This window comes from Panthera onca, chromosome F2 (assembly GCF_046562875.1).
Source record: "Panthera onca isolate mPanOnc1 chromosome F2, mPanOnc1 haplotype 2, whole genome shotgun sequence".
In the NCBI taxonomy this organism is placed as follows: domain Eukaryota; kingdom Metazoa; phylum Chordata; class Mammalia; order Carnivora; family Felidae; genus Panthera; species Panthera onca.
Window position 1 is genome coordinate 45,316,564 of NC_138356.1, and position 72,089 is coordinate 45,388,652.

At 37.4% G+C, this 72,089-nt stretch overlaps 1 protein-coding gene and 2 long non-coding RNA genes across 19 annotated transcripts in view; 2 read left to right on the forward strand and 1 right to left on the reverse strand.

The window, feature by feature from the left end:
* Positions 1-2,149: 2,149 nt before the first annotated feature.
* Positions 2,150-7,611, reverse strand: LOC144615129 (uncharacterized). The gene is made up of 4 exons (XR_013553589.2): positions 7,429-7,611; positions 3,758-3,833; positions 2,921-3,102; positions 2,150-2,327 (listed from the first exon to the last, which is right to left on the reverse strand). It is a non-coding gene; the product is annotated as an uncharacterized LOC144615129 (long non-coding RNA).
* A 118-nt stretch (positions 7,612-7,729) lies between these two features.
* On the forward strand, positions 7,730-24,728 carry LOC144615085 (uncharacterized). The gene is made up of 3 exons (XR_013553477.2): positions 7,730-8,380; positions 20,953-21,046; positions 24,549-24,728. It is a non-coding gene; the product is annotated as an uncharacterized LOC144615085 (long non-coding RNA).
* A 32,285-nt stretch (positions 24,729-57,013) lies between these two features.
* Positions 57,014-72,089, forward strand: part of VPS13B (vacuolar protein sorting 13 homolog B) — an 803,192-nt gene continuing 788,116 nt past the window's right edge. For 4 of the 17 annotated variants that reach the window (XR_013553515.2, XR_013553514.2, XM_078441716.2 and 1 more), the window contains exons 1-2: positions 57,022-57,326; positions 57,760-57,938. Coding sequence is in view for 14 of the 17 variants with exons in the window: in XM_078441716.2 (XP_078297842.2) it covers positions 57,792-57,938 (147 nt within the window). In the remaining 3 variants the exon portion in view is untranslated. Of the gene's footprint in view, positions 57,327-57,759; positions 57,939-72,089 lie in introns of all 17 variants that reach the window. The other 13 variants (XM_078441707.2, XM_078441708.2, XM_078441709.2 and 10 more) reach the window with 9 other exon arrangements.

Consider the following 72,089-nt stretch of genomic DNA (forward strand, 5'->3'; position numbering starts at 1 on the left):
TACAATTGATAAAGTCATATATATCAGTATAGGGTTTAAATACTCAAAGACTTTAACCTATGCCTAAAATAGTCAGGACCCAATTTAAAGTTAAAGTAAAAGGGCTGGAAGCATTGGATCAAAATTTATTTTTTAGGCCCTTCTTAGAATACTTAATAAGGCTGAAACTTAGTTTTGTGGAGTAATATGATAATTCCCAATCAGATTTCTTCTCATAATAGGGATTCTCACAGCTCTGGTATTCCAACATGGTTCCTTCTTTTGGAAACAGAGAGCAACTTTTAAATTTTCTGTTAAAATGTCCAACAGTGAATATGAGTTCAAGATGTTTCAGTTGCTCAGGAGGTATTATGTTTTTTCTGCATTTCAACCTTACCTCCCTCTCAGGTTCTCAGAACCAATGAATAAAGAAACATGACTTATCAAAGAAGGTAAGAACCAGAGCTGATGGGACACTAGTTTGCCAGTCAGGACAGCCAGCATATTTTCAAAGGTGTGGTCTTCATTATGCTTCAAGAATAGCAGCGTCTTTGGTTTGGAAGGAACTTTAGAAATGTCTTTGTCCATCTTTCATATAGTATTAACTGGAGAAGCACTCACTCTTCTGTGAAGCCATAGGTTGCGTTGTTGATAACTCTGAATGTTATAAAAGTCTTATAATCAAGACTTTTGCTAGCTGCACCTTCCAATGATTGATCCTAGGCCTGCCCTCTACTTTCTCTAAACTGCAAACTTATGGGAGGGGGAGGGGAATTCCTCTTACATACAGATGAGATGTACATAAACTTTGTAAAATGTTTAGAATTGTCACCACACCATCAGGTCCTCAGGCAAATATACTGCTTCTTATGTCTTTATTCAGATTCTACACTAGGAAGTTTTCATTATCCTCATCCAAAAATGCCAGTGAATTTAGGAAATTTTCAGTGTTCCTTGGAGATGTGCCAACAATTATCAATGAATCAGCATTAGCACAACTTACGGGAGGAGGGAGAAGGAATTAGAAACTTCATACTTTTATTTCCTCCTCTGGTGGTATGGTAGGAAGGAGGATTAACTGGTTAGAGCTGAAGCCTTACTGGGTCTGAATCTTTTAAATCCCTGGCCCAGATTAACTGAATGATCCCAGCACTGAGCACACAGGTTGTCGGGAGGACTTGTATCACACTGATTTGCCTAATAACTAATCTGTTTGCAACCTCCTCCATATTTAATGAGGAGGTTTCATTGTCCTCCTCTTACAAGTTTTAACATGCTATTATTTAACATGCTATTATTCCTATCCTGATTCAAAAGGACCTGAATTGCATGATAGTATTTCAAGGTGCTAAAGGCCACAGCTTCTTCATTAAAAAAGAGGGGAGGAAGTATTATTATAGATCAGGCAGCAGGACTCTCAGAGTCTACACCTGGCTGGCCCAGGTTTGGCTCTTCCTCATCTATTTATTCATTCGAATAAAAACTTCAAGAAAAGTAAGAAAAAAAAAAAAAGAGTCACCCTGGTACCAAGCCTGAGATAATGTATATCAGCTTTGATCACATGCTCTGAGGTTTGGGAAAATGAATTACTATAAAACCGGGTGTCATCCTCGGCTCTTCCCTGGAAACACTTTTCTTAAATGTTGCTTTTGATCATATTTTTAAGATGTAATTAAGGATTCCTTTCCCTAGTCATGTTTTCTTTCTTGAGCTAAAACCTTATGGAAACAATCCAATAGAATTATATAGCTATGGTTCCACTCACAGGAGCTCTTGGTAATGATTAAGGTTGCCTGGACAAAAGAATATGGAATAGGTGTTTGCCTAGTGGGTGTGTCAATGGTGGGGAGTGGGGAGAGAGTCCTTTTTATCTTTCTACAACCTGGAGTCCTATGAGGAACCCTAAGGCATATCTGCAACAAAGAAATTGTTCTGATTGTATTTATCTTTTTTTCCAGTACTTCTCACTCATTTGATAGCCATTCAACAAATATTTGAGTATCTTCCTGTTAGGCACTGTATTAATCTGTATAAGAGACAAATAAAGAGCAAGAAAAACATTAATAAATAAATATGTTATGATCCAGATATATGTTGACTTCTGTGGCAATATGTAGAAGGTTCCCTTGTCAGTGAAGGAGGAACAGAGGGAATAAGGAAGACTCATTGGTGGAGGTGAATGTGATGAGACGGCATTCAAATGACTTTCTCCAGTGGAAGTATGCTATCCCACTAATGGTCAGGTGGTAACTGCAAATAGTAGTTTTCTTCAAAGCATGATCCATGACACAAAAGTCTCTTTAGACCCTCTGAGGCCAAAAGGATTTGGTAGTCAAATACATCTAAAACTTCACAAAGCACATCAGCAGTTAACATCTCTGACAAACCCAGTAGTAAAGAGACCTAATTAACAAAGTTTAACCCAGCATTTCCCACATGGTCTAACCACAACTCTCTTTTTTGTTGCTGTTTGGGGGAGATGTACCGCTGTCCTGACAGATGGCATTAAAACTCTTAATCTAAAGAGGAAAATTTCCCATGAAAAATGGATGCTGTGGGTCAATGAAATGCATTTCAGCTTTTCTAAGTTTCACAGGTAACTATTACCATAAAAATGGTTAATGGCTATGGTTTTTAAAATGGGCAAATAGGTCACAACGTGGAGTCTCTTGCTTACTAAAGCTCTCTCTGTACTTAGCCCTCAAAAAATCTGTATGGGATCCTCACCTTAGAGGTAAACCAACTGGAGCCCTAGGGCAGAATATGTCTCTACATTCCTTGAAACAAGTGTGAAGAAACAAATAAAAAGAACTGCCATTATGAATTGTACTACAGCCATGATCAAAAGTCTCTATACTTTGAAATACCTAATCATATTACAGGATTAAAAACACATGAGTGAACACTAACCAATAATTTATTCATTTCTATATCTACTTACATCTTTTAAATGTGAAAACATAAATTTGTGGCTCTTTCTCAATTATACTGAAAAAACCTTTCTCTTCCTTTCAGTTTGGTAGGTCCCCTTTGCTATATGTCTTTTTGTTGTATTTGGATTATAGTAAGCTTCAGGCTTTATCCAAATTCACTTTTCAGAGTGGCTTTTGAGTAGAAGATGGCCTAAGGATCACAAATGATTAAGAAGAGTTCATATAAGAAGTCTCATCTTTTCTAAGAATTATGAAAAAAAATGTAACTTTTATATGAATGTTGGGCTTATTTTGTTGTGTTCTAGTAAGGCTCTACTGTTGAGGCCATAGTGTAAGGCCATACTCCTAGTGATGGACGTCCCCCATATTAATCATCTGGAAGGGGCATTTCCTTAAACAGGTAACAGGGTCTCTTGGAAGGTGGGTCTTGGCAGTGAGAACTCTTGATGCCCTGTGGAATCACACTCTTACTGGACTTTGCTGTATATTAACTATTTGACAATGCTTCCTGGTGGTTTGGGAAAGATGACTTCTCCAAGGAGTTAGGCAGGAAGGTGCTAACTCTGTAGGAGATCCTAAAATCAAATGATATACTTTCACTTTATCTAGCTTTCTGTTGCTCTCTGTGTTCATTCCCATATGGCTATGCCCATATCTTTAGTAAAGGCTTATCATAATATTGTAGTCCGGCTCAGAAATCAGTTGTGCACTATGGACCTTAGGTGAGAATTTGGAGTCCATGTTTGTGCCAAAGAACTAAAGAGGACACAGTAGCCACTCAAGTTAACATAGTGATATGTGGTTATAGCTATTTATAAGGGAAGTATCAGGTATCAAGTACTCACTCTGTGCCAGGCATTTTACATATGTTATTTCGTCTAATCTTCAGAATAATCCTCAGAGGTAGGTTGTATTTTGGTTCTATTTTGTGGATGAGGAAATCGAGAGTCAGAGAGATTATGTATTTGCACACATCCCTTAGCTATTGACAGGTGGAATTTCAATCTAGGTTTCATCCGACCTCAGAGGCTAAACATATCCTAGTCAAATTACTTAACTTCTCAGCACTTGAGTTTCTCTATTTGAAAACATCTACTTTTTGGGTTGCTATAAGGATTCAATGAAATAATGTATATAAAGATCCCAGGCCATTGACTAGAAGATAATAGGTACCCCCAAAATGATGCTTATTGTTATGTTTTCCTTCTGCCTTTCTGGTCATTCCTTCTTAGTATCCTTCAAGGTTTTCTCTTCCTCTGATGGCCTGCTAAATGGTGTTTCCTAAATTGGTTTTTTAACTAAGCACTTTTCTTGAGTGACTTCACCAAACCCAAGGCTTCAGCTACTAGTATTCCCAGATCAGTACATAACTCCAGACCCAGATACCCATTCATCTGACATCTCTACCTGGGTGTCTCACAGAGAAAACAAACTCAACATGCACCCAAACTGATCACATCATCTTTCTGTTCCAGTCCTGGTTTTTCTCTCAGTAGGTGGCACTATCAAATCTCTAGATACCTAAGCTAGAAGCCTGGGAATTTTCTCTATTCATTTCACTCATCTCTCACACGCAATTAGTCATCAGGTTCTCTCAAGTCCCTTTTATTATCTCTTATATCATTCCCTCCCTCTCCCCTTATCCTCCCTCAATTTCATTTTACAGCCACTATTACTATCTAAGTTCAGACTCTCATCACTTCTATCAGGTATTACTGCAATAGTTTTCTAACTGGTTTCCCTATAATCTACCCAACCCTCTTTGTGTCCTTAACATTCCCATCAAAGTGATCTTTCTAAAATGAAAATTTTTTCATTTATTTCCCATTTAAAACCTTGTAAGAGCTTCCCCTAGCTTTCAGGGTATAAAGTTCAAATTCAGGACATAAAGTTCTTCAAGATGGAGCCTCTGCCTGCGTCTTTAGCTGTTTTTCCCACTATTCCTTTATTTTTCATTCCTACCATTTGTTTTTGTTTTAAAGGATTACTTAAACTTCTTTAAAGGAAGCTATTTCTAGCCTTGGGCCTTCAGGCATGTCATCTGAATGCCTACTCATTGCCCCGAACCCACGCCCTTGCCCAACTGCCCCTTTCAACTTCCTCCTTAAAGCTCAGCTTAAGGGGCACACCTCTGGAGAGCTTTTCCTTGATCTTGACTCTGTTTTTTTCTTTTTCTTTAAAAAAATTTTTTTTCTTTAACATTTATTTATTATTGAGAGACAGAGAGACACAGAGTGTGAGCAGGGGAGGGGTAGAGAGATGGGGAGACACAGAATCTGAAGCAAGTTCCAGGCTCTGAGCTGTCAGCACAGAGCCCAACGCGGGGCCCAAACTCACAAACTGTGAGATCATGACCTGAGATGAAGTCGGTTGCCCAACCAACTGAGCCACTCAGCCTCCCCTGATGTTTTTTTCTTAATGCTCCCATGATACCTATGTAACAGCACTTTTCAGTCTACCCATCTGTCTCACTACCCTGTAAATTGGACCCCAACGTTTGTTCCATATAGTATCCCCAGCACCCAACCCCTAGTGCTTAGCTCATAACAGATACAAACTATTAACGAAGGAGTGAATTTAGGAGGAGAGTTTTTAGCCATTGGCTATGCTGTGTGTAAACCTAAGAAACCAAAGGCAGGACTTTGAGTTAAGGTGGCATGTTATTGGTGATGCCTTAAACCACATTTCACTCTTCTGCACCTGGTCCTTATTTCTCCATTTTACATTGGACCAGGTTCCACTACTCACCCCTAGAAGAGTAAGACAACAGCTTTTAGACACACCTGATGGAACAAGCAACTAAGATACAGAGTATTCCACTTAGCAACCTGGGGTGTTCCATTTAGAGTATGATTGGGACCTATGAAGCCAACGCACACCCTGCCCTTGACAAACTTGAGCATCAGTGTTCCTTTGTAAACATGAACCAGAAGCTGAGGTCCCAAAGACCCTGTTTAGTTTTATCTTCATTGGGGAAATTGGGTACATTTTTTTAAAAGTTACATTAATTGATCTCTTCACTTTTTTTCTCTTTCCCCACTTTTTAAAGACTTCTCTGAATGTTTTCTTCTTTTTGATGTAGCTGTTTCCCAACTTTCCTTCTCTGAACGTAATAGAGATAAAAAGGGTTAAAAGGAAGAAAAGCAAAACCCACTAATTCAAAAGCTAATCAGATTTCTTAAAAAAGCTTCTTTGTGGGGGAGATTCTCTAGGTTGAAACAAGACCACAGTATCATATAGCTTACTCAACAACTTCATTTAGTAAATGATGATATGAAGGGAAAGAGCAAGTTAGTGACTTGCCCAAAGCCACTTATCCAATAGAAGCATGAGTTGTATTGTGGCCCTAAGTCCCCCCAGTTCTAGTCTTGGCTATCTGTTTTTCCTGGAAGACTCTTTTCACTTGTGCCCACTGCTAATACATTTCTGTTAAGAATATATTTGTTATACACAATGTATATTACACATAATTTTTTAAAACAGATAAGGTCAACACACTAACGGCAAAAAGAAAGAAACCACGTGGGCGTGGGCTCAGGGCTCTGGGTAATTTGCCCCTGGGAGAGTAGGAAAGATTGCCAAGGGAATCCAGGCTCTCGGACACCATGAACCTCGGGCTGGACAGAGCCATTGTTTTTTTCTGGCCTTTCTCCAAAGAATGAATTGACGCAGAGGGAAAGCCAGGGCTGAGTCCGCGGGCGCAACAGAACCGAGTAACCTGGAGGCGTGCCCTGCTGCTCCGTGGCTGGCTCGAGACGACTTCCAGGAACTGGTCTGGAAGAGTCTGTGAGGATCTGGGAGGCCCTCACCTTAGGGCGCCAGCTTTGGGGCCACAGCTTCGGGGCTCCGCCAGGGCCACGAGCCTCCATCCCTGCCCCCAGGTGCTCACCACCCCGCGTGCCACTCACAACAATCACCACGGCCCTTTGGGGCTCCAGAGCCTAGGCAGTGGCCGGGTCAGAGATCAAAAGAACCGGTGGTCTTGTCCTACTCCCCTAAAAACCCTGAGCGTGGGGAGCACGCTCTTTTTTTTATGAGTTTGATACTTAGGCTGCGCCCCCTTGTATACCAGAAACTGGATTATGCTAAAAAAGATGAAATCACCCTCATATCCGGAGATTGTTTATTTCCATACAAACTAAGAAACGATTAAGAGGTGATGAGCAATCAAACAGACCCACGTAGAGAGTGGTGGCGGGGAGGGAAGGGCAGATGCCGGAGAGGGGAGTGAGAGAGCAAGCGAGCAAAGGGGAAGAAAGAGGGAAGACGGTGGGAGAGGAGAGGGTCCCAGAGGGGAGAGTGGGCAGAAGAGAAGGGAGAGGCAGAGAGAAAAGATGGGAAGGGGGGTGGGGGAGGACGAGAAGGAAAACAGGGCGGGGTGGGGAAGAAGGTACAGAGGGGGCCTCGAAGACTGGCGGGGTAGGGTGACGTGGGCGGGGATTAGAAAGGGAGGGCGAGGCCTAGTTTGTGTCCCACCGGCCTCCCCTCAGGCCCTCTTAGGGGAGAAAAGTCTTACGAGCCCCCAAATACGATTCCGGGAAACCTCTGTCTCGCCGAGCGCCGTCTGGCATCTCACCCCACGGCCTCTGAGACCAGCGGCGCGCACACCCTCACAGGGGCCGGGCCACGCTGATTCTGAGGTCCCGACGGCCTCGCGCCTGAACCCAACGGCCCTCTTCGACGGCTTTGCGCGCGACGCGGAGGCCGGAAGCCAGGTGGGCGCGACCGGAGTGAGACCCCCCCGCCCCCGCGCGTGCGCGGGTACGCTTGCGCCCGCGCCGCAGGCGCCGCGAGCCGTGGGTCCCGAGAAAGGACTCTGAGGCGACGCCGGGCGCAGGCCCGGAATTTGGGGGAAAGGCTCCGGCCCTGCGGCCAGGCCCGGCGAAGAGGGGGCCCGGAGGCGGTTTCTCATCAACTAATACCAACTCTTTGAGCTACTTCTGTTTGTTTACTCGTTGATAAGCGCACTGGGGGATTCTAAAGGGAACGGGGCCGGCAGTGCCCCCGAAGAGGTGGTGGGAAAGCAGAGCTGAGACTTGCGCGGGACAGTCGACTGCTCGTGACAGCTACGGCTGGCGCCGCACGCGGAAACAGGCTGTGGCGCGCGGGGGCTGGGGGCCGGGACTGAGCCGCCTCAGCTCGGCCGTCGCTGCTGGCGGGGAGACCGGGGCACTGGAGAGGCGCGGCGCGCGGCCGAGGCGGGGTCGCCGAGCTGGGTGGGAGCGCAGGGCCCACCGAGGACTGCCGCCACGAGCGGGCCGACCGCGGAGCGCCCCGGGGGCGGGGGGTGGGGGCGTTCGGTGTGGACCGAGTGGGAGTGGCCCTGGGGGACGGGCCTGAAGCTGGTGGGCTCAGCTGAGTCCACGCCGAGGCCACTGCATCTTCGACCCTTGTTCTACACGGAGCGGAGACCTAACGGGATAATGAGGGCGCTGACGGGCGTTTAGGGCCCCCGGCTCCGTTTCCAGGTAGGAGCCGGCCGCCCGGCCCTTCGTCGGGCGCAGGCTCGGGGCACTGGGCGGCTGGCGCCGAGGCCGCTGGCCCTTTCCCGCCTCGTGCGCGCTGCCCAGTAGTGAGCGCGCCTGCCGCCCCGCGGGAGGAGAGCAGTGTGGAGGCGGGCGGCCGAGTCCGGGGGAGCGGGGGGCGCCGTTCCCCGCGCCCTCCACACCCGCCGCGAGCCGAGCTCCTCAGGCCCGGCAGGAGGCGCTGTGCGGACGAATTAAAGCAGAATACCAAGGTTTTTTAGGGGTGGCGGTTTTGCAGCCCAGGATAGCACCCCTTTAGTTGAGTGACCCTATTCAGACCTCCTCCCTCTCTTTAATATGGGTGTGTGTGTGTGTGCGTGTGCGTGTGCGCGTGTTGGATTAGTCACAAGGATGAAACGTCAGCGAAAGGGATTGAAAAGGAGAAAGTCTTAAATTTTTCAGGTTCGCCGACCGCTTTAAAAGGAAGATGTCGGGCAGACGTTCTAATTCTTGCTTATAAAGGGCTCGCCTATCACTGCCGTTTGTTAAAGAGGCAACTCGACTCGAAGGGTTTGGTTCAAATTCTTTTACTGAAATAAAGGTTTATACAAGACTATTTCTGTTTATTGCTCTCTGAAAGATCACATCAGGAACAGGAGGTAATTCCAGTATATAATTGAAATTACAGTATATGATAACAGTATTATTTTTGTGATACCTTTATCAAACTATGAAAAATCCTGTTATTTGAATATTTAGAGGTTTGTGAATCATTCGTGAATCCACTGGAACTGGAGCAGTTATGCAGAAATGAAATGTATTATTTAATTTATCGTCCTACTTAAGTGTAGTGCCAAATGATACTAGTGAGTAATTTTATGAAAACTCTGTGATCAGAAATAAAGGGGAAGGAAAGCAAATCCCTGAACCCATTGTATATGTCGTCAATGTAGACTCTTGAGTTCTGTATGAATGGTGGAGTTATGAAGGGATTAAATGTTGCTGCCTCCATTTGGTATGTGTTTTCAGTCTCAAAGAGATGTGCCTTAGACTGGCCTCCCAGTAGAAGTTGGCATTCCTGGAGTTTGGTTTTGCAAATTGATTTCTGTCGTTTTGGAAATTATTAACTGTTTATAAATGCAAGTTACTAAAATGCATGGACTATAAAGAGACATGTTATTCTGTTAATAGTCTAATATGTGGAAAAATTAATTTCCAAACTAATGCTCCATTAAAAAAAATCTATTCCTTTATGCTAGTGAGATTTGGAAGTGATGCTGTTCTATCTAAAAAGTACCTGTTTCAGGACCTCAGGATATCAAACTTAAAATCGGCATGAATCTTTGGTAAAAGGAGAGGTTTATATGGTGTAAGCAGGTGCTAACTGTACCTGGCTAGACAGTCTTTCACAGCATTGCTCAAACACAGTGCTTTGGTCTGATGTGCAAGTTTCTGATAGTGTGATTCTGCCTCTTCTTTGAACAGGTTAACCTCAAAGTAGGTACAAAGTAAACCCTTGTTAAGTAAAATAGTGGGTTTTTTTCATCTTGTTTTGTTTTAGTAAAGATTAGGCTAGGTAGTAAAATTAGATAGGAAGTTAAATATGTAATAATCATATTACCTTACCTTTATGTGACATTTTGTAATTTATGAAGTACTTTAAAATGCATTTATCTCATTTAATTCTCACAATAAACCTTTTGACGTAGATACTGTTTGATTTTATAATTGGGGGAACAGGGTCACAGTGGTGGCCTCAAGTCATGTAGATAGTTTGTAGCACAGCTAGGACTCAAATCCCAGATACTGGCAGACATTTTTTGTATATTTACCTTTTAAATGGTACATTAAAAAATTTTTTGTTTTACATTTATTTATTTTTGAGAGACAGAGCACAAAGGGAGAGGGGCAGAGAGAGAAGGAGACAGAATCTGAAGCAGGCTCCAGGCTCTGAGCTGTCAGCACAGAGCCCGACGCCAGGCTCGAACTCACAAACCACGAGATCATGACCTGAGCTGAAGTTGGACGCTCAACCAACTGAGCCACCCAGGCGCCCCATTAAATGGTACATTTTAAATATGTGCTTTTAAATTTCCTAATCAAAGTTTCTTTCAAATTACTCAATCTAGATTACTGGATGATCTATTTTACTTCAGTAAAGACAACATAGATGTGTGAGTGATTGAAATGTAGCAATATTTCAGATTCAAACAGTTGGGTTAACCAAGACTTAAATACCCTATACATTCAATAGGCATAATTCTCCAATTATGCTACTTTTTATGTTTTGTTACTCTGCTCCTGCTACTTTTATGTTTTGTTGGTTTTATATGTTAGAATATTATTTTTGTTTGTTATTTGAGGTACATATCCCTCTGGACTATAGATTCCATGAGGGCAGAGAATATGTTAATCCATCTTGTTGATAGATGTATCCTCAATACCTTACCATGTGCTTGGAATTTAGTGGGTATAATAAATACATGGTAAATAAATGATGCTCATACACTCCTCCACCTCATCTTTTTGGAAATTCTACCAATCCTTCAAACCCTGACTCAAATGCTACATCCTCTGTGAAGTTCTCTGCTCTCTCCTATCTGTAAATTCTTGTGGTGCTTCTGTGTGTTTCTCATTTTCAGCATCATCTATACCAACTGCTTCTTATTTGTGTACATGTTTTTATCTTACCTCCTAGACTGTAAGCTTCTTGTGGGTGGGATACCTTACCAAGTATAATGCCTTGTATCATAAATTCCATTAATGTTAACTAAGTGAATAAAGCAAAACTGTCTAGGTGTACCATCCAGTATGAATCTATATAACTTGATTATAAGTTATAAATAAAATGTGAATTTGCCCTAGCAAAATAAGTTACATGCTCAATATTGGTCATAATTATTTTTATTAGGGGTAATCTACAATTTTTTATTTCATGATATAAAACAAGCATTTAGCATATTTATGAAAACTTTTTTATTTTTAAATTTTATTTATTTATTTATTTATTTATTTATTTATTTTTGGAGAGGGAGCCTGAGCTGGGGAGAGGAACAGAGGGAGAGAGAGAGAATCCCAAACAGGCTCCACACACAGTGCAGAGCCTTCACTGGGGCCCAATCCCACAACCCTGGGATCACGATGCAAGCTGAAATCAAGAGTGGGCGCTCAAACAACTGAGGCACCCAGGCACCCCTACTGCAACTTTTAATGTTAGCCATATACCTAGAGCAAAAGTTGTAGGGATTTCTAGTATAACTTTTTTTTAAGTTTATTTATTTTGAGAGAGAGACAGAGCAGGAGAGGGGCAGAGAGCGAGAATCCCAAGCAGGCTCTGTGCTGTCAGCACACAGCCCAACACGGGGCTTGAACTCATGAAGTGTGAGATCATAACCTAAGGTGAAACCAAGAGCCAGTTGCTTAACCAACTGAGCCACCTAGGTGCCCCTAGTATAACTTTTTAGGACTAATAGAATTCATTTACCAAAATACATATCTCTTCTTCTCCAGACTAGAAATAAAAAGAGTTGTATGCTATACAATACCTTTGCATGTATTTTCAGAGGTAGAGGACTGGTTAACATTTGCTATTACTACACTTGTTTTTTTTTTCCTCTAGAAAAAAATTAAGCAGTTTAATGGCAATTTTTGTTAAAAAAAAACCTGAGTCATAAGCAACTATTTTTTTTACCATCAGAATGAAATTTGAGGTAAAAGAAGATTCTTAGCTTCGTTTATTCTTCCAAAATTCAGAATAGTGTATATTACTATTAGAACTGCACCAGGGATAGATAGATATAGATATAGATATAGATATAGATATAGATATAGATATAGATATAGATATATTTATCATATATTGGGACATTTGCTTTTTAAGTTTAATTCAATTAACTCTGCTGTGCAACTGCTAATATCTTGATTTTCAAATTGCATGGAAAATTTGGTGTTCCTAAGCCAAATGGATGGATTTTGAGCTAGATAGAGAATGCAGAACTGAAGTTGTGATATAGCTTCGAAATGAGTGTGTGTGGTGGTGGGGAAGATGGTGTTTTAGTCTAAAATCTCATATATAAAAGTACAAATTGTGAGTCCTTAAAAAGTAGTGGTGTGATAGGTTTACAACTAAAACAATACTTCTTTCTTAAAGAGAGAAAAAAAAAAACCTGTGCAGCTCAAAACTTAAAGTCACAATCCTAAAATGTCTTTTTTGGTTAATTTAAGTAAAGAAAGCAACTTCTAACAGTTATTTCCTTAAAGTTTGAAATGTAATATATTTTAGCTAGGTGACTTGAAATAGAAAACAGATAAAGATGACTTACTGGTTAGTGAAACACCAGTCTAAAACAGACAGCTTGCTTTTTTTTCCCTCTTCATTTCCCCTGGACCAGCTGTTAATGTTTAACCTTCATTTACTACTTCAAGAGTCATATTTACACTTCTCCAGCAACACTTTATCCATATGTTCTGTGGCCTTATACATTATATAAGGCTCTTTTAGGGCAACTTCCTAATCTTCTCATTAAGAAAATGTCACACTCACCCAAATAACCCTATAGAAGATGTCAGATGATATCACCACTACAATAACCCCATAGGAGATGTCATCTGATATCACTTATAGGCTTCCTTTCATTTTTGCCAGTAATAGTCTTTGCCAGGTTGTTCTTCCCATTTAGACAACTAGGATGTTTCCTTTCCTTTATTCAATTGATAGCGGAAAAAGTCTTCCAAAAATACTTCACAATTCACTTCATATCAGATAATGAATTCAGCTTCCTTAGAGGATCATAATGCAAAGATAATTTTTCTTTGTTATAATCAATTGTCTTACCTAAAATAAGTGATCATTATTTAGCTCGTAAGTTTCATACTGGAGTGTTACTGCTTTAAGACCATGTAGGGGATATGACAAAAAAGAAAGAATGGACTTTACCTCTTGTCTGATAACTTGCTTATTTCTGGTTCTTTTTTAGGTTTCAGAGGTTGACAAGTAAGCCTTAGGAAGTGTTTTTATGAACAAATCAGTCTCATTATTTTTACTTCCTTGAATACCTATCAGGTAGTTATATATATAGGGGGAAAAGGTCGATGAATTTTCAAATTGCTTTGTTTGGGTTTGGTTATTGTTAGTGGTTAATTCAGAGAAGCTGGAGTTAAGATTCTTGTATTTAAAACTTACTATAATGTACTGATTATGTAATTGGCCATTTAATATGAAATTCAAGGTTTTCATCTGTAAAATAGATATATTTTACCACCTTTGAGGAATATTAACATTTTGGTTTAAGAGAGGCCAGATAAGTTTTATCATAAAAATAAATTTAATATATTACAACCAAGTATTAGATCTCTCATATCTTTAAAATTGCTTAGTGATTTACAAGTGATGTGTGATCTGAGTGAATGCATCTCATTCCTTTCTGATTTGTTCTTGGCTTAAGAAGATACTTTTAGCAGAATCTACCACTCCTTTCAAAGTAGGTTCAATTGACAGAAAGTGGAATTGAAACTTAATTTTTTGTCAAAAATAATTTCCTTTTTGCACAGAATTTGGTTGTCTCATCTAGGGCACTTCTGTGTAATGCTATGGTGCTGATTCTCCACGGTCTTATACTCCTTCAAGTCTGTAGGGTCACCCCTATGAATATCCATTTCTGGAATCAGTGTGAGTGAAACTCTGCCTGGAAATCCATATGTCTAAAGCAAAAGTTATAGTGATTTTCTGTATAACCTTTTGTGACTAATAGAATTATCTTTCCAAATTATACACTACTTCTCCAGATTATAAATCATTATGCCAACTTTGACAGTTATGAGATATTGAGAGCTCCTGTTAAACTACGTTACAATTTTCACATGTAACTTGCTACTTCCATTTCTAACATCCTTATTGCCTGAATCAGTAATTTTAGCACTTAATCACATACTTGTATTTTAACACTTCTTTTATGTGTTGTTCCTCTTAAGACTGTAATGCCCCTGAGGGCAGGTTCTATGTGTTGTAAGATTTTTTAATGCCTCATAATTCCTGAATAAAGTTTTGACATGTGGTACATACTCAGTGAAGAATTCTTCAAATAAAAGTGAACTGTTTTTATTGAGTGTTGTGCATGGCACTTTTTTAGAAATATGAAGAATTAAAATACATGATCACTGTCCCTGTGATATATGTAGTCATACTAAGGTCCACATAATTTATTAGATCTATAGTTCTTTTTAAAAATATTTATTGGGGCACCTGGGTGGCTCAGTCGGTTAAGCGTCCGACTTCCGCTTGGGTCATGATCTTGCAGTCCGTGAGTTTGAGCCCCGCGTCGGGCTCTGTGCTGACCGCTCAGAGCCTGGAGCCTGTCTCGGATTCTGTGTCTCTCTCTCTCTCTCTGGCTCTCCCCCGTTCATGCTCTGTCTCTCTCTGTTTCAAAAATAAATAAACGTTAAAAAAAAATTAAAAAAAATAAAATAAAAATATTTATTTACTTATTTAGAAAGAGAAAGAGAAGGGGGGGAGAGGGCAGAGAGGGAGAGAGAGAATCTGTGCTGACAGCACAGAGCCCTATGGGGAGGAGGGGGCTGGATCTCATGAACCATGAGACCATGACCTCAGCAGAAATCAGGAGTCAGACACTTGGGGCACCTGCATGGCTCAATCCATTGGACATCGCACTTCAGCTCAGGTCATGATCTCACGGTTCCTGGGTTTGAGCCCCACGCTGGGCTCTGTGCTGACAGCTCAGAGCCTGAAGCCTGCTTCGGATTCTGTGTCTCCCTCTCTCTCTCTGCCCCTCCCCCGCTAAAGCTCTGTCTCTCAAAAATGAATAAACATTAAAAAAAAAAAATTTTTTTTAAGTCAGACACTTAACCGACTGTGCTACCCAGATGCCCCTGATCCATAATTCTTTATATGGAATTACGAAGTCCAAAAATCTCAAAAATTATTTTGTTATGTTTTTGGTAATATCTGGCAGTAAAATCTAATCCAAGATTAACTCATTTGGCTGAAAAACCTGACTTGAACTGATGTGAATGAAACTATAGTATTCATTTATTCCATGTAAGAATATTCAAATGTTTTACTTCAGAGATAATTGATCCTTTTAATTATTATGTTTTACACAGTATATGTATTCTGTTATCTTTTGAAATCTGAAAAATTCTGACTTCTGAGATACATCCAATCTCAAGAGTTTTGGGTATTGTAGATCTGTACAAAAAGTTAAATGATAAGATATTCAAATAACAACAAATATAATAATGGTAGAAATATCTCAAACCCATCTTGGAAAGTTGCCTAAAGGGTCATGGTGTCTCTGTTGGGTGTTCCTGCAAATGGGCATGTATTCAGTCTTGGATCCCAGGGACCAGAAGCAGATGATGGAGTATTTTCCTGACATGTCCAGGCATAAGAAGAGCCAGAGCGTCTGTGCAAATGAAGTCTTTTAGAGAGCACTGAGGATCAAAACCAGGGAAAACCAATTCTGTCCTCCAGGAATAAGAGATGGCTTGAAAAAGGAGCCAGAGAGACACCAGAATAGAAGGAGGAATTAAGGGTAAGGTGAGAGTCCTGGGCAATTGCCACAGCCGTGGATGATAGATCTGCAATCCCATGCTGTGTAAGTGGATGGCTTTGATGTAAAGTGTAGCGTTGGAACAGGCTGGTACAGATAATTGTTGCTTGGATATGAAAGGGACCTTTAATACAATCACTTACACCCATATCCTCTCCCTATTTTAAAATGAGTAATCTGAAGTTTAATAATTATTTTTTAAACATCTAGTTAGTGGCTGAGCCACGATACAAATCCAGGTTTTATGTTGCCTATCCAGCGCTCCTTCTATTGCCATAGGGAAATAGTATTTAGGTCTGGAGTAGTCATGAATCACTTTTCAGAAGTTTGGAATGAATTGTAGTAGCTTGCCAAAACTTGAATTATTTGAATTGAATTACTGTCATAGTTTGACGACACTTAAATTTCTGTAAATCTCTGTACTTTTATATATATTTTTGCATTTTTAAGTACCTTGGTGTCAAGGATTGTTGTAACTTTTTAAATCCCTAGAGTACCTAAGAAGTGTGTGGCATATAGTATAGAATGAGAAAAAGAAAGGTTGAAGTGGAAACAGACCAAAAAATAAGTGTGTGTTATAGTAGAAAGAATACCCTGGGGAATTTAAAGACCTGACTTCTATTCTAGCCCTGCACAGATTATCTGGATAACCTTGTACAAATCACTGAACCTCTGTGAGATCCAGTTGTCCTCTTTAAAAAGGGTAGCGTAAGTGACCTTTAAACTCTTTCATTCTGTAATTTAGTTCTATGTCTATATTTGCCAGGACAACATTATTGCCATTAGTACTTACTGGATTTAATTGGTTAGGTATGCAAAAATAGAGGTCATATGGGCTTACATTTTCCAGGGACTCTCTGCATAGAGATCCTTGAATATGTTTGGAATATTGATTAAGATACTTTGGTAAAATGAAAATACAGAATAAATTAATATTAACAATACATCTAGCAATAATCATTTAACATTCAAAGCATTGAATAAGATGTGTTCTCTGACTTCAAGTTGTTTAGGATTTAGTTAGAATTTACTTTAAATAGTTAAAAATGCAAGTAAGAAACAAAACAAGCTCTCTGGAGCCTAGCTATGTTTAGCTGGAATGAATCAGCCTCTAAAAGTGTGGTATGACTGGCTATTCAACCTTTCATTGGGACTGTTTAAATTACTTTGCATTTCATAATGTAAATATTTTGATACTGTGCACTCCTTGATTAATATGAAAGTGGCTTATCATCTTTGAAGAAAATTGTAACCCTTACAAATCAACTCAGAGTATAATGTTTCTAATTGAATATTGTCTGGGATAATATAACTATATCCTCAAAGCCCCTTTTCTGAGTCCCAAACATGTTAGAGAAGTATCATATTCATTTCACTTTATGTTGTATTAACTAATGGCAAAAATATTCGGTTGGAACTACATAGCATTGTGATTGACTGGTGAACATTTTAATAGAGAAGATCTAAATAAAGATAACATTTTTCAAAGAAGGACATTGCTGGTGCTTGACTACCTGTTCTGTAAGACATGTATTCAGTCTTGGCAGTTAATTTAGACTAGAACATTTAAAGTTACCAGCCTGTGGCCGGCTGGTAAACCATTTTGTGAAAATTTCTCATCGGTGTTTTCCTAAACAAGGTTTTTTCAAACTTTCGGCTGTTATTCATGGTGTAAAATAAATGTTACATTGTGACCTGGTACCCACATACATATATAAGTAACTGAAACAAACCTTTCATGAAATAATACTTACCTTACTTTGTGTGATGCACAATGAATTTTTTTAATGTGTTCTATTTTATTTTATTCTTTTGAAATAGTTGGTCAGAAAGTCACTAAATTGATTCCTAACTCTTTAAAAGGTCGTGACCTATAGTTTGAAAACATTCAGCTAAACTCTTTTATGAGGGCAGTTACTATTTCCTATTTAATTTTTATTCCACAGTGCTTAGATCTGTGCTCGGCACTTAGATGGTACTCAATGTTTCTTGAATGCTTTGTTCTTAATCTAACTTCAAAAATATTATAGTATCAATGACACTTATCTATAGCAGCTGCATGAAGCTGTTGAAAGAGATTAGGAGAAAATTATTAATAAGAAGAAGATGAAGGCAAAACACATATGAGAAGAGGCAAAAGTCAGCATACAGTTAAAAATAATAAACACAAAAATAATAAACACAATAACAATGTGTTGGTTCTCTAAGAAGTTGTAAAATCAAGTACTGACTTGTATTTTTTTTTTCAGATTTTAAACTTCAGGTTGAATTTTCTAATAATTTTATCTTAAAACTATACTTTCTCCTAACTTCTATTGTGTTTGTGTGTATGTGTGAAGCTTAATTTTGATTAGGTGTTATTTTTCTAAAAAAGTGAGATCAACATCCTGTAAACTTTATTACCATTCATTAAACAATATTCTGAGCCAAAACACTTGTGGATAAATCACATATTTTTTCTTTTTTGTCTTCTAATCATACAAAGTTCTTTTTCCCCATAATTTTAAGTATGGTCCTTAATAACTTAAACTTGTCCACTTATACTCATTAACAACTTTTGGGGGGAGATTTTGTCAAATATTTTGGTTCCCTATAAGTTCAACTCAAATAAAATTCTATTATAACAAATACAATAGTAATCTATAATAATTCTATTATAACAAATATAATAGTAATCTTTTAGTAATTTCTAAAAGATTGCCTGGTATTATCTAGCCATAGCAATAATTTATATACTAGAGTTTCTGTTTAGCAAATAATTAGGTTAGTTCAAAGAAATTTTCTGGGATATGATTCATTCAAATAAATAGAAGATACATAATTTATTACCATCAGATTTTAGCAGGGTTAAATTACATCAGTAGATCAGGGAGTTTTCACAATGGCTATTTTACACTCAGTGGTATTTTGTAATTATTCTAAAATTAATGTTTTCTTCTCAAACAGATACTAAATTCATCAATGGAATTTTATCCTCTTTCTTCCTTTTCCAATTTTCCTACTTCTTTTTGTATCACACAAATACTTCTGTGCTTTATACAATATAGAAACTCATTGAATACTTGTTGATTAACTTTAAGCTAAATTATTCCTTAAAACATTTAGGATCACTAGGGCTCTCTGATACTAATGTTATCTAGTGGGTAGTGAATTGGGGTTGGAAGTTAGGGAACTAAGACTGTAATTGTGTTTTTTTATTAGCTCAATGATTTATTCTGTGTGTCCTTTTATGTTTTTAATCTATAATTTACATAGGGCTAATAATTGCTTTTACCTTTTGTCTATTTCACAGCATAATGTGAATATCATATGAGATAGATATAAGAATGTTTTTTTGAAAATTTAAAAGCATTCTACATGTATAAATGTTTAGTGAGGACCCTGATAAATGGTTGTGATTAAATGAGAGGTTGTAGGTAAAATGACCAGCACAGTGCCTAACATAGAATAAGCACTTAGTAATAGTGGTTGCTATTAATATTTAACTTGCATATTATATGGTTGCATACTTATAAGTTTCAATTATTTTATATTTCACTTTTTGAAATTTAATAGGATCTAATAGTAATTTTTTGTAAATTTGTTTTTCAAGCTTTTAATTTTGTGTGGTTTTCTTAATTGGAATCCTCCTCCCTCCCCCAAATCTGGTCTTTTTAAAAAATATGTATTTGCCCTTTTATAAGTTTTTACATATAAAATAGTTAAAATTTATAATTGAATAGTTGAAAATAAAAATTATAATTTGTTAGTTAGACAAGTATTATATGTGTCTGAGTATTTGGAATTCCATATTTTGAATTGTGACCATTTGAATTATTCAATATATAATTATGTAATAAGGCACTTGATTATTTCAGTAATAGCAGTTGCTTTGAATTATTAATTATATTTCATCCTATATCAGATAAGTAAAATTTGTATTGCATTATTTTTTACAAACAGCAGATATTTTATCTACAAGGAGCAATGTTAGCCAGTTGAAGACAAAAAAGTTCAAAAGCAATGTAAACAATTTAGATCTCATACAGGTAGTCATTTTTTACCTACTTATAATTTGCAATAGTTTCCTTCATATTTTTTTCAAATTATGTTTTATTGTTTTCCCTATTAAAAAAAAATAATCCCATTATAGAGACTGGATGGAGCCTTCTTTCTGTAAACATTAAAGATACTTCATTTCTTTTACAATTCAAAATTATTTAAATTGAAGGTATTCAAGTAGTTTTCCTCTTCCCAAAGAGGAAAAAAGTGTGTTCCTCTGTTCCTCTGTGTGTGTGTGTGTGTGTGTGTGTGTGTGTGTGATTTAATCAAGTTTTTTTTTTTTTTTCCAGAACCTTTCCCAAAATTTTAGAAAAAGGATAGAAAAACATTTGCAACTTTTGTTTCACTTGGTGAAGGAGTCAGGAACTATTTGTACATAATAATCCAACATCAGTTTAAGATTTTTGGCTGTCATTTTCTCAAGAGCAAGAAAATATTTTGTTTCCAATTCCTGCATGTTATTTTTTTTATTGGTTGGATTTCCTATTCAGCACCACTTTACTTTCATGCTTTTTGTTACTAATCTGTTAATTTTGAAAGAATAAGTAATTAAAACAGGTTTGAAAGGTTTTGTGTGTGTTTATGTGATATTTTGTTGGAGCATTTACGAAAGCAATAAAAATACTTGTCCGAATCCTCAAGATGCATATGGTGTCATGAATGTTTTAAAGACAGGAAACCATACAGTCCTATTTTAGGAAATTCTATTTATTTTTAAGTCAAATAAAAATTTTCCCGGCTCTTTAAAGTACCTGACTAGCAAGAGAATTTTTATGGCATCCATTTGCAGGAAAAACAAAAACAAAAACACAATTCTTTTAGTAGATTGAGGTTTGAATATCACAGCTCTTGGAGACTCTAGAGCTTAATTTGGAATTAGTCTATGTTTTCACCCACTTAGTTGCTGTCTTCTTAAAGATGCTAATTTTTCATCTGTTTTTCTTTTTCTTTTTTTTTTTTTTTCAGTATAATTACATCATCTCCTTAACCAGGAGAATTGCTGTCTGCTCCTCAGCTCTGTATCATTAATGAAGATCTTTGTTGGGTTTCCTTAACACAGGTTAGTACTTGACTTTTGGTTTGCTCAGACTCACAATCAGGATTTTTCTGACTGTACTATCAGTGCTTTATTTCTTTATTTTTCATGTGATAATTCATTTTCTAAAATTTTTGTATTGTGTTTTCCCATTTTTGTTCTCTATCTTTCATAGAGGTTGTGATAAAAACCAAGCAACCAACCAATTAAATAAACAAAACAAAAACCCCTTCCTGCTTCCTGAAAATCTTGACTCTCTCTATATTTAGTTTCCCTTTCATTTCATTTCTTAATTATTACTACTTTTGAAAACTATTTGTCATCTCTTTTAATCCCACTAGGTCATACTCTAACACTTCTCAAATCTCCCCCTTCCTTATCAGTGTTGTTATGGTTTCCAGAATCTAATGAAGTGATCTGTCTAAAACACAGATACAAACAGATCACTCCTCCTAAGAGACCATTAATAATTCTCCATCACCTACACAGGAAAATTAATCTTAGCATTGAATACAATGATCTAGCCCCTGCCTACCTTCCCCATACTTATTTTGAGAATATGAGAGACTTCATGTAATCCCCAGAATTTACTATGCTGTTTTCTCACCTCTGTGCCTTGACTCAGGTTTTTCCTTGCCTGAAACTTTTTCTTACCCTTTCTTTGCCTAGCTAGGAAGGAAGGCTTTTATCTTTCAAGACTCTGCTTGTATAGCATTACTTCTGGGAAATCTTACTGGCTGGTGGTCATGTGATCCTGTCTCCTTGCAGTCTTTGTTTAACTCCGTCCTAGCTCTTATTTATTTATCTATTGCTATCATTCCCTAGAGAATGAGCTCCTTGAGGGCTCCTTGTAGTTGGTTTTTTGACCAAAGTATTATAAAAAGTATCTCTTGAACTGAACTTTTGTCAGTCCTGTGTAAAAAAGTTGAAAGTGCTGTGAGAAGTGCTGATAAAAACCATGCCAAACAAAAGCACATTACAGGTTACTGATAGCTTTATTGACAGAAAGCAACTGATCCAATAGCCTAAACTTCTTTTTCCTATTCTGAATCCATTCATAATGAGGGAGTGAGCCACAGTATTACACCCTGAAAATCCTGGATCAAGGCAGTTTTCTCTGTTTGCTTTGTGGAACTGTCTGACTTGGACAGTTTTTGGCATGAGTAATAAACTCTCAGATTATTTTAGAAATGATGAGCTCTGTGTAGCAGGTGTATTTCCCAGTGTCTGCTGACAGCAGAAAGAAAAATATGGCTAACTCGTTCCAGCTCCAGAACAACCTCAGTCTGTAGTCATTCTCCAAAAGCCTTTGGCAGGAGATATATTGGAATGCTGACTGTCCGTGTTCTTGGAAAGATGGCAATAGGAAAAAAGTTGCTTTCATCAGGCCAATTTTCTTCATTTCTACAGTTCAAGAAGTTTAACCTCCCAAAGAATTTTTAAAAGACAACAGAATTTTAGACATTTCCAAGAAAGCACATTAATGTTAATCTCTGTTTCTACCCATTCTCATAGAACTTGACTTATTCCCCAAATATTTTGGGGAGAAGAATTTCCCTAGAATTCATGGGAAGTAAGCATCAAACTAACAAGGCTTGTATACATTTTGAAGGATACACATACACTTGTTATTTATTTATAACAGAAAGGATGAAAGTAAAAAATGGTCTACAGTTCATGTGAGTTAATTGAAACAGTTCTCCATTGCATTTTTGCTAAATCAGTCAATTAATACTATCTTTTAGCCAATTAATTAGGAGCATATGAAATCATCTTATCATGTTATGAAATATAGAGAAATAACCACCTTTTTAGATATAATTCAAATTTATTTATGGCTGGCTAATAATTATACTGATTACTATTTGATGCTATATGTAATTTTTCTATACCAGTGTTGTCCCTTAAAACTTTCTGTGGTGATGTAAATGTTCTGTCAGTGATGTCCAGTAGGGTAGCTAATAGCTACATGTAGCTATTAAGCATTTGAAATGGGGCTAGTGTGACTGAGGAACTGAATTTATAATTTTATTTCATTTTAATTCTAATTTAAATTTAAGGGACACCTGGGTGGCTCAGTCAGTTAAGTCTCTGACTCTTGATTTCAGCTCAGGTCCTCATAGTTCCTGGGATCGGGCCCCACATCGGGCCCTGTGTGGACATCACAGAACCTGCTTGTGATTCTCTCTCTCCCTCTCCCTCTGCCCCTCCTCAACTCATGCATGTGTACATGCACACACACTCCCTCTCTCTCAGAATAATAAGTAAATAATAAACTTAAAAACATTTATGTTTAAGCAGCCACATGTGACTAGTCGCTACCATGTTGGACAGTGCAGATCTAGGCTATAAAATGCCAGCAGTAAAGTTTTTTTTGTTTTTTTTTTAAAGCTTAGGTGTAAGGAAAGTATCCATTCTCTCCAATGCTGATTATATATCTTTGTCTTAGTTCCCTAATGCAAATTATTGTATCAAAAATATCTTCATGGCCTGAAAAACTCTTTTTTTTTTGTTTTATTTAAATTCCAGTTAGTTAACATATGGTGTTTCAGGTGTACAATATAGTGATTCAACACTTCCTTACATCACCTAGTACTCATCACCAATGCACTCCTTAATCCCTATCACCTATTTAACCTATCATTCTCCACACCTCCCCTCTGGTAACCATTAGTTTGTTCTCTATAATTAAGAGTCTGTTTCTTGGTTTGCCTCTCTCTCTCTTTTTTTCCCTTTGCTCATTTGTTTTATTTCTTAAATTCCACATATGAGTGAAATCATATGATATTTGTCTTTCTCTGACTGACTTATTTCACTTTAGCATTATACTCTTTAGTTCCATCCACACTGTTGCAAATAGCAAGATTTCATTCTTTTTGATGGCCAAGTAATATTCATCTATTCATTCATCTATTATCTATCCATCAGTCAATGGACACTTGGGCTCTTTCTATAATTTGGCTATCATAGATAATGCTGCTATAAACATCAGGGTAGATGTGTCCCTTTGAATTAGTATTTTTGTATTCTTTGGGAAATACTTGGTAGTGTGATTGCTGGATGTATTTGATATTTTTAAGAGAACTGGATAGTTTAAAAGGATACTGGCATTGTTCTCAAGGTATCTATAACTTAGGTACAGAAAAGTCAATGAATGGTACTAACTCTGAATTAATAATTTTAGTATAGACTAACTGGCACCTTTTGTAAAATTCTTTCATTATATTTGCTGAGAATCTCTAAGACCTGGTTAATAGTTTTGGAAAACTGAGACCAGAAATTTTATACACTAATCACCATCTAAGAATTTCACCATTATGATGATGTAATCAAATGATTTTATCAAATTAAAGTCTGCACATTGGTGTTTAAAGGTAGAGGGAATTCCCAAAGGGAGAAAGTTAAAGGACAAGGGCAAAGGAAGGAATGAGGTAAATAAACTGATTTGACTTAGGAACTCTGAAGTGGTCTAGAATATGTTCACAGATTTTTAATTAGTCTTTATTGTGATTCCCAATTGCTTCAGAGTTCTGGAAAGATGGATATTAGGAAAGTGAGAAGATAAGGAAAATTTTCCTGGAAGATATTGTTGCTGAGTGGGAGGAAATGAAATTGATGGATAGCTTGAGTAGTCCATCATCACCATAATCATCATCATCATCATCATCATCATCATCAGAAGTGTGGTCTAACCCCACTTAGTGCTTCTGTTGGATCGGAATTAAAATCTCTTTTAATTGCTATCCATTCTTTATCTCAACTGGTTCTTTATTATCTCATTTTGTAGAAGATTACTGTCTTCAATGAAAGTATGAAATGTTTGCTATACAACACTTTATTTTTTAAAAAAGTTTATTTGCTTATTTTGAGGGAGAGAGAGAGAGAGACAGCAAGAGAGGGAGCCAGGGAAGGGTGGGTTGGGGCGGGGGGGGGGGGTGGGGAGAATCCCAAGCACAGAGCCTGACGGGAGGGCTCAAACTCACAAACCATGAGCTGATGATCCGAGCCTAAACCTAGAGTCTGACGCTAACTTACTGACTGAGCCACCCAGGCACCCCTGCTGTACGACATTTTAATGTTGCTTGGTTAGTGCCTAAGCAATTTTGCTGTGTGAAAAGTCACTGTCACCCTTATCTGTAGCAGTCTCCTCCAAAGCAGTCAAATAAGGAAACTACAGTGAATATTCTACCACACATAGAGGTGAGAGTTCCACCAATCTGAAACTAAGTTAGCAATTCTAAACAATAGAAATGCATTATTTCAGAGTAGATAAAAACAGATTCAAGTCTTTCCCCTTAATTAAAATAAAACTCATTGAAGTGACATAAAGCATAGGGAATATAGTCAATAATATTGTAGTAACTTTTATATGATAACAGATGGTAACTAGACTCACTGTGGGGATCATTCTGTAATGTGTAGAAATATCGAATCACTATGATGTACACCTGACACTAATAGGATATTGCGTGTCAGTTATACTTCAATTGAAAAAAAGGACTTGATTCACTTTCTCTTTTAGTCATATTAAATTTTTAGTGATGTGCATGTACCTCTGGGCAGGCAGGTTCTACTTAGATTCTCAAGTAAAAAAGCCAAATAAAATGTCTTAAGATATTCTTGGAACAGTTAGAAGCATGAAGTGCCAAAAAATTTCATGAGAAAAAGACAACCTGTTTTCTCAAGATTTCTAGTCCAGCTAGAGAAATTCAAGAAAGAGGAGATTCTTAACTCCTAACATTATCTTTAGTTTGTGGAAGAGAAAACAAAGACCAGAAGTTAAGTAACAGAAAGCAGAGTGGTCAAATCTGCTTCTTTGCTTGATAGAAAAGACAAAGTGTGTGCATGTGTGCATGCATGGTGGGGCACAGATGTAAAGTGCGGGCCTTCAAGGGCTCAAGGTCAGACAAAACAATGAGTATGGAAACTGGTTTGCTTCCAATTTCCAATTTGTTTCCAATTTTTAAAATGGTTTAATGAATATATTCAAAATCATCGTCTTCTTTTTATTCATCAGCATCTTTCCTATGTCTTTTCTTCAAACCATAGCAAGGATTTTATTAAGCAGCAATACATAGACAAAAGAAATTGGCAAATATTTTGAGTCAACATTTTATTTTTTAAGTCTGGCATTTTTTTTAAATCACATATTAATTCACTTTTTTCCTCTCGGAAGCAAACTGTCATTCCTCTCAAGTCACACACTTACCTGTGGCTTTGGTTGCTTTCATTTCTCTATTTCATCATTAATGTTACATCAGAACTTTATACAAAAGTAGTTTTTCATTTCCCTTTTATCAACTCCTCTGCCTCTTCCCACTTTTTATTCCATTTCCTTAAAAGGAAACAGACATTTATTATGTGCCTACTATTTGCCAAGGTCTTTGCTTTTCCCATTTGCAGATAAGAAAATGGGAGTTCAAGAAGTTATGTAACTTGCCTAAGGTCACATAGATAATTAATGGATGACTTTGAAATCTTCATCTGCCTGACTCTAACTAAGACCCTTTCTCTCCAGTATGGCTTGTTTAATCCACTTGCAGGCACTCCACAGCTCTATTCATGCTTCCACTTTTATTCCCTTCTCTTCTCTCTTCTTTGGCAACAATTTTTTTCTATACATTTTACTTCTTCTTTGTGCCTTTCCAGCTTTCTGTTACCACTCAAACTCTTTTTCTTTTCTCCTAAATCATAGTTTTGTTATTCTTCTAGTGAGAAAGCAGACAATCGCACTTTTGGATTCAGTGTCTTAAAATTGTTTATATCTCCTGGCTTTGTAATTCTAAATTATTCTGAAGAAATCACCAGAGATGTCTGCAAAATGTATATACAAGAAGGAAATCCAAGCATTATTTGTAGTTTTGAAAATTAGAATAACTTAAATACTTAACAGTAGGGTTAAACATGGGTTAAATAAATCCTAGAAGATATATTAGATAATTGACTATTACAGAGTTAAGTAAGGTAACAAATACTTAATGACATAGAAAAATGTTCATCAGCTATTATTTAAAAATTCATTTCTTATGAAAACTCATTTATGATAAAGCTATTCTGCATATAAAAGAGATTTAAACTATTTAAAGAAAAATGAATACCTATGTCTACCACCCAATTACTAAAATGAACATTACCAACTTCTATAAATCTCCCTGTATGATACCATATGATGGTAGATGCAAGAAACAAAAAAAAAAATCTTAGAAGATAGAAAAATGGTAGTAGTATTTTTAGTATAACTTAATTTAGTGAAAAAACATGTAGAGTAGAATATTAACAGTTGTTACCTCAGTTGATGGCATTGAAGATAAATTTAATTTAATTTCTAACTTATGTTTCATCCTTTTTCAATGAATATTGATTAGGTTGTAATAAAAATACATAACAAATGTTTATATATATGTAACTTTATTATTATCTTCAGTGAAAAGGGTAGATTGAAAATTCAAGAAAATCCTTTTTTCCTTGGAGGCTGGAGAGACAAACATCAGAGACTGGAAAAGGGTTGTTTATGATTCACCATCAAACACAAAAGTCTTTAATTATCATTCTTAATCAGTATAGCAATATTAATTCCTTTTGGGTACAAGCTCTGTGCTAGGTGAATTGTGCAAAAGAACCCTAAGTGTGTACGTGTCCTAGGTGTTCAGACTAGGCAGAGGAGATTCTCTCTAGTTGCAATGGTCAAATAGCTTATCAAGGAGGAAGGCTTTGATTTGGATTTTATAGGATATGGAAGATTTAGATCGGCATTGTCAAATTCTTTGGCCTTAGGCCTCTTTTAAAATACTCTCCAAAAGCATTTAGGACCGCAAAGAGTTTTTGCTTATATGGGTTATATCTCTTTGTACTTATCATATTAAATTCAAATCAAGAAAATCAATAAGTATCTATTAATTTATTTTAAAATAAATTACATGTTAACAAAAATAATATATTCTTATGAAAAATCATTATATTTTCCCAAAATGAAACCAGTTAGTGAGGAAACTATTGTTTTACATTTTACATTTTAGTGTATGACTTAATAGAAGACAGTTGGATTCTCATATCTGCTTCTTTGTGATATTACACATCATATAGCCTCTGGAAAATTCCACTGTACACTTGCAAGAGAATGAGAGTGAAAGGCAAATAGCATCTCAGTGTTATAATGAACATAGTGTTGATGTCATGAACCTCCTGAGAACCTCTGTGAGAATTACTGATTAAAACAGACTGGGAGCAAAATAGAGGGATGGCATAGTCTCAATGCTGGGAAAGCATAAGGTATATCAGAGAAAGTGAACAGACCAATCTGGTAGTTGCAAAATATTCACATGGGGGAAAGTGGGAGAGATATTGCTAGACATGTGGGTTTTGGAGAATCGTATCATCTCAAAACATACCAGCTTCCTTATTTACGTCTATAGTCACAGATCTCTACTTTTGGCTTCAGAAAGTTCCAGGCAGGAATGATTGAAGAGAAATTTACACTTAGTTCCAGGCAATAATAAGTTATGTGGCTGGCAGTTATTTATTGATTGATTGCTTTATTCATTCAATTTATTTGGTATCTGCTACATTCCAAGCATCAAGTAAGAGATAGTGATGCAAAGATGATAATGACATAATCCTACCCTAAAGCAGCTCTCAATTAAGTGGGAGATTCAGATATTAAAAGATAAGTGATACATTCTTTAAACTGGAGGATCACAGAGGGAGAGCAGCTAACTCTGACTGAGAGGCATGGTGGACAGGTTGTGGGGTAGGTAGAAAGTCTTAAAGGTTGAAGTCCTAAATGCCAGCAACCAGTCATATCTAACCATGGTGAGAAATACCAGAAGGACAGGGATAACAATTATAGTACCAGAGTTAATACAGTAGATGTGGGGGAATGCTCAGTACTGCAGAATAATCATTCTGACTATATGTTCTCTTACAGAAAGTAGAAATGTACAAAGCCTCTTTCCCCTAAAGTCCTACAGAATCTTTCCACTGGCGTGCCTGGGAGACACCGCCAATTACCTTAGTGTCTCTCTTCACTTGCATCATCTTTTTCAGTGTTTTGGGTCTCTTCTGTGACTCGGTAACTGGAGCGAAGGGGAGGAAGAAATGTAATCACAACCGCTTTAAACCAGGTACTGGGAACACCTTTACCAGCCCATATCATTATGAAAAGGTAAATAAACAAAGAACCTGTCTCCCAGCACCACCTGCAGGGAACAAAGAAGTCTGCAGCAAGATTCAATACTTCCTTCTCTGCCAAAGTATCTTTAATTTAACATTCCTTTATTGAGCATCTACTAAGTAAAGAGACTGATTTTAGTTGCTGAGGAGAACACAAAGATCAATAAGAGATCATGCACGCATCCCCTAAGGAACATTATTAGAATTTGGGTATTTTTGTAGTGATGAGAGTAGGTTGGAAGGAACTGATTAAATCTAAGAGAATCAAATTTCTTTTGAACAGATTGAAAATAAAGCAAATACTGCATTGCTTTTTTAGGTTCTCCATTGATAGAAACTAAGAACAAAGGTGATTTCAGTTTTAAGTAGTGATGTAATGAAGTCTGCTTTTGAGACTTCAAGTCCGTTGAGCTTATAACATGACGAGAAAGGTTTGTGTTGCCTACCAATATATGTGGACCAGTTAAGGTTGCTCTTTTCCTAATTTAAGGCTATCCCTAAACAGATGCCTTATGGGATAGCTGTCTGCTGGCTATCAGAGGGATTGGATGGAAGAAGATACATGACTTTGTATAAATCCATAAGCACCTATTTGAAATAAAATCAAAGTGTATTCTCATAAGAGCCTTTTACTTTCCTTATCAAGTCATGTCCTAGGAGCTAGGGAGAAAGAGATTTCTAGAAGTTCCCAGACTTGTATAGTCTTAACAAACAAGCATGAAATTTTTTTCTGATTTCTAGCATTTAAAATAGGAGAATGCACAAGAAACAAAATAAATTAAGTGAGCATTTGTAATACCCTTAGAACACAGAAAGACATCTGCTGGCTGAGTGATAAAGACTAGGAATAAAGCTGATCTGCAGGATGGCTGTTATTGTTTTTCTTTGTCTAGATTTGGAGTCTATATATACAGGCAGGTTTTTAGGGGGAGCACCCAGTCAGCTATTACCCCTATCACCCATCCTAAAAACCCAGACAATGCTTACATGACTTTAAGTAGTCATATTCTTGTGTTTCCAGTCTTTTTTTTTTTATTTTTTTTTAACGTTTTATTTATTTTTGAGACAGAGAGAGACAGAGCATGAACGGGGGAAGGGCAGAGAGAGAGGGAGACACAGAATCAGAAGCAGGCTCCAGGCTCTGAGCCATCAGCCCCGAGCCCAACGCGGGGCTTGAACTCACGGACCACGAGATCGTGACCTGAGCTGAAGTTGGACGCTTAACCAACTGAGCCACCCAGGCGCCCCATTTCCAGTCTTTTTAACTAGGCATTGAAACATCCTAATGCAGATTAAGTCTTGAACCAACACTCCCAATTGAACTTCTTCCAAAATCATACCATGAGGTATAGAAGCAATGGACTGGTAAGGTAAGTAAAATAACACACCGTCAGAAGTAAGGGGATCTTAGATATTATGTAGTCTAGTATTTCTCAAAATGTGGGTCATCTATCTGCAGAAGAATTTCTTGCCTCATTACAAATGTAGACTCTTGGGCTACATATCAAAGCTAATCAATTTCTTTTTTTTTAATGTTTATTTATTTTTGAGAGAGAGAAAGACAGAGTGCAAGCTGGGGAGGAGCAGAGAGAAAGGGAGACACAGGACCCGAAGCAGGCTCCAGGCTCTGAGCTGTCAGCACGGAAACTGATGCAGGGCTTGAACTCACACTGAGATCATGACCTGAGCTGAAGTCGGACACTTAACCTACTGAGCCACTCAGGTGCCCCAAAGCTAATCAATTTCAATTCCCTGGGTGGCATCCAAGAATATGCATTGTTAACTAACTCCCTAAATTGATTTGTGCATTAAGGTTTGGGAACCACTAATCTCATCGCAGTGCTTCATATTACAGGTGAGGAAATAATATCAGAAAAGTCAAGTGATTTGGCCTAAGTGACATAACCAGTCAGAGGCAGGAACTGGACTCAAATCCTTTGACTCCCAGATTAGAATTTTTACAATTATAAATAGTTTGTGTCTATTTGTAAATTCTCAATAAGCCTCAATGAAAGAGAGAAATTTGAGTTCTTTGTTCCTTGACATTCCCCCCGAATTTAATACTAATAATTTGCCATTGGTAAGTTCCTAGTACTTGCTAAGTAAGCTGTTGCCTTGGAATTTAGGGAATATCAACTATAGAAGCTTGTGGACAAAAGGATTTTGTTATCTTGTTACTGTCCCATTCACATCACAATAAGACAAGCAAAATCATTTATCAACAAGAATGTGTATTCATTTTTCTTAAATCACAAGAGAACAATAAAAGGTAAACAGAAAATCCTGCTACCAGTGTTAAACAAGAATATCCCACCATCTATAACAACATACCATATGGTATTTCCCTACCTTGGTCAGTATTTCACCTAACAATTTATTGCTAGGCGTCTTGGCAGCAAGCTGTGCAAGTTGAAGTGGAATCTGATTGAGGTGAGTTAATTAATGTGGTGGCAGCTTGGAATGTTGTCCAGCTGCCAGTGAGAATTATGTTTGTTTGCCTTTGGCCCAAGTGTGAAATGGCTGGCTGTTGATTTCAGAAGTGTGAGTGTACATTTTTATATCTCACACGAATGAATACATTTTTTGTATCCTACACATTTGGGGAAATGCTAAAATTTATTGGGTAATGTTATTTACCACTTGTGTGGCAGAAAGAGAAAAGTGGAATTTCGCCCCAGAGGTTGACTTTGCATCTGTAGAAAAAGCAAAAGCAGGTGGCATATAAATCCACGAACAGGTAAATAAGCCATCTGAAATTAGGTCATCTGGGCTAATGTTTTCAGGAATAAGTTTTAAAAGGAGGTAAGCAAAATTTGAACCAGAAAAGAATAACTTTTGTAATGATAAAAGGATTCTGAAAGTAGAAAACATAATTTTAAATTTCCCTTGAAAGGAATGGCTTTTGAATTTACTACTTAGTTACATTTAGAATTTTTATTTTCTTTTCACCAAACACAACCCTCTATTGAAGACATTATCTCTCTGTGCAATCTTCCTTTCTATTAGTAAAGATGGCGGGATTCCTGTGACGAGTTTTTGATGTAAAGGTACTGTATCACTTTGGCCATTGTTACTGATATGAGCAGGGGTTCTCCAACTCAGGTAGTCCGTAACTGACACTAAGCCAGCACAGTTCAAAGTACACTCGAAGGGTGTCAGATATTACTGTTCTCCTATTTTTTCTATGTAAAATACTATTAAGATATAGTGACGACAAAAGTTTACTTTAGTAGATTAAGGATATGAATACTTAAAATTTTAATATATACATACATTTATTTCTTTCCATATTTTGAAGACTAAAACTAAAGGAAATGGCAGGCAGGAGATATAAGACCAAATAATACAAAGAAACATTTACAAACCTAACAAAAAAAGGATTACCAGAAAGCCTTTTTGATGATAAAAAGATTTTCTTAAATTTTGATGTTGCCATGAGCATATTAAAAAAACTTAAAATAAAAGTGTTTACCCTTTGGAAGATACTAAACAAAATTAGTTTGTCAAGTAAAACTCTAGCAAAAACAGTATTTTAAATGTAGACAGTGTAGAAGTGTAGAGAAAAAAAAAACCACAATGCAGTGCTTACCCCCTAAAAGCTTTTTTTTTTTTTTTTTGAGAGAGAGAGAGAGAGACAGAACATGTGCATGTGCACAAGCTGGGGAGAGAAAGAGAGAGAGAGAGAGAGAGAGAGAGAGAGAGAGAGAGGAGGGAGGGGGAGAAAGAGAGAGGATCGTAAGCATTTAAGTGGGCAACACGCTCAGCACAGAGACCAAGACAGGGCTGTATCCCACGACCCTGGGATCATGACCTGAGCTGAAACCAAGAGTTGGAGGCTCAAGTGACCGGCCACCCAAGTGCCCTTTTCCTCCCAAAAGCTTTTAATCTAAGAAAATGATGATAAGGGTGCCTGGGTGGCTCAGTTGGTTAAGCATCCAACTTTGGCTCAGGTCATGATCCCATGGTTCATGAATTTGAGCCCTGCGTAGGGTTCTGTGCTGACAGCTCAGAGCCTGGAGCCTGCTTCAGATTCTGTGTCTCCCTCTCTCTCTCTGCCCCTCCCCCATGTGTGCTCTGTGTGTCTCTCTCTTTCTCAAAAATGAGTAAACATTAAAAAAAATTTTTTTTAAGATAATATGATGAGAGTTTTAAAACTTTTATTCAGATAAGTGAGTGGTACTTTGAGCTTTTGATTTTATTTTTTTGGAAGGTAGAGAAAAGTAATTAAAAAAATGTTTATTTATTCATTTTGAGAGAGAAGGAGAGTGCAAGCAGGGGAGGGGCAGAAAGAGAGGAGAGAGAGAGAATCACAAGCAGGCTCTGTACTCTCAGTGCTGAGCCTGATGTGGTGCTCCATTTCATAAACGGTGAGATCTGACCTGAGCCAAAATCAAGGGTTAGATGCTTAACGGACTGAGCCACCCAGGGACCCCAAGAAAGGTAATTTTTTTTTATCACATGCTAAATAATAGAATATGATAATGTTTCCTTCCTCCCTCCCCGCCCCGAGGGTATTTGCTATAGTGTTATTTATGATGCTTTTTCTATGCTAAAAATTTTTAGTAGTAGAAGGATTGTTATAATTATATGCAGTTAGCTACTGGTTACTTTCTTATTTTTCTTTATTTGATACGGCAACTTAAAATATGAGAGAGACATTTTGTGCCTACCTTTCACAACCCTGGTAAATATTACTGTACTTTTCACATTATAGTGTTATCGTATCCTTGAACTTTCAGGCCAAAGTAAGCCTCTGAGTCTTGTTTTAGATTACATTACTGTCAGAGTGAATAAGAAATCAGACATTTTAATCTAATATACACCCTATGAGTATCTCATAAGATCAAACCCTATCACAGATAGCTGACCTGAGAATGAACTTTTGTAAATTATTTAGTTGCTATTAAAAATTTTTAAATTTAATTTTGCATAGATACGCTAGATAAATGTTTCCCCTTAAACTTTTCTGATGGTTATGGTATGTTTACAAGTATGTAATAACGATGGAGGATACTTTTGTCCCAAATTTGATTGTTGCTCTCACATAAACTTTACATTTACAAAGTTAACATATTAAATACTATTGGTGAGATGCTAAGCTTAAAAAAAAAGTAGGTTTATTTTAGAAAAATTAGGGCCAATTAATTAATACAAATATTAATGAAGTGTCCTCAAATAATTTTAACATCAGGAGATTAAAATAACACTACATTATAGGTTTTCAAAACACTATGAAAAATCATATACTTTCTATGTAAAAAATGGTACATCAATGAGGAATGATATAAGTTCAAATAAAATCAGTTCTGTGTCATAGGTAATTTATAAGAAGTTTTCACTGCCTTTAGTTTTTGAGTTCTGCCTTCACTTTGGGCAGTTTCTTAAGTTCTGTGTGATAACATTTGAATTATTTAATGCTAAATGTTAAAATTATTGAAATTAAAAATTATTCTCATCTTAGTGAACTTGAGATTTTATTAAGCATCAAGAATTAATTCGAATGCTTCTTCATTTTTCCATCTGCTCTTTTCAGATATAAGTGGATTAATGAAGTAATAGAATCATGGATTCATAGAACTTTAGATGTTGAAGAGACTTCAGGTTTTTCAGTCTGTGAAATATAAGGTGAGTAAACCTATGTCTAGAGATTTAAAGAGACTTGCTGAAAGATCATGAAGCAAATCATGGATGAAGCCAGGTTTGGGACTCAGATCTGTAGGTCCAGTGTGCTTTCCACCTGCATTAAAAATTGTCCTTAATAACCATATATTTAATTTCTTAGAACAGTTTTAGGTTTATAGGAAGATTCTGAAGATAGTTCAGAGACTTCTCCTTTACCCCACATCCATTCTCCCTTATTATTAACATTATGCAATAATGTGGTATATTTGTCACCATCAATGAACCCATATTGGTTCATTATTATTATTAACATTTATTTATTATTTTGAGAGAGAGAGTGCATATGTGCTGGAGGGGCATAGAGAGAGGGAGAGAGAGAATCCCAAGCAGGTTCTTCACTGTCAGTGCAGAGTCCAATGTGGGGCTCCAACTGATGAACCATGAGACCATGACCTGAGCCAAAATCGAGATGCTCAACACATAGAGCCACCCAGGTGCCCCCTTGGTCCATTATTATTAACTAAAGTTCATATGCTTTCAGATTTCATTACTTTTTACCTAACATTCTTTTTCTGTTCTAAGATTCCATCCCAGACCCCACATTACATTGGGTTGTCATGTCCCCTATGTTCCTCTTGTTTATGACAATTTTTCAGACTTTTCTTGTTTTCAATGACCTTGACAGTTTTGAAAAGTACTGTCAGGTATGTTGTAGACTGTCCCTCACTTGAGATTTGCCTTATGTTTTTCTCATGATTAGATTTGTTCTGGGTTTTTAGGAGAAAGTCCACAGAGGTAAAGTGCCATTATTATCTATCATATCAAGGATATATACTATCACTGTGACTTATCACTTTTGGTGTTGACCTGCATTGGATGGTAGTGTCTGTCAGGTTTTTCCATTATAAAGTTACTCCCCCTGCCCTTTTCCACCTTTTCATACTATACTCTTTGGAAGAATTTACTATGTGCAGCTCACACTTAGGGAGGGAGGAGTTATGCTCCTATTCCTTGAGGGTGGAGTATATGCATAAATTATTTGGAATTCTCCTGCAAAGGAGATCTGTCTCTTCTCCCTCATTAATTTATTCCTGTATTCAATTTATTAAACTCAGTATAGGCTCAAGGATATTTATTTTATGTTCTGAGTTATAATCTAAGTATTCCCCACGTTTTGGAAGTTGACATGACATTACTTCATTTTTACAAGAGACCTACATCAGTACCTTTTTTGCTAACTGAAAGAAAGCCAAAGAGGATTTTCATATTTACACAAAAAGGCAAAAAGCGAAAATAGCATTCAGCATTTGTTTTTCAGCGAGCTGCTATAGAGGCAGTGGGTACCCTGAGCAGGGAGAGTAACACTGTCAAGTCCTTCCCAGAAACTACACTCAGCATTTCAGCATCAGGGTACTGTAGCTTTGAATTCTGTCTGTGAGCATCTGTGCTTTATCTCTATTTATTTTGTGCATTCATTAGCAAGGTGTGCCCTAAGATATCAGAAAAGCTGAAGAGAAGTTATTTTTTGGGTCTGAGAACTCTCAAGATTTTTTCCACATAATTAATGGTATTTGCTTCTTCACTTTACACCATTTTGGCTTACAAAAAAGGTTTCATGGGAACGTTCTACTTTTGGACAGCAGGGGAAACCTGTGCTACTCTGTTTAGATCTTTGCTCAAATTGTTCCTGCTTTGGCCGTTGAGAGCTCTTGCAGTTGGCTCCTATGCCTTTTTGACATCCCCCTATTACTGTGTGCGTGTGTGTCACTTCCTTACTCTGGAACTATAGGATGCTCCAGGCTCATTTTATATTTCCTGCCTCAGTCCTAAAATTAGCCAGGTCTCCAAGGAGCTCTGAGACCTTTTATTGGAAAATGGTATTAGGAACCAGGAGGTAGGCACTAGGTGTGATTGTTGTTTACTGCTGTGTCATTGCATCTAGGCTCTCTCAAGTGACAAAGAAAGGACATATATGAATGATACCAGCTCATGTACATACATATATCTGTATTTATGTAACCAGTTCTATATAAAGTTAAACATGAATTCATACTGACAGCTCCAAATCTAATTCAGTATATCTTTTGTAAAGTTCTTTTATTTAGTTTTATATTGCAAATGTAATATATTCTTTTTTATTGAGGTGATGTTCATATAACATAGGATTAACCATTTTAAAGTATATAATTCAGTGGTACTTACAGTATGTTAACAGTCAGGTACCACCTCTATTTAATTCAAAAACATCTTCATCATCCCCAAAGAAAATCTCTGAACAATTAAGCAGTCACTTTCTATTCCTCTCTTTCTCCGCCCCTGGCAACCACTAATCTGCTTTCCTTCTCTGTGGATTTAAATATTCTGGGTATTTGAAATAAATGGAATCATACATGATGTGATCTTTAACATTCTTTTTTTTTAATGTTCTTTCACTTAGCATAATATTGTGACATTCATCCATGTGGTAGCAAGTATCAGAATGCCATTCTTTTTATTGAGGAATAATATTTCCACATATATATACATATATATATATATATGTATATATACATACATACACACACCACATTTTTGTTTATCCGTTTATATGTTGGTAGACATTTGGGTTGCTTCCATATTTTGGCTATTATGAATACTACTCTATGAATATAGGAATATAAGTTTCTGTTTGAGTCTCTTTCAGTTCTTTTGGGTATCTACCTAGGAACGGAATTGCTCAGTCATATGGTAAATCTATGTTTCTTTTTTTTAGAAACTTGCCATACCGTTTTCACAGCAGCTGCACCATTTTACATTCCCACAAGCAATGTACAAGCGCTACGTTCTACATATGCTTATCAATACTGTTTTTTAAAATTATAGCTCTCTTAATTGTTGTGAAGTGGTATCTCATTGGGGATTTGATTTGCATTTCCCTAATGACTTATGATATTGAGCATCTTTTCATGTGCTTATTGGTTATTTGTGTGTCTTCTTTGGAGAAATGTTTTTTGAAGTCTTTTGCCCATTTTTAAATTGGGTTGTTGATCTTTTTGTTGTTGAATTGTAAGAGTTCTTTATGTATTCTAGATATTAAACACTTATCAGATATATTATTTGTAAATATTTTATTTTATTTTTTGGGTTCTTTTGAATCCGTGATAGTGTTCTTTTCTGCACCAAGGTTTTAAATTTCAATGAAGTTCCACAATGTATTTTTTTCCTTTCATTGCCTATGCTTTTGGTATCATATTTAAGAAACTGTTGTCAGTTTCCATTGAAACTGGTTAAAATCAGTTAACCACTGATGTGAATATTTAGACCTGGGCTCTCAATTCTATTCCACTGGCCTATGTGTGTATCTTTATGCCACTACTACACTGTTTTGAATACTGTAGCTTTTTTTTTAACGTTAGTAATTTATTTATTTATTTTTATTTTAATTCCAGTATGGTTAACACAGTGTTCTATTAGTTTCAGGTGTGTAATATAGTGATTCAACAATTGCATACATCACCCAGTGTTCATCACAAGTGCCTTCCTTAATCCCCATCACCTATTTCACCCATCCCCCTGTCCACCTCCCCAGTGGTAACCATCAGTTTATTCTCTATTGTTAAGAGTTTGTTTCTTGGTTTGTCTCTCTCTTTTTCTCCTCTTTGTTCATTTGTTTTGTTTCTCAAATTCCACATATTAGTGAAATCATATGGTATTTTTCTTTCTCTATTTCACTTAGCATTATACACTCTAGCTCCATCCCTTTCCATTGCAAAATCGTTGCAAATGGCAAGATTTTGTTCTTTTTTATGGATGAGTAATATTCTACTGTATGTATGTATGTATGTATGTATGTATGTATACCATATCTTTATCCATTTATCCATTAATGGACATTTGAGCTGCTTCTATAGTAGTTTTGCTATTGTAAATAATGCTGCAATAAACACAAGAGTACATGTATCCCTTTGACTTAGTGTATTCTTTGGGTAAATACCCAGTAGTGCAATTGCTGGATCATAGGGTAGTTCTACTTTTAACTTTTTTAGGAAACTCCATACTGTTTTCCAGAGTAACTGTATGAGTTTGCATTCCCACCAGCAGTGCACAAGGGCTCCCCTTTCTTCACATCCTTGCCAACACTTATCATTTCTTGTGTTGTTGATTTTAGCCATTTTGACAGGTGTGAGGTGATATCTCATTGTAGTTTGGGTATGCCTTTTACTGATGATGAGTGATGTCTCAGCATCTTTTTATGTGTCTGTTTGCTATCTGTATGTCTTTTGGAGAAGTATCTGTTCCTGTCTTCTACCCATTTTTAAATTGGATTATTTATTTTTTGAGTGTTGAGTTGTATAAGTTCTTTATATATTTTGAATACTAATCCTTTATTGATTATGTCATTTCCAAGTATCTTCTTCCATTCAGTAGATTGGAGTTTAGTTTTATTGATTGTTTCATTCATTGTGCAGAAGCTTTCTATTTTGATGAAGTCCCAATAATTTGCTTTTATTTCCTTTGCCTCAGGAGACATATCTAGAAAAATGTTGCTTTGGCTGATTGTCAGAGAAATTACTGCCTGGGTTCTCTTCCAGGATGTTTATAGTTTCAGGTCTTACATTTGGGTCATTAATCTATTTTGAATTGATTTCTATGTATGGTATAAGAAAGTGGTCCAGTTTCATTCTTTTGAATGTTGCTGTCCAGTTTTCCCAACACCATTTGTTGAAGAGACTGTCTTTTTCCCATTGGATATTCTTTACTCCCTTGTCGAAGATTAATTGACCATATAGCTGTGGGTTTATTTCTGGGTTTTCTGTTCTGTTCTATTGATCTATGTGTCTATTTTTATGCCAGAAGTATACTGTTTTAATTACTACTGCTTTATAATATAACTTGAAGTCTGGAATTGTGATACCTCCAGTTTTGTTTTTCTTTTTCAAGATTGCTTTGGCTATTCAGGGTGTTTTGTGTTTCCATACAAATTTTAGGATTGTTTGCTCTAGTTCTGTGAAAAATGCTTTGGCATTTTGATAGGGATTGCATTACATGTGTAGATTGCTTCAGGTAGTATAGACATTTTAACAATACTTGTTCTTTCAACCCATGAGAATGGAATGTCTTTCCATTTCTTTGTGTCATCTTCAATATCTTTTATCAGCATTTTATAGTTTTCAGAGCACAGGCCTTTCATCACTTTGGTTAAGTTTATTCCTACATATTTTATTGTTTTGGTGCAATTGTGAATGGGATTGTTTTCTTAATTTATCTTTCTGCCACTTTATTATTAGTATACAGGAAACAACAGATTTCTGTAGATGGATATTGTACCCTGTGACTTCACTGAATTCATTTATGAGTTCTAGTAGTTTTTTGGTGGAGTCTTTAGGGTTTTTCTATATGTAGTAACATGTCATCTGCAAATAGTAAGAGTTTTACTTTTTCTTTACTGATTTGGATGCCTTTTTATTTCTTTGTGTTGTCTAATTGCTGTGGTTAGGACTTTCAGTATTATGTTGAATAAAAGTGGCGAGAGTGGACATCTTGCTCTTCACCTTAGGGAAAAAGCTCTCAGTTTTTCACCACTGAGTATGATGTTGGATGTGAGTTTTTCATATAAGGCCTTTATTATGTTGAGGTATGTTCCCTCTAGGCCTGCTTTGCCGAGAGTTTTTATCATGAATTGATGATGTACTTTGTGGAATATTTTTTATGCATCTATTGAAATGATCATATGATTTTTGTCCTTTCTCTTATTGATGTGACATATCACATTGATTGTTTGATGAATTTTGAAACACCTTTGATTCCCAGGAATAAATCCTGCTTGATTGTGGTGTATGATTTTTTAATGTATTGTTGCATTCAGTTTGCTATTGTTTTATTGAGGATATTTTCATCTATATTCATGAGAAATATTGGCTTGTAATTCACTGTTTTTGTGGTGTCTTTATCTGTTTTTGGTATCAGTGTGATACTGGCCTCATAGAATGAATTTGGAAGTTTTCCTTCTTCTTTTATTTTTTGGAATAGTTTGAAAAGAATAGGTATTAACTCTTCCTTAAGTATATTGTAGAATTTGCCCATGAAACCATCTGGTCCTGGAGTTTTGTTTTTGGGGAGTTTTTTTTTTTTTTTTACAATTCAATTTCACTGCTGGTAATTGATCTGTTCAAATTTTCTATTTCTTCCTGCTTTTTTTAAAAAAAGCTTATTTATTCATTTCTTTTTGGTAATGTCTACACCCAACATGGGGCTTGAACTCACAACCCCGAGACCAAGAGTCATAATTGTCTTCTGACTAAGCTAGCTAGGTGCCCCTATTTCTTCCTGCTTTAGTTTTGGTAGGTTGTGTGTTTCTAGGAGTTTATCCATTTCTTCTAGGTTGTCCAATTTGTTGGCATTCAGTTTTCATAATAATCTGTTACAATTGTTTGTAGTTCTGTAATGTTGGTTGTTATTTCTCCGCTGTCATTAGTGATTTTATTTGGGTTCTCTCTCTCTCTCTTTTTAATGAGTCTGGCTAGAGGTTTACCTATTTTGTTGATCTTTTCGGAGAACCAGCTCCTAGTTTCATTGATCTGTTCTATTATTTTTTTAGTTTCTGTGTCATTTATTTCTACTCTAATATTTATTATTTCCTTCCTTTTGCTTGTTTCGGGTTTTATTTGTTCTTCTTTTTCTAGCTCTATTAGGTGTAAGTTTAGGTTGTGTATTTGAGATTTTTCTTGCTTCTTGATGTAGACCAGTATTGCTGTAAACTTCCCTTTTAGAACCAGTTTTGCTGCATCGCAAAGGTTTTGGATCATTGTGTTTTCATTTTCATTTGTTTCCATGTACATTTATTCTTTGATTTCCTGGTTGACCCATTCTTTGTTTAGTGGCATGATTTTTAATCTCCATGTATTTGTGCTCTTTTCAGATTTTTTTCTTGTGGTTGATTTCTAGTTTCATAGTGTGGTCAGAAAAGATGTGTGGTATGACTTCGGTTTTTTTGAATTTATTGAGGCTAGTTTTGTGGCCTAATATGTGACCGATTCTGGAGAATGTTCCATGTTTACTTGAAAAGAATGTGTATTCTGTTGTTTTAGGCTGGAATACCCTGAATGTCTGTTAAATCCATCTGGTCCAGTGTGTCATTCAAAGCCACTATTTCCTTGTGGATTTTCTGTTTGAATAGTCTGTCTTTTGATGTAAGTTTGGTGTTATAGTCCCCTACTGTTATATTACTATTGATTAATTCCTTTATGTTTGTTATTAACTGTTTTATGTATCGGGTGCTTTCATGTTAGGGGCGTAAATATTTACAATTTTTAGATCTTTGTGCTGGATTGTCCCCTTTATTATCATATAGTGTCCTTCTTTGTCTCTTGTCTTTGTTTTAAAGTCTATTTTGTCTGATATAAGTATTGATTCCAGGTTTCTTTTGACATCCATTTGCATGATAAATGTTTCTCTATCCCCCTTACTTTCAATCTGCAGGTGACTTTCTATGTGAAATGAAATGTCTCTTGTAGACAGCACATAGATAGTCTTATTTTTTAATCTGTTTGGACACCCTGTGTCTTTTGATTGGAGCATTGAGTCCATTTACATTCAAAGTAATTATTGATCTGGGTGCCTGCCTGGCTCAGTTGGTGGAGCATGAGACTCTTGATCTTGGGGGTGAGTTTGAGCCCCACGTTGTGTGTAGAGATTACTTAAAAATAAAATCTTAAAAAAGCACGAAGTACCTATTGATAGGTATGGATTTATTGCCATTTTGTCACTTGCTTTGTGGTTGTTTCTACAGATTTTTTCTGATCCTTTCTTCTTTTGGTTTGTTGGCTTTCTTTAGTGATATACTTGGATTCTTTTTCTTTATTCTTTGCATATCTGTTACTGGTTTTTGATTTGTGGTTACCATTAGGTTTTTTAATTTTATTTATTTTTTAAATTTACATCCAAGTTAGTGAGCATATAGTGCAACAATGATTTCAGGAGTAGATTCCTTAATGCCTCTTACCCATTTAGCCCATCCTCCCTCCCACAAGCCCTCCAGTAACCCTGTTTGTTCTCTATATTTAAGAGTCTCTTACGTTTTGTCCCCCACCCTGTTTTTATATTATTTTTGCTTTCCTTCCCTTATGTTCATCTGTTTTGTCTCTTAAAGTCCTCATATAAGTGAAGTCATATGATACTTGTCTTTCTCTGGCTGACTAATTTAGCTTAGCGTAATACTCTCTAGTTCCATCCACGTAGTTGCAACTGGCAAGATTTCATTCTTTTTGATTGCTGAGTAATACTCCATTGTGTGTGTGTGTGTGTGTGTGTGTGTGTATATATATATATATATATATATATATATATATATATATATATGCAATATATATGCAAGATCTTCTTTATCCTTTCATCCATCGATGGACATTTGGGCTCTTTCCATACTTTGGCTATTGTCAATAGTGTGGCTATAAACATTGGGGTATGTGTGCCCCTTCGAAACAGCATACCTGTATCCCTTGGATAAATACCTAGTAGTGCACTTGCTGGGTCGTAGGGTAGTTCTGTTTTTAGTTTTTTGAGGAAACTCCATACTGTTTTCCAGAGTGGCTACCCCAATTTGCATTCCTACCAGCAGTGCAAAAGAGATCCTCTTTCCCCTCATTCTCGCCAACATCTGTTGTTGCCCGAGTTGTTAATGTTAGCCATTCTGACAGGTGTAAGGTGGTATCTCATTGTGGTTTTGATTTGTATTTCCCTGATGATGAGTGATGTTGAGAATTTTTTCATGTGTTGGTTTGGAGAAGTGTCTATTCATGTCTTTTGCCCATTTCTTCACTGGATTATTTGTTTTTTGGGTGTTGAGTTTGATAACTTCTTTATAGAATTTGGATACTAACCCTTTATATGATATGTTGTTTGCAAATATCTTCTCCCATTCCGTCAGTTGCCTTTTAGTTTTGCTGATTGTTTCCTTCACTGGGAATAAGCTTTTTATTTCAATGAGGTCCCAATAGTTCATTTTTGCTTTTGTTTCCCTTGCCTCCAGAGATGTGTTGAGTAAGAAGTTGCTGTGGCCAAGGTCAAGGAGGTTTTTGCTTGTTTTCTCCTTGAGGATTTTGATGGCTTCCTGTCTTACGTTTAGGTCTTTCATCCATTTTGAGTTTGTTTTTGTATATGGTGTAAGAAAGTGGTCCAGGTTCATTTTTCTGCTGCATGTCGCTGTCCAGTTTTCCTAGCACCACTTGCTGAAGAGATGGTCTTTATTCCATTGGATATTCTTTCCTGCTTTGTCAAAGATCAGTTGGCCATACGTATGTGGGTCCTTTCTGGGTTCCTATTCTGTTCCATTGATCTGAGTGTCTGTTTTAGTGCCAGTACCATACTGTCTTGATGATTACAACTTTGTAGTACAGCTTGAAGTCTGGGATTGTGATGCTTCCTTCTTTGGTTTTCTTTTTCAAGATTGCTTTGGCTATTTGGGATGTTTTCTGGTTTCATACAAATTTTAGGATTGTTTGTTCTAGTTCTGTGAAGAGTACTGGTGTTATTTTGATAGGGATTGCACTGAATATGTAGATTGCTTTGGGTAATATTGACATTTTAATAATATTTGTTCTTATTCAGGAACATGGAATATTTTTCCATTTTTTTGTGTGTCTTGTCTTCTCCTATTTCTTTCATAAGTTTTCTACAGTTATCAGTGTATAGATTTTTCACCTCTTTGGTTAGATTTATTACTAGGCATTTTATGGTTTTTGGTGCAATTGTAAATGGGATCTATTCTTTGATTTCTCTTTCTGTTGCTTCATTCTTGGTGTATCAGAATGCAACTGATTTCTGTGCATTGATTTTATATCCTGCAACTTTGTTGAATTCATGGATCAGTTCTAGCAGTTTTTTGGTGGAATCTTTTGGGTTTTCCATATAGAGTATCATGTCATCTGTGAAGAGTGAAAGTTTGACCTCCTTTTGGCCGATTTGGATGCCTTTTATTTCTTTGTGTTGTCTGATTGCTGAGGTTAAGACTTCTAATGCTATGTTGAATAACAGTGGTGAGAGTGGACATCCCTGTCTTGTTCCTGACCTTAGGGGGAAAGCTCCCAGTTTTTCCCCATTGAGGATGATATTAGCATTGGGTCATTCATATATGGCTTTTATGATCTCAAGGTATGATCTTCCTATTCCTACTTTCTTGGGGTTTTTTTATCAAGAAAAGATGCTATATTTTGATAAATGCTTTCTCTGCATCTATTGAGAAGAACATGTGGTTCTTGTCGTTTCTCTTATTGTTGTGATGAATCACATTGATTGTTTTGTGGATATTGAACCAGCCCTACATCCCAGGTATAAATCCCACTTGGTTGCGGTGAATAATTTTTTTAATGTATTGTTGGATGCGGTTGGCTAATATCTTGTTGAGGATTTTTGCATCAATGTTCATCAGGGAAATTGGTATGTAGTTCTCCTTTTTAGTGGGGTCTTTGTATGGTTTTGGAATCCAGGTAATCCTTGCTTCTTAGAATGAGTTTAGAAGTTTTCCTTCATTTCTATTTTTTGGAACAGCTCCAAGAGAATAGGTGTTAACTCTTCCTTAAATGTTTGATAGAATTCCCCTGGAAAGCAATCTAGTCCTGGTCTCTTGTTTTTCGGGAGACTTTTGATTATTAATTCGATTTCTTTACTGGTTATGGGTCTGTTCAAATTTTCCATTTCTTCCTGATTCAGTTTTGGTAGTTTATATGTTTCTAGGAACTTGTCCTTTTCTTCCAGGTTGCTCATTTTATTGGCATATAATTTCTCATAATATTCTCTTATTATTATTTTTGCTGTGTTGGTGGTGATCTCTCCTCTTTCATTCTTGATTTATTTGGGTCCTTTCCTTTTTCTTTTTGATCAAAGTGGCTAGTGGTTTCTCAATTTTGTTAATTCTTTCGAAGAACCAGCTTCTGGTTTCATTGATCTGTTCTGTTTTTTTTGTTTGTTTGTTTTTTGCCTTTTTTTTTTTTTTTTTGGTTTTTATAGCATTGATTTCTGCTCTAATCTTTGTTATTTCCTGTCTTCTGCTGGTTTGGGGTTTTATTTACTGTTCTTTTTACAGCTCTTTAAGGTGTAAGGTTAGGTTGTATATCTGAGACCTTTCTTTTTTCTTTAGGAAGGCCTGTTTTTCTCTTATGACCACCTTTGCTGAGTCCCAGAGGTTTTGGGCTGCAGTGTTATCATTTTCAATGGTTGCCATGTACTTTTTAATTTCTTCTTTAACTATTCAGTTATCTCATTCATTCTTTAGCAGGATGTTCTTTAGTCTCCAAGTATTTGTTATTTTTTCTTGTGGTTGACTTCGAGTTTCACAGTGTTGTGGCCTAAATATATGCACAGTATGATCTTGATTTTTTTGTACTTGTTGAGGGCTGATTTGGGTCCCGTATGTGATCTACTCTGGATAACGTTCCATTTGCACTGGAGAAGAATGTATATTCCAGTGATTTAGAATGAAGTGTTCTGAATATATCTGTTAAGTCAATCTGGTCCAGTGTGTCATTCAAAGCCATTGTTTCCTTGTTGATTTTCTGTTTAGATGACCTTATAATAGCCCCTAAGATATGACTAAAATTTTTATTTCTTAAAGGCTTACTGTAAATGATTAAGAGAATCAACTGTGTGTAAATATATAAATGACTTTTGGAAAAAGTGGATTTCTAATTCTTTGTAGGTGTGATTGTAAAGTTGAGAAATACTAGTCTAATTGATTAATTTTTTATCAAGCATATTTTGTACATATATAAAATACCTATGTATCCACTACTTTGTCAAATATTAATATTTTCACTTATATTTATTTATTTATTTATTTATTTATTTATTTATTTATTTTTTGTTACATAAATGGTGTTTTATTATTTATTTATTTATTTATTTTTATTTTTTTATTTTTTTTATTTTTTAATATATGAAATTTACTGTCAAATTGGTTTCCATACAACACCCAGTGCTCATCCCAAAAGGTGCCCTCCTCAATACCCATCACCCACCCTGCCCTCCCTCCCACCCCCCATCAACCCTCAGTTTGTTCTCAGTTTTTAACAGTCTCTTATGCTTTGGCTCTCTCCCACTCTAACCTCTTTTCTTTTTTTTTTTTTTTTCCTTCCCCTCCCCCATGGGTTTCTGTTACGTTTCTCAGGATCCACATAAGAGTGAAACCATATGGTATCTGTCTTTCTCTGTATGGCTTATTTCACTTAGCATCACACTCTCCAGTTCCATCCACGTTGCTACAAAAGGCCATATTTCATTTTTTCTCATTGCCACGTAGTATTCCATTGTGTATATAAACCACAATTTCTTTATCCATTCATCAGTTGATGGACATTTAGGCTCTTTCCATAATCTGGCTATTGTTGAGAGTGCTGCTATAAACATTGGGGTACAAGTGCCCCTATGCATCAGTACTCCTGTATCCCTTGGATAAATTCCTAGCAGTGCTATTGCTGGGTCATAGGGTAGGTCTATTTTTAATTTTCTGAGGAACCTCCACACTGCTTTCCAGAGCGGCTGCACCAATTTGCATTCCCACCAACAGTGCAAGAGGGTTCCTGTTTCTCCACATCCTCTCCAGCATGTATAGTCTCCTGATTTCTTCATTTTGGCCACTCTGACTGGCGTGAGGTGATAGCTGAGTGTGGTTTTGATTTGTATTTCCCTGATAAGGAGCGACGTTGAACATCTTTTCATGTGCCTGTTGGCCATCTGGATGTCTTCTTTAGAGAAGTGTCTATTCATGTTTTCTGCCCATTTCTTCACTGGGTTATTTGTTTTTCGGGTGTGGAGTTTGATGAGCTCTTTATAGATTTTGGATACTAGCCCTTTGTCCGATATGTCATTTGCAAATATCTTTTGCCATTCCATTGGTTGCCTTTTAGTTTTGTTGGTTGTTTCCTTTGCTGTGCAGAAGCTTTTTATCTTCATAAGGTCCCAGTAATTCACTTTTGCTTTTAATTCCCTTGCCTTTGGGGATGTGCCGAGTAAGAGATTGCTACGGCTGAGGTCAGAGAGGTCTTTTCCTGCTTATTTTCACTTATTTTTAAAGAAATGAAACATTACAGATACAGTTGAAGTACTCTGTATTTCCTTCTCTCTGTTTAACTTATCTTGAATTTGGTATTTCTCTTTGTCATGAAAGTATTCACACTCTAAATATATCTGTAGCTATCACAATATATAGCATTTCTAGGAATGCTATATACACACACACACACACACACACACACACATATCTATGTATATATATGTATATTTGTATGCATTTATATATACAATTGTATACATAGCAAATATATCTATACATGTGATACGTTATACTGTTATTTATTTTTTCTCAATGTTACATTTTTAAGATTTATTAATGTTGATAAATTTGGCTTTATTTAGTGTTTTGTCAACTGTTGTAAACCATTAGTAAGTCACAGTATCAATTTCATAAATATAGTCAACTGAGTTTTGAAAAAGGAGCAAAGGCAATACTATGGAGCAAAGATACCCTTTTCAACCAATGGTGCTAAAGCAACTGGACATCCACATGTAAAAAAAAATAAATCTAGACACAGGTCTTACAGCATTCATAAAAATTAACTCAAAACTGATTCAAAACCTAAATGTAAGTGATAAAACCTCTAGAAGATAAGAGAAAAAATATAGATGATCTTGGTTATGGTGAATACATTTTATTTTATTTTATTTTATTTTATTTTATTTTATTTTATTTTATTTTATTTTATTTTATTTTATTTATTTTTAATGTTTATTTATTTTTGAGAGAGAGAGAGACAGAGTGCAAGTGGGGGAAGGTCAGAGAGACAGGGAGACACAGAATCCAAAGGAGGCTCCAGGCTCTGAGCTGTCAGCACAGAGCCTCATGTGGGGCTCGAACTCAAAAATTGCAGGATAGTGATTGAGCTGAAGTTGGATGCTTAACCCATTAAGCCACCCAGGCACCCCTGAAGACTTTTTAGATACAACACAAAGACATGATTCTTGAAAAAACAATTGACAAGCTAGAATTCATTGAAATTAAAAACTTCTGCTCGGCACAAGAGAATCTCATGAGAATGAGAGGACAAACCACAAAGAAAAAATATTTGCAAAACACACACCCGGTAAAAGACTTTTACATAATACATACAAAGAACTCTTAACACTCAAATATTAAAAAAAAAATTAACCAAAAAAAAAAAAAAAAAAGGGCACCTGGCTGGCTCAGTCGGTTAGGTGTCTGACTTTGGCTCAGGTCATGATCTCATGGTCTGTAGGTTCAAGCCCCACGTGAGGCTCTGTGCTGACAGCTCAGAGCCTGAAGCCTGCTTCAGATTCTGCATCTCTTTCTCCCTCTGCCCCTCCCCACTCACCCTCTGTCTCTGTCTCTCTCTCTCTCAAAAGTAAATAAACATTAAAAAAATTAAAAAAAAAAAACCAATAACTCTTAACATTCAATAATAAGAAAATGAACAACCTGATTAAAAAATGAGCAAAACCATGAAAAGATAACTCACCAAAGAAGATATACAGATGGCAAATAAGCATATGAAAAGATGTTTAACATTATATGTCATTAGGGAATTGCAAATTAAAACAATAAGGTACAAGTAAACATCTAATAGAATGGCCAAGACCTGGTAAACTGAGAACATGAAATGCTGGCAAGGATATGGAGCAACGGGAACTCTCATTCATTGTTGCTGGAAAAGCAAAATATACACTTTGATATTTATTTATTTATTTATTTATTTATTAAGTGTGAGCAGGGGAAAGGGACAGGGAGAAGGAGAGAGAATCTCAAGCAGACTCCACACTCAGCATAGAGCCAGACATGGGGCTTGATCCCATGACCCGATCCAAAATCGAGAGTCAGATGCTCAACTGATTGGGCCACCCATGTGCCCCACAATAATACACTTTGGAAAATAGTTTGGCAGTTTCTTACAAAACTAAACCTACTCTTACTGTGTGATTCAGCAATGGTGCTCATTAGCATTCATCCAAAGGAGCTGAGAACTTATGTCCACACAATAATGTCCGCACACGGATACTTACAGCAGATTTATTCCTAATTGACTAAACTTGGAAGCAAACAAGATGTCCTTCAATAGGTAAATGGATAAACTGTGGTACATCCATACAATGGAATATTACTCCATGCTGAAAAGAGCTATCAAGCAATGAGAAGACATGGAGGAAACTTAAGTATATATTACTAAGTGAAAGAAGCCAATGTCAAAAGTCTACACACTATGTGATTTCAACAGTATGGCATTTTGGAAAAGGCAAAACTATGGAGACAGTAAAAAGTGCAGTGGTTGCCAGAAATTGGGGAAGGGAGAGAGGAACAGGCATAAAACATATTTAGGGCAGTGACACTATTATGTAAATGTTGGATACATGTCATTATACGTTTGTCAAAATCCATAGAACATGAACCCTACTATGGAGTTTGGATTATATGTCAGTGTAGGTTCACTGATTATAATAGATGTACCACTATGATGGTGGAGTCCATAGTCAGGAAAGTGTGTGTGTGTGGGGACAGGGAATATAGGGGAATCCTGTCCTTTTAGTTCAATTTTTATGTGAACCTACAACTGCTCTAAAGAATAGTTCATTAACTAAGAAAAGCAAAACTTGGGGCTCCTGGATAATTCAGTCAGTTAAGTGTTGAACTTTGGCTCAGGTCATGATCTCAAAGTTCGTGTGTTCGAGCCTCACATTGGGCTCTGTGCTGACAATTCAGAGCCTGGAGCCTGTTTTGGATTCTGTATCTCTTTCTGTTTCTCTTCTGCTCACACACACTCTCTCTCTCAAAATACATAAACATTAAAAAAAAGAAAAGAAAAACTTCACCTGACTCTGGAGAACTATTGCCTATATAACCAACCTGCCTCAAAGGTTTCTTGAGAAAATGTAAAACTTATTTTTTTTTGGAAAAAAAATATTACAATAAAAACACATAATAGGATATTTGGGAAAGGCTGTTCATTTTGACATTAAAAGAAAACCATGAATAATGAATGAAACATACAAATAAAAAGTAATTGGGACGCCTGGGTGGCTCAGTTGGTTAAGCATCTGACTCTTGATTTGGGCTCAGGTCATCATCTTACAGTTCATGAGATCAAGCCCTGCTCTGGGCTCTGTGCTGACAGCATGGAGCCTGCTTGGGATTCTCTCTCTCCATTTTTCTTTGGCCCTCCCTGGCTCATGCGCATACTCTCTCTCAAATAAATAAACATTTTTAAAAAAAGTAATTAAATTTATTTTGAGGAGCTAAGATGGCGGCACAGTAGCAGGATCCTCGGCTTGTCTCATCCCTTGAACACAACTGGATAACTGTCAAGTCATTCTGAATACCCAAGAAATTGACCTGAGGACTGACAGAAAAAACTGCACAACTAGAGGGAGAGAAGAGGCCACATTGAGGAAGGTAGGAAGTGTGGAGACAAGGTTTGGGGAAGAAACAGACTGCAGGTACTGCAGAGGGGAGGGAGCCCTAGTTGTAGAGAAAGGTGAGAGAGTGGACCACACAGGGATACACACAAGGAGAGTACTTCCCTAAAGCCATTGGCTGGGAAAACAGAGGGGCTGATTTTTGTGAATTTTTGCAACCAGTTGGGCTCAAAGACTGGAGTTTTAGAGGTCTAAAAGGGTTTGGTTGTGATAGAATCCTGACGGCACTGCAGTTCTCCTGGACAGGAGACAGGCAAATAACCCTGGGGAAGACTGTGTGATCTGAGGAACTCCTAAGATGCACAGGGAGACTGTTCACTCTTTTTGGAGTGCATCTGTGTGAGGTCATACCCCTGCACTCAGGCACGACTGCCCTTGGTCAAACCTGCATTCCTGCCAGTGCAAAACCAAGAGTTGGATGCTCAACTGACTGAGCCACCCAGGCACACCGGACAAACTAGATTTTAAACCAAAGACTTTAACAAGAGATTAAGAGGGGCACTCTATCATAATAAAGAGGACTATCCAACAAAACAATCTAACAATTGTAAATATTTATGCCCCCAACATGAAAGTACCCAAATATATGAAACAATAACAAACATAAAGGAACTCATTGATAATAATACAGTAATAGTAGGAGACTTTAACACCCCACTTATAACAATGGATAGATAACTGAAGCAGAAAATCAACAAGGAAACTGGATTTGAATGACACACTGGGCCAAATGGACTTAATAGATATATTCAGAACATTTCATCCTGAAGCAGAAAATACATTCTTTTCAAATGCACATGGGACATTCTCCAGAACAGATCGCATACTACGTCACAAATAAGGCCTCAACAAGCACAAAAAGATCAAGACTATACCATGCATATTTTCAGACCACAATGCTATGAAACTTGAAGTCAATCACAAGAAAAAGATTGGAAAGACCACAAATACATGGAAGCTAAACAACATACTACTAAACAATGAATGGGTCAAATGGGAAATCAAAGAAGAAATAAAAAAAAAAATACATGGAAACAAATGAGATCCAAAACTTTTGGGATGCAGCAATAGTAGTCATAAGAGGTAAGTATATACCAATACAATTCTACCTCAAGAATCAAGAAAAATCTCAAATAAACAACTAGCCTTATACCTAAAGGAGCTAGAAAAAGAACAAACAAAGCCTAAAGCCAGCAGAGTAAGGGATATAATAAAGATTAGAGCAGAAATAAATGATATATAAACTAAACAACAACAACAACAAATCAATGAAATTAGGGTCTGGTTCTTTGAGAAACAACAACAACAACAACAACAAAACTGACAGACCTCTAGCTAGACTTATCAAAAAGAGAAAGGACCTAAATGAATAAAATCACAAATGAGAGAAGAGAAATAACAACCAAAACCACAGAAATACAAACAATTATTATATTATAAAAATTATATGCCAACAAACTGGAAAACCTGCAAGAAATGGATAAATTCTTAGAAACATATAAACTACCAAAACTGAAACAGGAAGAAATACAAAAGTTGAACAGACTGATAAACAGCAAAGAAATTGGATCAGTAAGAAAAAATCTCCCAACAAACAGAAGTCCAGGGCTAGATTGCTTCCCAGGAGAATTCTACCAAATGTTTTTTCTTCTTAAACTTTTCCAAAAAATAGAAATGGAAGGAAAACTTCCAAATTCATTCAGTGAGGCCAGCATTATTGTGATCCCAAAACCGAGAAAGACTCCACTAAAAAAGACAACTACAGGCCAATATTGCTGATGAACATGGATGCAAAAAATCTCAGCAAAATACTAGCAAATTCAATTCAATAGTACATTAAAAGAATCATTCACCATGGTCAAGTGGGATTTAATCCTGGGCTACAACTGTGGTTCAATATTTGCATATCAATGTGATATACCACATTAATAAAGATAAAGGATAAGAACCATATGATCCCCTCAATAGATACAGAAAAATCATTTAACAAGTACAACATCCCTTCATGATAAAAACCCTTAACAAAGTAAGGACAGAGGAAACATACCTCAACATAATGCAGGCCATATATGAAAAATCCACTTTATTGGGGAAAAAGTGAGAGCTTTTCCTTTACAGTCAGGAACAACAAAGGGATGTCCACTCTCACCACTGTTATTTAACACAGTACTGGATATCCTAGCCTCAGCAACTAGACAACAGAAAGAAATGACACCCAATTGGCAAGGAAGAAGTGAAACTTTCACTATTTGCAGAAGACACACTATATATAGAAAACCCAAAAGACTCCACCAAAAAATTGTTAGAACTGAGACACAGGTATTCAGTCGCAGGATACAAAATCAATGTACAGAAATATGTTGCATTTCTATACACCAATACTGAAGCAGCAGAAAGAGAAATCAAGGAATCAATCCCATTTATGATCACACCAAAAACCATAGGTACCCAGGACTAAACCTAACCAAAGAGGTAAAAGACCTGTACTCTGAAAAGTATAAAACAGTGATGAAAGAAATTGAAGATGACATAATGGAAAAACATTCCATGCTCATGATTGGAACAACAAATATTGTTAAAATGTCTATGCCACCCAAGGTAATCTACACATTTAATACAATCTCTTTGAAAATGCCACCAGAATTTTTCAGAGAGCTTGAACAAACAACCCTAAAATGTGTAAGGTAACACAAAAGATCCCAAATAGCCAAAGCAATCTTGAAAAAGAAAAGCAAAGCTGAAGGCATCACTATTCCTGACTTCAAGTTATATTACCAAGCTGTAGTGATCACGACAGTATGGTATTGGCATAAAAACAGACACATAGATCAGTGGGACAGAAGAGAAAACCCAGAAATTAACCCATAATTATATGTTAAATTAATCTTCAACTAAGCAGGAAAGAATAGCCAATGGAAAAAAGAGTCTTTTCAACAAATGGTGTTGGGAAAACTGGACAGCAACATGCAAAAGAATGAAACTGGACCACTTTCTTACACCATACACAAAAATAAATTCAAAATGGATTAAAGACCTAAATGTAAGACAGGAAAAAATCAAAATCCTAGTGAACACAGGCAGTAACCTCTTTGACATTGGCAGTAGCAACTTCTTACTAGATACATCTCCTGAGCAAGGGAAATAAAAGCAAAAATAAACTATTGAGACTTCATCAAAATAAGCTTCTGCACAGTGAAGAAAACAATCACAAAACTAAAAAGGAACCTTTGGAATGGAAGAAGATATTCACAAATGGCATATCTGATAAAGGGTTAGTATCCAAAATATATAAAGAACTTATCAAACTCAACATCCTTTTGGTTGTTGGTTATTCATAACCAATTAAATAATGGGCAGAAGACATGAATAGACATTTCTCCAAAGAAGACATACAGATGACCAACAGACACATAAAAAGATGCTCAGCATCATTCATCATCAGGGAAATGCAAATCAAAACTATAATGGGCTACCACCTCATCTGTCAGAATGGCTAAAATTAACAGCACAAGAAACAACAGGCGTTGGTGAGGATGTAGAGAAAAAGGAATCCTCTTGCACTGTTGGTGGGAATGCAAACTTGTGCAGCCACTCTGGAAAACAGTACGGAGGTTCCTCAAAAAATTAGAGATAGAACTACTCTCTGATCCAGCTATTGCACTACTGGGTATTTACCCAAAGGATACAAAGATAGTGATTCAAAGGGATAGGTGCATCTTGATGTTTATAGCTGGATTATCAACAATAGCCAAATTGTGGAAAGAGCCCAAATGCCCATCAATAGATGAATGGATAAAGAAGTGGTATATATATACAATGGAATATTATTCAGCCATAGAAAGGAATGAAATCTTGTCATTTGCAATGATTTAGGTGGAGTTAGAAAGTATTATGCTAAGCAAAATAAGGTAGCCAGAGAAAGACAAATGCCATATTATTTCACTCGTGGAATTTAATAAACAAATGAACATGAGTTGGGGTGGGGGAAGAGAGGCAAAGCAATTAACACTCTTAACTACATAGAACAGTTACTGGAGAGGAGGTGGGCAGGGGGATGTGTAAAATAGGTGATGGGTATTAAGGAGAGCACTTGCTGCGATGAGCACTGGGTGTTGTATGGAAGTGATGAATCACTAAATTCTACACCTGAAACTAACATTACACTGTATGTTAACTGGAATTTAAATAAAAATTTGGAGAAAGAAAAAAATTATTTTGACTGGTTAGAAAACAGGGTGCAATGGAACACAGGTTGGAAACCAATACTTTTTTTCTTTTCCTTAAAACCAAACAAAAAAATCAATGACCAAATAATTTTCTCAAGGCAGGAATCTGGCAAATATTATTGGCTCCAAGAGAGAAATGGCATCCTAGAACAAAAATTGTCTAGTACATCATTATTTGTTTATACAGCATGGTAAAAAAATCTAGTTAAGTTTATATTAAATCACTGTTCTTATATATTAAATTGCCACACAAGACTAGGCCCTTTTTCTTTCTCTAGAACTACCAAGACCTGTAGATTCAATTCTAGACCACTAGGGCTTTCATACAATTAGTGGAGCTATTTTTCTATATTAAGATTTTTGAGTCACGGCAGCCTCTTTGCTTTTCAGGTGAAATAGATAACTAACAAATTACTTAATTTACTTTGCTAATCCAGTGGGGTTTAATAAGACCCAGATCACATGGGTTGTTCATCAGGCTTTTTGTGAGGGGACAGTTGCTCTGAATTAGCAATTACCTGCTTCCCCCTCCCCCCCGAAACTTTCATAAACATAAAAAATCTAAATAGCTTGGCATCTTCACTTATGTCTCTTTTCTATTGCCGTTTCTAACACTGGTTCAAGAAATCGTAACTTGAATTCCAGTAAAGAGCTTAAAATTTTTTTAAATACTATGAACTATTTTGTTAAATGCAGCAATATGCGTGGGTATTTTAATCACTTTATAACGCAAGTCTATTTTCAAAATGCAGTAATTTTTTTCTTGAGGTTACCTAGAATAAGTCTGGCCAAAAATCAGGGAGCATGTTCTGTGTAAACCCAGCGTATATTTTTCTGAGTTAGGTGTTTGAGTTTCTCTGTTTTGTTAGTTTGCAAAATACTGGAAGGAGAGGTAGTATTTTATACATTCATTTCGTCCTAACAAAACCAACATAGCCTCTTAAAAGTCTTGAATTCATTTCTTATCAGCTATTTCTTTTCATTTTATCTCTGGGGGTTTTATATCCTTCTTCCTTCAGATATTCCCTCGAGTTTTCGAAAGTCCCACATCAGACTGCAACCCAATACTAGTTCTTCACGATCTTTTTAGCCATTCCTTTCTCGCCCGCATCAGCAGAGTTAGGCATACTCAACCACTGCTTTGCCAAAGAGCGCGAGGGTTTGTCCACACGTTTGGTCAAAATGCATTCCCCTAAATTACACATCCTAATTCCTTTAATTTTCCACTTTTCCTCCAGCAAGTGAACCTCGGATCGAAATTTAAATCTGCCCCCGCCTGCAACACCTCGCCGCTCCTACCTGCGGCCTTCTCGCTATTGCCCTGCCTACTGAACCCAAGTTCCTCTCCCCGGGCCATCCGTTTCCCAAGAAAAACAATAGTCACTTGTGTTTTCGGGGCTTTGGTACCCGCTTTCTTCCTCCTCATCCGACCAGAGGCCCTCCGTACTTCCCCACCCATACGCGACCTCAACCTCCCGCAGCTGCTTTGCCTCGGAGCGCCACTTCCGGATAGCCGGTGTCTCCGCTTTACCGGTCCGCCCACCTCCCCCGCGCATTTCCTAGAGCTTTGTCTTAAAACGCTGGCGGGGTCTGAGCGGGGACCAGGCTAGCCCAACACGAGAGGTCTCCCAAGAAGACGCGCCGAGTGGCTGCTGCAGCCCGGGAGCTCCGGCCCCGCTGCGGAGTCGAGTGGTGGTGGTGGCGGGACAATTTGTTTTGAGCACCGAAGGGGCAACACCCGGAAGTGGCTCCGTACCGGAGCTGCGCCGCCGCCGGGGGCGGGTGCCGGGTGCCGGGTACCGGGAGGTGTAAGGGACGCCACAGTACTTTTTGGCGTAAGTGTCGGCGGAGGGTGCGGTACGGCCCCGGGGCGGGAGCCGGCCTGGTTCCCCTCCGAGTTCTACGGTGGTAGATCCGGCTGGGTTCCTGGAGGCGAGGGCCTCGTGGGGCGGCTGGGCTGGTGAGGGTTTGTGGCGGCCAAAGGGGATCCCGCTCGCTTCATTCTCCCACCTCAGGGGATTCGCTGTCTTCGGTTCAACCCTATTCCTCCCACCCTTCGCCAGGCGAGTTGAGGGCAGTTGTAGTAGTGAGGAAGTCGCAGTTGGAGGAGAGAGTCCACTCGTTTTTTTCGGCTTCAGGGAGGAGGCGAGCGGCTGCTTTGGTGGGGACTGTTGCTTTTCGGCCTTTTCAACCCCTCCTGAGAAATGCTTTTTCTTTGGCTGCACCACCGACTCAGTTACTTTTCATGTTTGCCTTTACCCCCTTCAGCTTCTGACTTTGACTCCTCTGCACCTTAAAAGATGCTGGAGTCCTATGTGACTCCAATTTTAATGAGCTATGTGAATCGCTACATCAAGAATTTAAAGCCGTCAGATCTACAGCTTTCACTATGGGGTGGAGACGTGGTTCTCAGCAAGCTCGAGTTAAAGTTGGATGTGCTGGAACAGGTAAGCTGTGTAGCTGTCATTACCTGGCAACATTTACAGCTTGTTTAGGAATTCTCCTGCACTTCGGCTTTATGCTTTAAAAGCTTAAATTTTCTGTTAAAGTATTCTGGGTTACCCTGAAACTACAGACCTTCTTTTACGGAAGTTTTTTTTTTTTCTTTTTTTTTTTTCATGGTTTGTTACTAGTGATGGTTTGTTAGAATTGGATTCCCAAAGGTGCCTCAACAAATAGGAAAACAGTTTCATTGTGCTTGTCGGAATTGTTCAGTCTGCTTACTTAGTTCTCAAACATTACCGGACAGGCTAATATACATTGCTAAGATTGTGAATGAAGCTGGAAAATATTACATTGCCATTCTCTTTTGGGGAATGGAAGGGTCTGAAAGATAGCAAGAAAGTGCTGCCTCTTAAGTAGGAAAGATGACATTATCTGTGGCATCTTCAGAGAATTGAGTAAACCCAAATTGAGAATGCCAGCAAAATTAAAAACTTTCTTACTCTTTAGGCTTTTTTTCTGTTAGCTTGAGGTTGGTCTGATGTAAATGAACTGTAATTTAAAATTTCATGTATTAATTCATTGAGTTCATTTATTACTAACATGCCAGGCAACTCTCTTAGGCCCGGAGATACAAAAATTATCTGTGGAAACTCAGAAGAGCCAGACCAACCGCTTTGTAGGAGATAAGGGAAGTCTCTTTTTTTTTTTTTTTTTTTTTTTTTTAAAGCGTTAGTAAGGGATTTTATTTTATTTTTTAAATTAAAAAGTAAAAATATCAATAAATATTAGAAATTCAAATCATATGCAAAAGCTATTAAGTAAAAAAAATGAAAGTCTTTCTACTCCCACTATCTAGGGCTGTCCACTATTAATATTTTTATTTGGGTGTTTCCAGACATTTTCCTATGCACGTATCAATGCAGGTATCATCATGCATAGGAGATAAGGGAAGTCTTAATCTGATGGTGAAAGTTAATTTTATATTCCACTCTTCCTGTATTATTGAGTAATCTAGAGTTATCACTAAGAAATAATACTCTTGGTTCCTTCCCTTTCTCTCCAAGTTTATCTTAATATCTTCATTTTTTAAAAGCACAAGTCCTAAGTATATAGCTCAGTTTTTATGTATGTATACACCTGTGTAACTGCTATCTCAATCAAGAAATAGAATATTCCCTGGGCACCTGGGTAGCTCAGTCAATTGAGCGTGGGACTCTTGATTTCGGCTCTCGTGGTCTCGTTGTAGGATCGAGCCTCCCCTACCATCTGGCTGGAGCACTGAGCCTGCTTGCGATTCTTTCTCTGCTCTTTCCCTGCTCATGTGCGCTCCCTTTTCCTCAAAATAAACATTAAAAAAAAAGATACAGAATATTTCCTGCTCCCTTTTGCAAATCGGTAGCCCTATCCCTAAAACGGGTGACTATTATTCTGACATATATACACAGAGAAATTTACCTGTTCTTGAACCTTAATGAATTGGAATCACATGTGTGTGGCTGTTTTTGTTTGACCTTATGGCTAAGGTCAACCCATGCTGTTGCAGGAGCTGTAGTTCTTTGTATTGCCTTGTAGTATTCCATTGGCTAAAGATTCACAATTTATTTTTCCATTGATGTACATTGGGATGCTTTCTACTTTTGGCTATTATGAAGAAAGCTCTTGTGAACATTCTTGTACATGTGTTTTGGTGGAAAATTTCCCTTAGGTGTATACTTAGGGTGTGTGTATGTGTGTATATATTGAACTTTGACGGATACTGCCAAATAGTTTTCCAAAGTGGTTTTATTAATTTACATTCTCACCAACAGTGTATGAGAGGTCCATTTACTTTGAATGTTTGCTATTACTTCGTATGTTATTTTAATTTTAGCCTTTCTGGTGGGTGTGTAGTGGTATATCAGTTTAAATTTGCATGTCCTGGGACACCTGGGTGGCCCTGTTGGTTAAGTGTCTGACTTGGGCTCAGGTCATAATCTCACTGTTAGTGCGTTTGAGCCCCACATCAGGCTCTGTGCTAATAGCTCAGAGCCTGGAGCCTGCTTTAGATTCTGTGTCTCCCTTCCTCTCCACCACTACCCTGCTTGCACGTGCTTTCTCCTTCTCTCTCTCAAAAATAAATAAACATTAAAAAAATTAAAAAGAAAATTGCATTTCCCTAATGACTAATGATGTTGAGCACATTTTCATATGCTGCTTATGGCTATTTGGATATACTTCTTTGTAAAGCCTTTATTCTTTCGCCTTTTTAAAAAATTGGGTATTCTTTTTTTTTTTTTTTTTTAATTGACGTGTAGTGGTTCTCTACATATTTTGGAAATGAGTCCTTTGCCAAGTATGTTTTGCAGTATCTTCTCCCAGTCTGTGGCTGGTCTTTTTAGTCTCTTAAAGTTATCTTTGGGTGAATAGAAGCTCATAATTTCATTGAGGTCTAAGTTTTCAGTCTTTTCTTTTGTGTTTAAGAAATATTTGCTGGGGCACCTGGGTGGCTCAGTCGGTTGAGCGGCCGACTTCGGCTCAGGTCATGATCTCGCGGTCCGTGAGTTCGAGCCCCACGTCGGGCTCTGTGCTGACAGCTCAGGGCCTGGAGCCTGTTTCGGATTCTGTGTCTCCCTCTCTCTGACCCTTCCCTGTTCATACTCTGTCTCTCCCTGTCTCAAAAATAAATAAAACGTTAAAAAAAAAATAAAAAAAAAAAAAGAAATATTTGCTTATTCCAGGAACATGAAGATATTCTCTTGTTTTCTTTGTGTTTTTTCTTTTGTGTGTGTGTGTGGGGGGGGGGGGTATTTTTATTTGAATCACCCCGTGCTCATCATGATGAGTGCAGTCCTTAATCCCCATCACCTATTTCACCCATCCCCTCCCCCTCCTCTGGTAACAATTACTTTATTCTCAATAGTTAAGAGTCTGTTAATTGGTTTGCGTCTCTTTTCCTTCTGTGCTTTTTGTTTCTTAAATTCCATATATCAGTGAAATCATATAGTATGTGTCTTTCTCTGACTTATTTTAATTAGCATGATATACTCTAGCTTCATCCATGTCATTGCAAATGGCAAGATTTCATTCTTTTGATGGCTGAGTAATATTCCATTGTGTGTATACACACACACATTGCTTCTTTATCCATTCATCTATTTACAGACATTTGGTCTCTTTCCATAATTTGGTTATTGTTGATAATGCTGCTATAGCTATCAGGATGCCTGTATCCCTTTCCCTGATGAGTGATGCTGAGCATCTTTTCATGTGCCTGTTGTCCATCTGTACGTATTCTTTGGAGAAATGTCTATTCATGTCTTCTGCCCATTATTTAATTGGATTATTTATGTTTTGGGTGTTGAGTTTGATAAGTTCTTTATATATTTTGGATGCTAACCTTTTATTGGATGTCATTTGCAATCTTTTCCCCTTCTGTAGGTTGCCTTTTAGTTTTGTTGATTGTTTCCTTCACTGTGCAGAAACTTTTTATTTTGATGAAGTTCCAATAGTTGATTTGTACTTTAGTTCCCTTGCTTCCGGAGACTTATCTAGAAAGAAATTGCTATGGCTAAGTCAAAGAAGTTACTGTTGCATTCTCTTCCAGGATTTTTATGTTTTCAAGTCTCACATTTAGGTCTTTAATCCATTTCGAATTTATTTTTGTGTATGGTATAAGTAAGTGGTCCAGTTTCATTGTTTTTGCATATTGCTTTTTGTTTTCTTTTAGAAGCTTTATTTTCTTTGATTTATCCAAATTAATTTTTCTATAAGTGTGAAGTAGAGGTTAAGATGTACCTTTTTTCTTTGATAATCAGTTGATTCACACCACTTGTTGAACCATTCTTTTTCTATTGAAGTCTTAGTTGCAAATCAGGTTGTCAAATGTATGTGGATTTATTTCTGAACTCTGTATCTGCTCTGTAGCCCATTAGTCTATTCTTGTGTCACTACCATACTGACTTTTACAGTACATTTTGGTATCTCATAGTGTAATTTGTGTAACTGTTCTTTTTTCCTTGTCATAACTGTTGTAAGTCCTTTGCATTTCCATATATGTTTTAATTTCAAATTGTAAATTTTAGAATTAATTTTCCTCCAAAGGGGAAACCCACTGACATTTTTGTTGCGATTACATCAAATCAGATTACTCTGGGAGGAATTAACCTTAACACATATTGTGTTGACATAGTGAGTTTTTAAATCCATGTGCAGAACATTACTTTGTGTATTTTTAGGTCTTCAATTTTTCTCAACAATGATTTGAAGTTTTCTGAGAAGCATTGCACATATATCATTAACGACGTACCACCTTCTACCTGTCAGAATGGCTAAAATTGATAACTCAGGAAGCAACAGATGTTGGCAAGGATGTAGAGCTAGGAACACTTTTGTGCTGTTGGTGGGAATGCAAACTGGTGCAGTCACTCTGGAAAACAGTATGGAGGTTTCTCAAAAAATTAAAAATAGAACTATCTTATGACCCAGCAATAAAAACTAGGTATTTATTCCAAAGGATACAAAAATGCTGATTTGAAGGGGCACATGCACCCCAGTGTTTATAGAAGCACTATCAGCAATAGGCAAATTACGGAAAGAGTCCAAATGTCCATTGACTGAATGGATAAAGGAGATGTGTTATATACACACACACACACACACACACACACATACACACATACATACATATATACATATAATGGAATGTTACTCAGTGATCGAAAAGAATGAAATCTTACCACTTGCAAGAACATGGATGGAAGTAGAGTGTATTATGCTAAGTGAAACAAGTCAGTCAGAGAAAGATAAATAGCATATGATTTCATACATATGTGGAATTCAAGAAACAGACGAACATAGGGGAAAGGAAGGAAAAATAAGATAAACAGAGAGGGAGGCAAACCATAAGAGACTTAAAAACAGAGCACAAACTGAGGCTTGCTTGGGGATGTGGGTTGGGGGAATGGGCTAAATGGGCGATTGGCATTAAGGAGGGCATGTTGGGATGACCACTGGGTGTTATATGTGAGTGATGAATCATTAACTTCTGCTGCTGAAATCATTATTACACTGTATGTTAACTTAGATTTAAATAAAAATTAAAAAATTATTTTCTAAGTATGTTATCAGTACTCAGAAATACAATTGTTTTAGTATATTCACCTTCCATTCATTGGCCTTTCTGACTTGTCTAACAGTTTTTGGTCTTTTCTTTTGGATTGCCTATGTACACAGTCATGCCATTTGCAAATAGTGACAGTTTTACATCTTTCTTTCCAGTGCTTGTACCTTTTATTTCTTTATTGCACTGTGGGGTAGAAAATTAACATTCTTCTTTGTTCCCAACTACAGCAGGAAAGTGCTCAGTATTTTACCATTGAGCATGTTACTAGCTATAAATACTCTTAAACGTAAATACTTTTTGTTCTTCCTTTTTACAAGTTTTTTAAAATCATGAATGGATTTGAATTTTATCTAATACTACATTTAGTGTAATTGAGATTACATTTTAGTACGTTTTCTTTTATTCTGTTAATGTGGTGAATTACATTGAGTTTTAATTTTTTTATTTTTATTTTTTTAGTGTTTTTTTTTTTTTTTTTTTTTTTTAAAGAGAGTGCAAGCACGAGCGCGGGAGGGGCAGAGAGAGAGGGAGATGCAGAATTGGAAGCAGGCTCCAGGCTCTTAGCTGTCCGCACAGAGCCCGATGCAGTGCTCAAACCCATGAACTGTGAGATCATGACCTGAGCTAAAGTCAGATGCTTACCCGACTAGGTGCCCCACATTGAATTTTTATATGGAGTTTGCATTCCTTGTATAAAACCCATACTTACTATATATTAACCTTTTTATATGTGGTTGGCATTGATTTGCTAAATTCTGTTTAGTTTTTTTAATGTTTGTTTATTTTATTTTTTTAATGTTTATTTTATTTTTTTTTAACATGAAATTTATTGTCAAATTGGTTTCCATACAACACCCAGTGCTCATCCCAAAAGGTACCCTCCTCAATACCCATCACCCACCCTCCTCTCCGTCCCACCCCGCACCAACCCTCAGTTTGTTCTCAGTTTTTAAGAGTCTCTGTGCTTCGGCTCATTCCCTCTCTAACCTCTTTTTTTTCTTCCCCTCCCCCATAGACTTCTGTTAAGTTTCTCACGATCCACGTAAGAGTGAAAACGTAAGGTATCTGTCTTTCTCTGTATGACTTATTTCACTTAACAATAGCCAGTTCCATCCACGTTGCTACAAAGGGCCATATTTCATTCTTTCTTATTGCCATGTGGTATTCCATTGTGTATATAAACCATAATTTCTTTACCCATTCGTCAGTTGATGGACATTTAGGCTCTTTCCATAATTTGGCTATTGTTGAAAGTGCTGCTATAAACGTTGGGGTACAAGTGCTCCTATGCATCAGCACTCCTGTGTCCCTTGGGTAAATTCCTAGCAGTGCTATTGCTGGGTCATAAGGTAGGTCTATTTTTAATTTTTTGAGGCAACTCCACACTGTTTTCCAGAGTGGCTGCACCAGTTTGCATTCCCACCAACAGTGCAAGAGGGTTCCCGTTTCTCCACATCCTCTCCAGCATCTGTAATCTCCTGATTTGTTCATTTTAGCCACTCTGACTGGCGTGAGGTGATAGCTGAGTGTGGTTTTGATTTGTATCTCCCTGATGAGGAGCAACGTAGAGCATCTTTTCATTTGCCTGTTGGACATCTGGATGTCTTCTTTAGAGAAGTGTCTATTCATGTTTTCTGCCCATTTCTTCACTGGATTATTTGATTTTTGGGTGTGGAGTTTGGAGATCTTTTTATAGATTTTGGATACTAGCCCTTTGATAGGTCATTTGCAAATATCTTTTCTCATTCCGTCGGTTGCCTTTTAGTTTTGTTGATTGTTTCCTTTGCAGTGCAGAAGCTTTTAATCTTCATGAGGTCCCAATAGTTCATTTTTGCTTTTAATTCCCTTGCCTTTGGGGATGTGTCAAGTAAGAAATTGCTGCGGCTGAGGTCAGAGAGGTCTTTTCCTGCTTTCTCCTCTAGGGTTTTGATGGTTTCCTGTATCACATTCAGGTCCTTTATCCATTTTGAGTTTAGTTTTGTGAATGGTGTAAGAAAGTGATCGTTTCATTCTTCTGCGTGTTGCTGTCCAACTCTCCCAGCACCATTTATTAAAGAGACTGTCTTTTTTTTCCATTGGATATTCTTTCCTGCTTTGTCAAAGATCAGTTGGCCATACATTTGTGGGTCTAGTTCTGGGGTTTCTGTTCTATTCCATTGGTCTATGTATCTGTTTTTGTGCCAATACCATGCTGTCTTGATGATTACAGCTTTGTAGTAGAGGCTAAAGTCTGGGATTGTGATGCCTCCTGCTTTGGTCTTCAAAATTACTTTTGCTATTCGGGGTCTTTTGTGGTTCCATACAAATTTTAGGATTGCTTGTTCTAGCTTTGAGAAGAATGCTGGTGCAATTTTGATTGGGATTGCATTGAATGTGTAGATTGCTTTGGGTAGTATTGACATTTTAACAAAATTTTATTCTTCTAATCCATGAGCATGGAATGTTTTTCTGTTTCTTTATATCTTCTTCAGTTTCCTTCATAAGCTTTCTATAGTTTGCAGCATACAGATCTTTTACATCTTTGGTTGGGTTTATTCCTAGGTATTTTATGCTTCTTGGTGCAGTTGTGAATGGCATCAGTTTCTTTGTCTTTCTGTTGCCTCATTACTAGTGTATGAGAACGCAACTGATTTCTGTACGTTGATTTTCTGTCCTGCGACTTTGCTGAATTCATGTATGAGTTCTAGCAGACTTGTGGTGGAGTCTATCGGATTTTCCACGTGTAATATCATGTCATCTGCAAAAAGCGAAAGCTTGACTTCATCTTTGCCAATTTTGATGCCTTTGATTTCCTTTTGTTATCTGATTGCTGATGCTAGAACTTCCAACACTATGTTAAACAACAGCGGTGAGAGTGGACATCCCTGTCGTGTTCCTGATCTCGGGGAAAGCTCTCAGTTTTTCCCCATTGAGGATGATGTTAGCTGTGGGCTTTTCATAAATGGCTTTTATGATGTTTAAGTATGTTCCTTCTATCCCGACTTTGTCGAGGGTTTTTATTAAGAAAGGATGCTGAATTTTGTCAAATGCTTTTTCTGCATCGATTGACAGGATCCTATGGTTCTTATCTTTTCTTTTATTAATGTGATGTATGAGATTGATTTGCAAATGTTGAACCAGCCCTGCAGCCCAGGAATGAATCCCACTTGATCATGGTGAATAATTCTTTTTATATGCTGTTGAATTCGATTTGCTCAATAGTATCTTATTGAGAATTTTTGCATCCATATTCATCAGGGATATTGGCCTGTAGTTCTCTTTTTTTACTGGGTCTCTGTCTGGTTTAGGAATGAAAGTAATGCTGGCTTCATAGAATGAGTCTGGAATGAATAGAATTCTAAACTTCATAGAATGAGTTTTCCTTCCCTTTCTATTTTTGGAACAGCTTGAGAAGGATAGGTATTATTTAAATGTGTGGTAGAATTCCCCAGGGAAGCCATCCGGTCCTGGACTCTTATTTGTTGGGAGATTTTTGATAACTGATTCAATTTCTTTGCTGGTTGTGGGTCTGTTCAAGCTTTCTATTTCTTCTTGTTTGAGTTTTGGGAGTGTGTGGGTGTTTAGGAATTTGTCCATTTCTTCCAGGTTTTCCAGTTTGTTGGCATATAATTTTTCATAGTATTCCCTGATAAGTTCTTGTATTTCTGAGGGATTGGTTGTAATAATTCCATTTTCATTCATGATTTTATCTGTTTGGGTCCTCTCCCTTCTTGAGAGCCTGGCTAGGTTTATCAATTCTGTTTATTTTTTCAAAAAGCAACTCTTGGTTTCATTGATCTGCTCTACAGTTTTTTTTAGATTCTATATTGTTTACTTCTCCGATCTTTATTATTTCTCTTCCTCTGCTGGGTTTGGGGTGTCTTTGCTATTCTGCTTCTGTTTCCTTTAGGTGTGCTGTTAGATTTTGTATTTCAGAGTTTTCTTGTTTCTTGAGATAGGCCTGGATTGTAATGTATTTTCCTCTCGGGACTGCCTTTGCTGCATCCCAAAGTGTTTGGATTGTATTTTCATTTTCACTTGTTTCCATATATTTCTTGATTTCTTCTCTAATTGCCTGGTTGACCCATTCATTCTTTAGTAGGGTGTTCTTTAACCTCCATGCTTTTGGACATTTTCCAGACTTTTTCTTGTGGTTGATTTCAAGCTTCCATAGCATTGTGGTCTGAAAGTGTACATGGTATGATCTCAATTCTTGTATACTTATGAAGGGCTGTTTTGTGACCCAGTATGTGATCTATCTTGGAGAATGTTCCATGTGCACTCGAGAAGAAAGTACATTCTGTTGCTTTGGGATGCAGAGTTCTTAATATATCTGCCAAGTCCATCTGATCCAATGTATCATTCAGGGCCCTTGTTTCTTTATTGATCCTGTGTGTAGATGATCTATCCATTGTTGTAAGTGGAGTGTTAAAGTCCCCTGCAGTTACCACATTCTTATCAATAAGGTTGCTTATGTTTGTGATTAATTGTTTTATATATTTGGGGGCTCCCGTATTTGGCACATAGACATTTATAATTGTTGTTCTTCCTGATGGATAGACCCTGTAATTATTATATAATGCCCTTCTTCATCTCTTGTTACAACCTTTAATTTAAAGTGTAGTTTGTCTGATATAAGTATGGCTACTCCAGCTTTCTTTTGACTTCCAGTGGCATGATAGATCTTCATCCCCTCACTTTGAATCTGAAGGTGTCCTCAGGTCTAAAATGAGTCTCTTGTAGACAGGAAATAGATGGGTCTTGTTTTTTTATCCATTCTGATATCCTGTGTCTTTTGGTTGGAGCATTTAGTGCATTGATGTTCAGTGTTATTATAGAAAGATATGGGTTTAGAGTCATTGTGATGTCGGTAGGTTTCATGCTTGTAGTGATGTCTCTGGTACCTTATCTCACAGGATCCCCCTTAGGATCTCTAGTAGGGCTGGTTTAGTGGTGACGAATTCCTTCAGTTTTTGTTTGGGAAGACCTTTATCTCTCCTTCTATTCTAAATGACAGACTTGCTGCATAAGGGATTCTCAGCTGCATATTTTTTCTGTTCATCACATTGAAGATTTCCTGCCATTCCTTTCTGGCCTGCCAAGTTTCAGGAGAGAGATCGGTCACGAGTCTTCTAGGTCTCCCTTTATATGTTAGAGCATGTTTATCCCTAGCTGCTTTCAGAATTTTCTCTTTATCCTTGTATTTTGCCAGTTTGACTCTGATATGTTGTGCAGAAGATCGATTCAAGTTACGTCTGAAGGGAGTTCTCTGTGCCTCTTGGATTTCAATGCCTTTTTCCTTCCCCAGATCCAGGGAAGTTCTCAGCTATGATTTCTTCACGTACATATTCAGCACCTTTGCCTCTCTCTTCCTCCTCTGGAATCCCAATTATGCGTATGTTATTACGTTTAATTGTGTCACTTAGTTCTCTAATTCTCCCCTCATAGTCCTGGATTTTTTAATCTCTTTTTCTCAGCTTCCTCTTTTTCCATAATTTTATCTTCTCACTCACCTTTTCTCTCCTCTGCCTCTTCAATCTGAGCTGTGGTCACATCCATTTTATTTTGCAGCTCATTTATGGCAGTTTTTAGCTCCTCCTGACTGTTTGTTAGTCCCTTGATCTCTGTAGTAATAGATTCTCTGCTGTCCTCTATACTTTTTTCAAGCCCAGGGATTAATTTTATGACTATTATTTGAAATTCATTTTCTGTTACATTGCTTAAATCGTTTTTGATCAGTTCGTTAGCTGTCGCTACTTCCTGGAGTTTCTTTTGGGGAGAATTCCTCCGTTTCGTCATTTTGGGTAGTCCCTGGGGTGGTGGGGAACTGCAGGGCTCTTCCCCTGTCCTGTCTGGAGTGACTTGAGTTGGTGGGCGGGGCCACAGTCAGACCTGATATCTGCCCCCAGCCCACTGCCAGGGCCAGTCAGACTGGTGTGTACCTTACCTTCTCTCCCAGGCACAGGTCTCACTGTGGAGTGGTGTGGCCCCTGTCTGGGCTACTTGCATACTGCCAGGCTTGTGGTGCTGCTTCAATGGGATCTGGCGTATTAGCTGGGGTGGATTGGCAAGGTGCACAGGGTCGGGACGGGGAGGCTCAGCTCGCTTTTCCTTCAGTGATCCCCTTTGGGAGGGGCTCTGCAGCTCCGGGAGGGAGTCAGACCTGCCACTGGAGGGATGGATCCGCAGAAGCACAGTGTTGGGTGTTTGCGCGGTGCTAGCAAGTTCCCTGTCGGGAACTGGTTCCCTTTGGGATTTTGGCTGGGGGATGGGCGAGGGAGATGGTGCTGGCGAGCGCCTTTGTTCCCTGCCAACCTGAGCTGTGTCCTCTGGGGCTCAACAACTCTCCCTCCCTGTCCTCTAGCCCTCCCGCTCTTGGAGCAGAGCTGTTGACTTATAACATTCCAGATGTTAAGTTCCGCTGGCTGTCAGGACTCACTCTGTCCGACCCCTCCGCTTTTGCAAGTCAGACTCGGGCTCTGCCTTGCCTGGCAGGCTGCCCCTCCACCGTCCTGGCTCCCTCCCGTCAGTCCGGGTAGTGTGCACCGCCTCCCCACCCTTCCTACCCTCTTCTGGGGGCCTCTCGTCTATGCTTGGCTCCGGAGAGTCTATTCTGCTAGTCTTCTGGTGGTTTTCTGGGTTATTTAGGCAGATGTGGGTGGAATCTAAGTGGTCAGCTGACATGGTGAGCCCAGTGTCCTCCTACGCCGCCATCTTCTGATTAATATCGCTTGAGGGAGACTTTAAAGTAACATTCAGAAGGCTGTTCACTGGACCTCTTTGACCTTGGCCGCAGCAACTTCTTTCTAGATACGTCTCTTTATCATTTCTTACTGGGTAGTGGAATATAGTGATCAGATGTCCAAGTTTGGTTCATAGAACAGCACTGGGTTAATGGCCTCCATTGTTTGGTCAGGGCGGGCCTGTCTTTGTTTATTTTTGACAGAGAGCATGAGCAGGGGAGTGGCAGAGAGGAAAGGGTACTGAGGATCCTAAGCAGGCTCTGTCTGACAGCAGAGAGTCTCATGTGGGGCTCAAACTCAATAACTGTGACATCATGATGTGAACTGAAGTTGGATGCTCAACCTACTGAGCCACCCAGGTGCTCCAGTTTTTTTTTTTTTTTTTTTTTTTTTTTTTTTAAAGTTTATTGTGAGAGCAGGGGAGGGGCAGAGAGAGGAAGAGAGAGATTGAGAATCCCAAGCAGGCTCTGGGCTGCCAGTGCAGAGCTCTATCACACAAATTGTGAGATCGTGACCTGAGTCAAGATTAAGAGTTGGACGCTGAACCGACCGAACCACCCAGGCACCCTTTTTATTTAGTTTTGTATCAGTTATGTTTATAAATGATTGTGGTCTGTGATTTCTCTTTTCTTGTAATGTCCTTATCCGGTTTTGATTATCATAGATTTATTGATTCCACTAAATTATTTGCAAAGAAGTTCCTCTTTTTATAATATGAGTCTATGTAAGATATTTTTCCATTTTGGTAAAATATACATGCCAAAATTTACCATTTTAGCCATTTTTTATTGTATAGTTCTGTGGCATTGATAACATTTACATTGTCGTACAGCCATTACTTTTTCAGTTTCCCAAACTGAACCTCTAGATCCATTGAGCCACTAACTCCCTGTTCTCTTTTACCAGCCCCTGGTAGGCAACCACCTAGAATGGCAACCACCATTCTTTTTGTTTTTATGAACTTATGAACTTTGACTACTCTTAACCTTACAAATGGAAACTTACAATATTTATCCTTTTATGACTGGCTTATTATTAGCATGATGTGTTCAAGGTTCGTTCATGTTGTAGCATGTATAGAATTTCGTTCCTTTTTAAGACTGAATAATCTTAATATTCAGTCAATTAATAATGGACTTAATAGTCCATTGTATATACCAGATTTTGTTCATTCATCCATTGATGTACATTTGGGTTGCTTCTGCCTTTTGGCTGTTGTGAGTAATGCTGCTGCAAACATGGATGTACGAATACCTATTTTTTGTCCCTTTTAGTTGTTTTGGATATATACCCAAAAGTGGAATTGCTAGATTGTATAGAAATTCTGTGTTTAAATTTTTGAGGAGTGCCTGGGTGGCGCGGTCAGTTTAGTGTCCAACTCTTGTTTTCAGCTCAGGTCATTATCTCATGGCTGTGAGAGCTGGGCCCTGTGTTGGGCTCCATGCTGGGTGTGGAGCCTGCTTAAGATTCTCTCTCTCCCTCTCCCTGTCTGCCCCTCCCCTCCTCATTTTCTCTCTCTCAAAAAAAAAAAAAAATAAAATAAAAATAAATTTTTGTGGAATTGCCATACTATTCTCCACAGTGGCTATACCATTTTTCATCCCTATCAGCAATGTACAAGGGCTCTAGTTGCTCACTGTCTTCACCAACACTTGTTGTTTTTGACTTTTTTTTTTTTTTTTTTTTTTTGATTACAGCTATCCTAGTGGGTGTGACATGGTGTTTCATTGTGGTTTTGATTTGCATTTTCATAATGCTTGCTGTTGAACATCTTTTCATGTGCTTATTTGCTATGTGTATATTTTTGGAGAAATGTCTATTCAAGTGCTCTGCTCATATTTAAAATTGTGCTGTTTTTTTTGTTGTTATTGGGTTGTAGGAATTATTTATATGTTCTGATTACCAGTCCTTAATCAGAAACATGATTTATGAATATTTTCTCCCATTGTGGGTTGCCTTCAAGTCTATTGATACTGTCTTTTGATGAAAAGTTTTAAATTTTGATGAAGTCCAACATATTTTTCTTTTGATGCCTGGGCTTTGGGTGTCCTATCTAAGAAATTATTGTCAAGTGCAGTGTCATGAAGCTTTTTGTTTTCTTGGAGCTTTATAGTTGTAGCTTTCCATTTAGGTGTTCGATTCATCTTGAGTTAATTTTTGTATGTGGTATAAAGATCTAACTTCATTTGTTTCTATAAATCCAGTTTTACCAACACCATTTGTTGAAGTCCTTTCCCCATTGAATGGTCTTGGCACCCTTGAAGATCACCTGGCCATAGATTTGAGGGTTTATTTCTGGGCTTTCAATACAGTTCCCTTGGTGGTTTGTA